Source organism: Carassius gibelio, chromosome B19 (genome assembly GCF_023724105.1).
Source record: "Carassius gibelio isolate Cgi1373 ecotype wild population from Czech Republic chromosome B19, carGib1.2-hapl.c, whole genome shotgun sequence".
NCBI classification, from domain to species: domain Eukaryota; kingdom Metazoa; phylum Chordata; class Actinopteri; order Cypriniformes; family Cyprinidae; genus Carassius; species Carassius gibelio.
In genome coordinates, this window is record NC_068414.1 from 35,470,222 (window position 1) to 35,542,310 (window position 72,089).

At 36.2% G+C, this 72,089-nt stretch overlaps 4 protein-coding genes and 1 long non-coding RNA gene across 6 annotated transcripts; 2 read left to right on the forward strand and 3 right to left on the reverse strand.

Moving 5' to 3' along the window:
• Window positions 1–2,512: 2,512 nt before the first annotated feature.
• Window positions 2,513–19,860, reverse strand: LOC127978682 (uncharacterized). Of its 2 annotated transcripts, none has more exons than XM_052583537.1 (7): window positions 19,742–19,860; window positions 11,772–12,074; window positions 11,231–11,491; window positions 10,960–11,058; window positions 10,327–10,367; window positions 3,228–3,365; window positions 2,513–2,965 (listed from the first exon to the last, which is right to left on the reverse strand). In XM_052583537.1, the coding sequence occupies exons 1-7, from the start codon at window positions 19,788–19,790 to the stop codon at window positions 2,804–2,806; spliced, it is 1,053 nt and encodes a 350-aa protein (XP_052439497.1). In that variant the 5' UTR covers window positions 19,791–19,860; the 3' UTR covers window positions 2,513–2,803. The 2 variants fall into 2 exon arrangements, with proteins under 2 accessions (XP_052439497.1, XP_052439496.1); XM_052583536.1 differs by having other exon boundaries at window positions 3,228–3,407.
• Window positions 19,861–31,942: 12,082 nt separating this feature from the next.
• LOC127978886 (uncharacterized) lies at window positions 31,943–38,730 on the forward strand. Its single transcript, XM_052583841.1, has 4 exons — window positions 31,943–32,960; window positions 33,162–33,374; window positions 37,054–38,057; window positions 38,588–38,730. Exons 1-3 carry the CDS (start codon window positions 32,671–32,673, stop codon window positions 38,033–38,035), a joined length of 1,485 nt encoding a protein of 494 aa, XP_052439801.1. The 5' UTR covers window positions 31,943–32,670; the 3' UTR covers window positions 38,036–38,057; window positions 38,588–38,730.
• A 58-nt stretch (window positions 38,731–38,788) lies between these two features.
• On the forward strand, window positions 38,789–42,595 carry LOC127978693 (G2/M phase-specific E3 ubiquitin-protein ligase-like). Its single transcript, XM_052583579.1, has 4 exons — window positions 38,789–38,907; window positions 39,399–39,571; window positions 39,759–39,973; window positions 42,248–42,595. Exons 2-4 carry the CDS (start codon window positions 39,450–39,452, stop codon window positions 42,490–42,492), a joined length of 582 nt encoding a protein of 193 aa, XP_052439539.1. The 5' UTR covers window positions 38,789–38,907; window positions 39,399–39,449; the 3' UTR covers window positions 42,493–42,595.
• LOC127978677 (uncharacterized) lies at window positions 42,444–46,415 on the reverse strand. Its single transcript, XM_052583527.1, has 2 exons — window positions 43,737–46,415; window positions 42,444–43,521 (listed from the first exon to the last, which is right to left on the reverse strand). Exons 1-2 carry the CDS (start codon window positions 44,471–44,473, stop codon window positions 42,735–42,737), a joined length of 1,524 nt encoding a protein of 507 aa, XP_052439487.1. The 5' UTR covers window positions 44,474–46,415; the 3' UTR covers window positions 42,444–42,734.
• A 13,129-nt stretch (window positions 46,416–59,544) lies between these two features.
• LOC127978713 (uncharacterized) lies at window positions 59,545–70,973 on the reverse strand. The gene is made up of 3 exons (XR_008158619.1): window positions 70,560–70,973; window positions 64,386–64,665; window positions 59,545–63,681 (listed from the first exon to the last, which is right to left on the reverse strand). It is a non-coding gene; the product is annotated as an uncharacterized LOC127978713 (long non-coding RNA).
• Between the last annotated feature and the right edge of the window lie 1,116 nt (window positions 70,974–72,089).

The following is a 72,089-nucleotide window of genomic DNA, read 5'->3' on the forward strand; positions in this document are numbered from 1 at the left end:
GATTTAACTAAATGCAGGACATGTAGCATGGTTTTTTTTTACAAACTACTAAAACTAACCTAACCTAACTCATATTTAAATAAATATTTCCTTGTGTTTTTGGACAGATAAAATGACAGAGAAAAGAAAAAAGGACACAAGATGATTTTTCAGTGCACCAAAACATCAAGTACAAAAAGTCCCCTTCATTCAGCGTCTGAAACATGTTTGTGTCCCCCTCACAAAGACTTGCTCTTGAGAAATGTTATGTTTATTGTAAAAGTATTTACCCCAAAATGAAAATTTACTGAAAATGTACTTACACTCAGGTCATCCAAGAAGTAGACAAGTTGATTTCTTCATTAGAAAAGATTTTGAGGGTTTTAACATTAACTCACACAGCCTGATTTTCATTGCAATTTACAGCAGTTTCAAATTTAAAATACATATTTTTTAAATATTATTTACCTCGTCCTTTACTGTCTCTTGAAATAACCATAAAGAGATGTCCAATTTGTTTTTATGGTCTGAGATTGTATTTCCTTGTACAATGTTTCACCAAAGATCAGTGATCAAAGATAAACAAAGATCAAGCTAAACAAGTTTGATTCCTTCTATTATTTCCTTGTTCTGTTTCAACAGAAACTATTTAAAGGGTTAGTCCACAGTAGTCAATATACTATATCAAATGTCATCTTTTTTGATTGATGACTTCCAGTCTGACCTCTGACCTCTAGCCCTGAGGGGGTTGCCCCCTTGACACCAGGACCCCCTACATGGCACTGACCCGGGACCATTTAATAATATCCATATGTGGATATGCAATCTGATTTTAGCGTAGTTGAAAGTCCCGTGATGACAATGACCTCTGGGGAAAGAAATATGAAGATGGATGGCTGTTGAACTCTGTCCCTACGACAAAGCCATAAATAAAGTCCTGAGGAGCGTTTTTGAACTTTTAATACACATTTTGAACTCTCACATCCGGGGCCACCATTTGAGTTCCACATGTCCACTTGCATTCGATGGCAGGACATTTTGGTCACTCTCTTTCTCAATGGGAGAAAATTTTACACATTGCTCTTTGTATTGTAAAATACATTCATGAAAAAAAGTATAATTATATAGTATAAGTATATAATTATATATAAATATATGAAATAAATTAATGTATTTTACATTTATAGCACAGTATGAGGCAGCAACATATAGTTAAGACAGATCAAGAAAGGCTGACAGGCTCATAGCTCTAAGATATGGGAAACACAATTGCAAACGGACTTTGCATCCAATTTAAATATTGCAGACACTGTGCGTTCGCTTAAACGAAAATGCAAACGGTAATGCGCGATTTACAATTTGTAATTCCTTTTGAATAATGTCCGGAATATCATTCCATAGATTTTATATTGTTTCCTAAAACTATTGTAAATGTTTTTTTTTTATATATACAGTATGTTATATCTCATATTTTATGTATTACTGTCTTCTTTAACAGAAGAGAATTAAGTGTTTTATAATTTCAATAAACAAATGTTGAATACATGTTTTAAAATGTATGATAAATGGATTGCTTTGCTTTAATAACAGTTTTTTTACTATGACATATATAATTATATAATTTATTTTCATATTCTTTACATTTTTATTATTTATATATTATTATTTATTGTTTATTTTTTTATAAATTATACTAAATGATGGTTATGAAAATATAAAAATGCAGAAAGTTTACTGTGATGGTAGATTCAGGGCGGTGGTGCAGAATAAAATTCATTAATATAATCAGTGTTGCTTATAATTGGTCCGCAGGTCTGCTTATTTTATTTCTTAAAATAAGAAATATGCTCTGTAAATTAGTTCAGCGAGTTTGTGTACCAACATGGTTTATAGCTGTTAATGCGCAATTACCATTTTTGATCAACAAACTATACTGTATAAGATTTCTATTCAAACTGAAAATATAAATCTAGGCCAACGTTTTCAAAGCACAAAACAAAACTGTGAAGAATTTTGTTCACTGATGCTCAACAGTCAGAAGCGCTAAACCAGGAAGTGCATATGCTTATTTGCTGGCAACCTACTAGAATAAAAGCTTGCAGATTTTATGTTTGAAAATGACAAATGTATATAATTCAAATTAAAAATAATAATTAAGCTTCAAATTAAAATAATAATAATAATAATAAATATAGAAATATTAGCATTTTATGTTAAGTTTACTGTAAAATAATGGATTTTGTATTTAATACTCCCTTTTTATTTTAAAATAAAATTATATTATAACACTTTATTATTACGTGTATTATTTTATTTAAAAATATATATTAAGGTGGGATATTGTTATCACTGTTATTAATATTTTTTTATTATATTTGATGGGTCACACCATGTGACGTATATAAATATAATATAATTAAATATAAATATAATTTAATTTAGATAAATATAATTTAGAGACTTTCATTTTCTGTGAAACTGCTTTGCAAAAATTTGTTTTGTGAAAAAGTTATGCAAATAAACGTGAACTGAATTGAATGGAATTATGATTGTTTATGCAAAGCCTTCATAAAACATGACAATGACATGTCGACAGCCCTTATTGTTTGGCCTGTTTTAAAATATATTTTTTTCCTTTACTTATTTCGACATTGTTGATTCCTCATTACAATCAACCGATAACTTTTTCTAACATGACACTTTTTTGTCCCACTCCTGGTAAAATGTATGATATGTTAGACAAAAACTAGTGGAAATATTGTTATTTAGTAAAACATTACACTCGTGAGGAGTCATTTTCTTGCAGGATTCTGTGTGATCTTTGTTATGATTGTGGATGTGCAGATTCATATCCGGCTGACACTTTATTGACTGAAGCATAAATGGTGTGATCATTTTCAGTCTTGGTGGATTTTGGTTGCTGCTGAATGAGACAGTAGATGGTGCCAGGTGTATTTAGCTTGCTCTTCTCTGTGAATGATGCACTCTGAAATAAAGCACAACAGAATCAGCTGCAGATCATTTAAAACTATTGTCCAACAAATAATTTAAACAACTACAGGCTGCTAACTGGCAGGTTGTTTCCCAAACATTAAGCCATAAATTTAATAACTTTATAATTTGAATGTTGTTCACTTAAACTTGTCTTTACCTTTATTATGAATTAAGATATTTAATCCAAATTAACCATCATTTAATTTCCAAAGAATAGGTACTAAGTGAGATTAGAGTCATTGTTTAATCTTCACCTGATTCATAGGGTGGTCGTTGGGTGTGGTGTGATTGGTATCTTCACTTTGTCCTAAATCTCTTGCAGTATCAAACTCTGTATGAGGAATCTCTGATTTCTCCAACATCTCCAGTGACTTTTGTGGCTTGATGTTCTCCTGTGGACACGATCCTATCTTAATGTCAAACTGCTGGTTTGACTGAAAAAAATGGTGAATGTTTAGATACTATTAGCGACATCCTATAGCATAGAGAATGGGATAATTCTTCTTGACTCATTTGTGATTTGTCATTACCATCAAATAGAAAACTGATCATTTCTAGCTTGTTTTTTGTGGTATATGGGGAAAGTTTTGTTGTTATATTAGAATTTTCCCCTAGGTGGCAACAGCAGTGCAGTAGTTAAAAGGGGATGTGTAGAGATAGCTCAAGAAGAGTTGGCCATCCTGTTATGCTCTGTGTTTGTTCATGCAAGCATGAAGTAAAGCTTTTTGCTAAACGCTACCCCGCTGTCCGTCTTCCTTATATAAGCATTCAGGATACAACATTTGGCGACGAGGATGGGATGATTTACAAGGGATCCTGGTGAGCTCGGAAGAGAAAGAGCAATAGGAAGCTTGAGAGTGCGAGTACGCTGGAATTAGGTGGATGTCGGATGAAGAGGAAGCTAACGTTAATCAAGACGTCGAGATGGCGGTGGCAATGGTAGGAACACTTACTGCTTTTGACAGTCAGACCCAAACATGGGAGGAATATGTCGAAGTGTTGGGACATTTTTTCGTTGCCAATGGGATCGGGGATGAGGAAAAAAAGAGGGCAATATTGTTAAGTTCTGTGGGTAGTCGGACATACAGTTTAATGAGGAACTTATTGAGCCCGAATAAGCCTGGTGAAAAGTCATATAAAGATTTGACTGACCTGCTGCAGTCACATTATAACCCGAAGCCCAGTGAAATAGTCCAAAGATTTAAGTTTAATTCGAGGACTAGAGCAGCGAATGAAACCGCATCACATAAGGGAATTTCCAGAGAATGTCACTAGTGATGAAGATGTATTTACGATGTATAGTCTAACAGAGCCAAAGTTAATGAAAGTAGACCCCATTACTGCAGAGCTTAACATAAATAAGAACATTGTGGAATTTGAAGTGGATACTGGTTGTAGTGTGACGATTTTGTCAAAGGCTGAGTATGCCAAGTTATGGACCGCAGGGGGTGCCCGAGAGTTGCAGGACTGCTCAATGACTTTGAAAACCTACACGGGTGAAAAAGTACCAACATTAGGAGCGGCTGATGTGGTCGTAAAGTACAAAGGCCAAGTCAAACAGCTACCAGTAGTGGTTGTAGCGGGATCAGGACCAAATTTGTTAGGCCGGGCATGGATAAAGGAGCTGGGAATGAACTGTGTTCATATCAATAAGATGGAGCAGCCAGAATTGACATTGCAGTATGTGTTAAGGCAGCATGAGGAGGTTTTCAAGGAGGAACTGGGTACTTGGAAAGGCCCACCAGCGAAAATTTATGTTAAAGAAGGTGTGGCTCCTAAATTTTATAAACCCAGGCCTGTGCCCTATGCGATGAGGAATCAGGTGGAAATGGAGTTAGAGAGACTTATGAACCAGGGATTTATTGAGCCAGTGAAATTCTCAGAGTGGGCAGCCCCGATTGTGCCGGTGTTAAAAGCTGATAATTTGGTGCGCATTTGTGGAGACTACAAACTCACTGTCAACCAGGTGTCGAAGCTCGAACAGTATCCAATACCGAGATTGGAGGACTTGTTTGAGAAGATGTCAGGCGGTGAAAAATTCAGTAAACTGGATCTGAGCCATGCGTATCAGCAAGTACTACTGGTTGAGACATCCAAGCCATATGTCACCATTAATACGCATCAGGGTTTGTTCCAGGTGAACCGGTTGCCATTTGGGGTTTCCTCCAGTCCAGCCATATTCCAACGACTGATGGAGAGTCTGGTGGGCGGTATCCCGAACGTGGCTGTCTATTTAGACGACATTTTGCTGACGGGCCAGAGTGACCAGTGTCACCTTACAACGCTGAACCAGGTGTTAATGCGGCTGCAGGAAGCTGGTCTTCGCCTAAAGCGTAACAAATGTGTGTTCCTGGAGCAGGAAGCAGAGTTCCTGGGTTATAAGGTGGATGCTTCTGGACTTCATCCTTTGCCATATAAGGTCCGGGCTATACAAGAAGCACCAGCACCGACCAATGTCACAGAACTGAGAGCGTACCTGGGTCTGCTGAACTATTACAACAGGTTCCTGCCCCACCTGTCAACCTTGTTGGCACCTTTACATGAACTGTTAAGGAAGGGAACCACTTGGAAATGGGAGGCAGAGCAAGAGAACGCTTTTGAGGAGTCTAAGCGACTCATGCAGTCATCGGATGTGTTAGTGCATTATGACAGTCAAAAAGATCTGATCCTGTCCTGCGATGCGTCTCCTTATGGAGTGGGCGTGGTGTTTTCGCATCGCATGCCCAATGGCCAGGAGAGACCGATCAGTTTTATGTCGAGGACACTAACGTCAGCTGAAGCAAAGTACTCCCAACTGGACAAAGAAGGTCTGGCGGTGATATTTGGCGGTCAACGTTTTCATAAATATTTATATGGACGAAGGTTTGTTATTTGCACTGATCATAAACCGTTACTGTCTCTCTTCAATGAGATGAAGGCTGTGCCTCAAATGGCTTCTCCTCGTATACAGAGGCGGGCAGTAACCTTGAGAGCATATGAGTATGAGATTGTTTACAAACCGGGGAAACATCATAGCAATGCTGATGCGTTGAGTCGACTCCCTTTACCTCAACAGGCTGTCAAGAGAGGACAGGAGGAACGAGTGCTGATGATGGAGAATGTGACCCTCGTCTCGGCAGCTGCAATGAGGAGATGGACCGGCCGAGATCCTGTGTTGTCCAGAGTGGTGCAGTTCATCCAACATGGTTGGCCGCCTCAAGACCGGGACCCAGTTGTTCAACCGTATGCTGTTAGGCAAACAGAGTTAAGTGTGCAAGATGGGTGTGTACTGTGGGGTTCACGCATAGTGGTGCCGCCACCAGGCCGGGATGCTTTGATACATCAACTTCATCACGGTCATATCGGCATCACTAGAATGAAAGCATTAGCGCGAAGCTATTTCTGGTGGCCCAAGTTAGATGCCGACATTGAAGCTGTAGTTAAAAGATGTGTTGTATGCCAAGAACACCGTAATTCGCCAGCTCCAGCACCACTTCATCCCTGGGAGTGGCCGAGCAAACCATGGCAAAGGTTACACATTGATTATGCGGGACCATTCATGGGACACCTGTTTTTGATCCTGATGGATGCTCATTCCAAATGGATGGATGTTTATCCTGTAACAACGTCAACTTCAGCCATTACGATTGAGTGTCTCCGGAAGAGTTTTAGCAATCAAGGAATTCCAGAAACAATTGTGTCCGATAACGGCTCATGTTTTGTGAGTGCCGAATTCAGAGAGTTTATGCAGAAAAATGGAATCGAACACATTACTTCTGCTCCTTATCACGCTTCCTCCAATGGTTGTGCTGAACGCGCAGTCCAGACATTTAAGTCAATGATGAAGAAGGCGGGTGCCGGAAGTCTGATCACTAAAGTGTCAAGAGTGCTGTTTAGTTACCGCATTACACCACAGTCCACCACTGGGCTGTCGCCTGCTGAAATGTTACAAGGCAGGAAGTTGAGATCAACCTTAGACCTAATTCGTCCAGACTGCAGAAGGAAGGTGGAACGGAAGCAGTGTATTCAAAAGAAACATCATGACAAGCAAGGTTTAGGGAGGAGTTTCCAGGAAGGAGACGCTGTGATCACGAAGAATTTTAGTCATGGACCTAAGTGGATTCCTGGATTCATTGCCAAGATCACAGGTCCTGTCTCCTACAAGGTAATGCTAGGAGATGGTAACATTGTGCGCAGGCACGTTGACCAGATATTAGCAAGTTCGGAAGACAAGGAGTTGGTAGAACCAGAGATCATGGAATCTATGGAACCAGGGAACCAGCCGTTGTCTGAATCGGCAGCTGCAGCTTTTGCAGCGCCAGAGAGTTCCATTCTGGAGGAAAGCTGTTTGGTTCCAGAAGCAGACACTGAGGGTGTGGCAAGGCCTGTTTTGGAACAGGCCAAAACATCAGGGCCGGATATTCAACCTCCAGTTAACCAAACGCAGTCACAATCTTTGACTGCCGTGGTACGAAGTTCGTCGAGACCTGTATCCAAGCCCCGTTATTTAAAGGACTATGAGTGTTTAAAAAAAAAAAAAAAAAAAAAAAAAATTCTTAAGAAGTGTATGTTGTAAGAGCTTAAGGGGAGAAGAATGTGGTATATGGGGAAAGTTTTGTTGTTATATTAGAATTTTCCCCTAGGTGGCAACAGCAGTGCAGTAGTTAAAAGGGGATGTGTATTGTGTAGAGATAGCTGAAGAAGAGTTGGCCATCCTGTTATGCTCTGTGTTTGTTCATGCAAGCATGAAGTAAAGCTTTTTGCTAAACGCTACCCCGCTGTCCGTCTTCCTTATATAAGCATTCAGGATACAACATGAGGTAGTGCTGGGCGATTTTATTGATTAACTGGAATGCGTAATTTACATTGACTTGTTTGAATGAAAATCATTTTTTCTTTTTAACATCCGCTGTCGCTCCACTCAGGGCTCCGGTTGTTCCGAATAGGCTCAACCCTCGCCCGCCTGATTGGATTTCCAACCCTGCTCCTGGAGAGCTACCATCCTGCAGACTTCTGTTCAAACCCTGCTCCAGCACACCTGTCTGTAATTATCAAGTATCCCTGAACACCTTGATTAGCTGCTTCAGGTGTGTTTGATTGGGGTTGGAGCTGAAATCTGCAGGAGCAGGGTTGGAGATAAACAACATGGCAACAAGCAGGGAAGAAATCATTCCTTGTAAGAAAGGTGTCATCCGTACTTTGGAATTGTTTCGGTTTTGTAGCGTCAGATGCAGAACAAACAACACCTCGCTGCAAAGTCTGTTTGAAGTCTGTCGCTAGCAAACCAATTTACTGAAGCACCTCAAACAGAGACATGCTGCTGAATGAGAGAGATGGTGTGCCCTACGAAATGAAGAAGACTGCAGCAGCACAAGCACATCTGCCAAAAAGCAACCTGCAGCAGTGTTTCTCGTTGCGTGGCTCGCCAAGCTTTACTTTGTGGCTCATATTGCATTAAATAATATGATGATATAATCATGCAGTCAATACAGATATTTCATAAAAACATTAAAAACAAGCAAGGCTAATAAACTCACATCATGTCTACACTGGACACGAGTGGCACATATACAAAAGACAACAGAACCCAGTGATGCTGTCTACACTGGACACGGTCCCCATCAGTGAACTGATGCTAGTTCTGTTCATGACGAAGTGTACTGACACTGCGTTCAGATGATTTGACACTATAGTGTGATGTCATCAAGTTTAGAAAGGTGTGACAACTCTCACGTCCGCTGTATACCCACATAAAAATAACATGCTATTTATGACTAGATGTAACTTTTGATGCTTTGCCGTAAAATTGGCTCTCCGATTGTCTCCCATGAAAAAAAAGTTGATTTTAAGTGGGGGGAAAAAATCGATTTAAATCGTAAATAAGATTTTTTTGTAAAATAAATTTGGATTTTTTTAGGCAATATCGCCCAGCCCTAGAATGAGGCATTGAACCCACACTTCATTTAAACCAAAGCAGCACCATCAACAGAAAGTTGCCATTTGCTACAAAACCCTTTTTTTCATACCAAATAATTCACCATAAGAAATAATACAAAAATAGAAGTGCTCACATGTGCCCATGTGACAGTAAATGACCAATAAGAAATAACAGTGAATTAATAAATTAATGCAGACTTTAGGGGCCCTATTGGTGCTCTCAGGGCGTGTCCAAATCCACTTTTGCTATTTCAACGGCGGAAAAACGGTTGGTGCGCCTGGGCGCATGGTCTAAACGGGTTTTCCTTATTCTGTTAATGAGTGATGGGTGTTTTGTTGGTCGTAACGTGCAATAAACCAATCAGAATAGCATATTCCATTACCTTTAAGAGCCAGTTGTGCTCATGCCATGACGGATTTGCTATTTACAAGGCAGAATTTGGCAAGCGCAAAGACAGAACGAGTCTCCGAGATGAAGTGGAGATTGCCTAATTCTGATACATGTGATGACTATCCATTATGACATGTTGATATATATATATTAGGGCTGCTCCGATCACGATCGTTATGCTCATCTCGTCAGTAAAGCCGGTTCTCTAATCAGCGGTTAATTCCATCAGGTGCGTGATTTCACATAGCTGTTACTACACAGAGCCGTTGTTAATAGAGAAGATGCGCAAATCCACGTTCATTTTCAGCGTTTATTTGCACATCTTCTCAGTTAATTTTCGGCTAATTAAATATATTTTGCATTGCAATCATTGAATTTTTAACATTTGGCATGTTTGTGTGCTGCTGTGCGTCCCTGTGTTTAATAAGCAGCGTGTATGCGCGTTGTGGACCTGCCTATACTAACACACTCTTTAAATAACAAAGAAAAAAACATTGCGCCAGACTTTAGACCAGGTTTGAGTTGGTCTATGGTGCAGTCTATTTTCAGCTCCTTAAAATAGCAATGCGCATGAACACACCTCTTTTTTAGACCAGCACACCCATGTCAAAAATGACGACAAATTAATTTGCTAATTAAAAGACATGGCGCTGGACGGGAAAATGCGTACAGCGCCGGACTGAAACTAGCAAACACTCTTGCGCTGCGCATTGCGTCGCACTGCACCGGGTCTCTACACTCTCAGACACTCTCAGAAAAAAGGTACAGAGCTGTCATTGAGGTGGTGCTCTTTCAAAACTTACACCTTTGTACCTTATTTACCCCTAACAGGTGCATATAAGTACCTTAAAGATACATATTAGTACATAAATAGTAAATATTAGTATCTTTTGAGAGGGAATGCCCAAAAGACAACTTTGTACCTTTTTTTTCTGGGAGTGTAGGATTTTACCACCAAAAACTGTAATATATAATGGTGTGTACAGATGGTGTGATAACATGTAATTTGTGTCTGTGGTTAATGAAGAAGACCAGTATAAACTTACGTTAACTTTTGCATAGACTGTTTGTTCATTCTTCCGGGTGCCTATGATGTTTGAAACAGAACATACATTTTCAAGACCATTTTCTTTTGTGTATAGACAATACAAATATGCCTTTTTGCTCTATTATAAAGCTTTTTAAAAATTATCAGCATCCTTCGATATATTGATATGGTTTAAACATCTAATGGAAGCAAACAAGTGCATCATAAGGGTTTACAAACAGAAGTGTCAAACTTGTGGTTAGTTAAAATGAAAATGACTTTGGCAGGTGTGGCATGTTAGACTTCCCCTCAAACTATTTTAAACAGCATTGTGCAAACTCTATAACTACTGCACATGAAGTTTTTATTATATCATGTTAATTAATTGGGAGATTATATGGCTTTTTTAAATACAATGTAAATACAAAACAAAAACAAAAAAACAGCCCTGTTTACAAAACACTGTTTACATTTAAAGCACTTTAATCTGAAATCTGAAGAAGGCTATGTCTAGATAGAGAAATAACCTACTCGTTGTTTTTTTTTTTTTTTTTTTGTCTGTTCAGAAGTAAACAATATGAAACTGCTTAAAGTGTTATTGAAATTCTTTATGATGTGTCATAAGATAACTGCAGGATAAGATGCTAGTTACCTTTTTTTTCTTTGTAAATCCAAAAGCTGGATCCTGCCGCCAATGTCAATGTGAACAGACAAATAGAAACAATGATCCAAGCTGGAAACCCTGACACTTCTTCATGTTTTCCAGGTTATAGACATGAAAAATAAAAACATATTCCTTCAATTTTCACAGACTGAGGTTCATATTAACAGGAATTTCAGTACAGTATTTAAGATCAAGTCATTGTTTTTCTATTTCTTCATCTGTGAGTGTGTTTACAGATCAGAGCGGGTACAGAATATACCTTTCTCAAATGTGCAGAGTTCATTAACCTTCTTTACTTGAGACTTCAAGCTCACTGGGTTGCTGTAGTGACACATGATGGATTCACCACTGCAGCTCAGTCTGAGAGTGTGATTATCAGCTGATGCCACTTCCTCTTTTGAACAGCTGCTACCATTAGAGATAGAGCTGATGAACATGTTACTTCCTTTACATGTAAAGCAACAGGGATCAGGACTGGACCAGCTTGAGTTTACAGCCAGGACTGGATCTTCCACTTCATCTGAAACACACACATTTAAGGCCACACACACAGATTCAGTGATGCCACAACTTGCCAAACCAAGACCAAACATAATTTATTCATACTATTTTGTTCAGACTTCCTCAAATTAACTTAAGTAATATTGTTCAAGGTTTTGATATTAAAGACAAAATAACGTGAAATATAAATAATTGAAAAAGCTTGATTTTATATTGTTTTCAAATAAACTATAACTGAATATAATTAACATAAAAATGTATAATTACATCATAGATTAAGCAGTACACATTACACTCACCTAAAACAGATACTCTGTATGTAACAATATTTTTTTCTGATTGTCCATTAGTTTTTGCTCTGTAGAGTCCACTGTCTGTCTTCTGCATGTTCTTCAGTGTCAGAGAAAAGGTTGTTGTATTGAAATCCACTCTGTCCTTGTAGAGAAGGTGAGGTATTACTTCTTTATTCATATATGTAACTATATTCTCTAATTTATAATTGCTCCAGAATAAAACATAAAACTCTGGTAGTTCTTGTGTCTGTATATCAAGTTGAACTGAAGCTCCTGTCTGCACAAACACACAGATCTCAGCACTGCACCCTGAGGAGAGAGAAAACAAGTCTTTGTTTGTAGGAAAAAAAAAAAAAGTATCTGTTAAGTTAGTGCTATATATAAATATATATACACAGTTATCATACAGTTGCCAGTAACAAATGGTTTTAGTTAGATTTGAATTTAGTTAATGGGCTTTGTTGCATAAAGTACTTACAGATACTGTATACAAAAAAAGTAAAGTTTGAGTAAAGAACACAAGTTTAAGGCCAAGATCAAGTCCGACTTCCAACCAATAATAACATGAGCCTCCAGGGTGAGTTTATTTGGCGAGCAGTTTTTCAGAATGTAATGCATTATTGTTTCTATGGAAAAACATCATGCTCGTCATGGGACACCACTGCAGCCAAAGAGAGTGGGGGAACTATGATGTCACTGTGTAGGTGGATCAGCTGTTAGCATGACACTGGTTCCCTCCTCAAAAAGCCTACAGAATTATTCCAAAGGCTTTTGGGTTCTCGCAAAAAAATAAGTTCTGTGTTCAATCATAGTTCGTGAAACTTGCATGTTTTGTCCATAAAGATAATCTTCAGAAAATAATATAACTTTTATGAATTTTGAAACCTTAATAAAAGCACCAGAACTTAAAAGCTAAATTTAAGCTAATAAAGATCTACATCATTACAGTTGCTCGCCTTCAGCGTCACCACCACCATAGTACTGACAACTTTTTCAAACTTATTTTTAACACGTTCAGAGGAAAGGATTGACTCTGTATATGAATTTCAATCAGCACTACATGAACCGTTTCATATTAAAATACAAACACATACAAAACTAGAGCCAAACTCTGAAATCAGAAATAATAAATAGTATAGTGAATAAATGAAATAATCTAATTAACTCTAATCTAAACTGAATGACATATAAAAACACACATTTCTGTACATTTCCAAACAAGATGCATTAAAGTCTTAAGCCTTGATTAATATGATATTTGAATTAAAAATGTATTATTCAATAAAATTGTAGTGCATTTCATCTCTTCATCTACAGGTTTTTGAATATGTTAAGATTAAACTTATTATAGTGAATAAGGTACCACATTTCAGCTATCATTCTATTAGGTAGGGTATACAAATTGTTGTTTTTTACTTTCTTCTAGAAAGTCCTCAAATCTATATACTCCATAACAGCTTCTTGTGGCTATAAACTATGGAAGCATATGGGTAGCATTATTCGATTTGGGATGTAATATGCAAAATGACAATGCAATATGTAAAATGGCAATGCATTTCTGTATATACATTTCCATTTTCCAATACATTTGTGCAACGTTTGGTGCAAAATGAAAATTAAGATTAAATTACATAATTTTAATTTGCCATTTACTACACCAGTTTTAATATGTAAAATGAATATTAATTTTAACGCTTTATAAGTTGCAAAATTAAAATGAAAATGTATTACAGAAATGATTAGGTCTAACATGTTAAAGCAAAAACTGTGGCAAAATGATCATTTAAATGCTATTTTTCTTAATTGCATTAACACTCACAGTCAAGACACTTACGATTGCATTTTCATTCGGTGTCCCGCAATGAATGTAGCAAAACTCAATGTGCACATTGAAAATGCATTCCGAGCCGATCACGTGTCCCCGCCCTCGCGCCACGTCAATCATTGTGTGAACAAGGCGGGGCTTGCAGAAGGTCAGAGACTCAAATCTCAAGAAGAGGATTCAATCAAGTGAGACAACATGGACAAGACAGTCTTGGTCCGTGTATGTTTTGATCATTTCGGTTTATGGCTTCAATATTTCATTCGCACTTGTGGGCGGAGCTGAAACGCTGCTTTCATCTGATTGGTCGAATCGGATCGGTTATCATCTGACAGCCTTCAGCTCGGTCTTTTTATTCTTTCAGGCAAAATAAGAGTCAGTGCGAGTGAAGCACTGAAATGTCTGAAACTACACTCACTGTTAATTAGCATAATATTTGAATCAGATGTAGCTGGGCACATAATTCGTGCTGCTGAGACCTGCAAATTATTTCTAGGTTGTAGTATTGTATGAATATTGTCCCACTGATAAATACAGTGCAAATACTTCTGTCCCTTTGGATAACAGTGAAGTGGAAATTAAAATCAATAATAGACTGAACAGTTCCATGTCTGTAACATTTAACACTCTAATCTTTTAAGTCATAAGGCACTGGGTATGTGTGTGTGTGTGTGTGACATTAATAAATAATTGTAAAAATGAATATAGTTACATTTCTAAATAAAAATAGTAAAATTAGCTCTATGCTGCTCAGTGCTCCTGTAGCCTACCCCAGAGCGCCCTCTCGCGGCTGTAGACGGTAATGTTTTCTCTTGGTCTTGAATAAATGTGACATATAGTCCAGTGCGACTTATATATGTTTTTTTCCTCGTCATGATGTATTTTTGGACTGATGCAACTTATACCGAAAAATACAGTTAACATTATTATTATTATTTATTATGAGAGTAATTGACACAGACTAGAACTTTAATGTTTCACCCAATTCAGCTCATATCTTTAGACTCGTCCGACTCGTGTTGCTTGTATAACTGGCCAGACTTACCTTCCCAAAAAATCCTATTTAATTTTATTTCATAAATTTAACCATATTTATTTCCACTTCACTGTTATCCAAAGGGACAGCACTATTTGCACTGTTTTTATCAGTGGGACAATATTCATACAATACTACAACCTAGAAATAATTTGCAGGTCTCAGCAGCACGAATTATGTGCCCAGCTACATCTGATTCAAATATTATGCTAATTAACAGTGAGCGTAGTTTCAGACATTTCAGTGCTTCACTCGCACTGACTCTTATTCTGCCTGAAAGAATAAAAAGACCGAGCTGAAGGCTGTCAGATGATAACCGATCCGATTCGACCAATCAGATGAAAGCAGCGTTTCAGCTCCGCCCACAAGTGCGAATGAAATATTGAAGCCATAAACCGAAATGATCAAAACATACACGGACCAAGACTGTCTTGTCCATGTTGTCTCACTTGATTGAATCCTCTTCTTGAGATTTGAGTCTCTGACCTTCTGCAAGCCCCGCCTTGTTCACACAATGATTGACGTGGCGCGAGGGCGGGGACACGTGATCGGCTCGGAATGCATTTTCAATGTGCACATTGAGTTTTGCTACATTCATTGCGGGACACCGAATGAAAATGCAATCGTAAGTGTCTTGACTGTGAGTGTTAATGCAATTAAGAAAAATAGCATTTAAATGATCATTTTGCAACAGTTTTTGCTTTAACATGTTAGACCTAATCATTTCTGTAATACATTTTCATTTTAATTTTGCAACTTATAAAGCGTTAAAATTAATATTAATTTTACATATTAAAACTGGTGTAGTAAATGGCAAATGAAAATTATGTAATTTCATTTTCATTTTCATTTTGCACCAAACGTTGCACAAATGTATTGGAAAATGGAAATGTATATACAGAAATGCATTGCCATTTTACATATTGCATTGTCATTTTGCATATTACATGCCAAATTGAATAATGCTACCCATATGCTTCCATAATAAACAATTAATTTGAACGTGGCTTTAAGCATTATGCATCATTAAAGTTTCACTTCCACCATGACTAAACCCAGGGGCGTAGATTACGCGGGAGACGTTTTCAAGTCATCTCCAGCAGATGATAAATACAGTATATGAACAAAACAGTGCTAAAAGACATAATTTATTACAGTATTGAAACTATTCTACCTTATTATGTGATAAATACGTTTTTGTAGTATATAAAAAAAATCATTATTATTATTTGTTATTGTCTAGCAGTTATGGATTTTTATGCAAATTAAATGCTAGAAATTAGAGAATAATTAAAGTTGCCTATAATATCCACTACCAGTCAAGTCTCTTCTATTCACCAAGCCTGCATTTATTTCATCGAAAGTACAGCAAAACAATACACAGAAATACACAGAAATATTTTAAAGCTTGCTAAATAAAATTATTAATTTCTATAATTTCTTTTCCCCATTTTTTTTTTCTTAATGATATGTTGTATAATGTTGCAAAGAATTTTTATTTCACATAAATGCTGATCTTTGGATCCTTCTATTTATCAGAAATGCTGAAAAAAATTTACTCATGTTTTAAATATTGATAATCAGGAAATCAGCATATTAAAATGATTTGATTTCTTAAGGATGTGACACGAAAGACTGTAGTAATGATGCTGAAAATTCACCTTTGATCACAGGAATAAATTACATTTTAAAATATATTAAAATAGAAAATAGTTATTTTAAATAGTAAAAATATTTCACAATATTACTGCTTTTGCTGTACTTTTTGATCAAACAAATGCAGGTTTGGTGAGCAGAAGAGACTTCTTTAAAAACATTAAAAATCTTACTTATATAAAACTGTTGACTGGTAGATTACAGAAATGTTCTATTGTAATGTTTTATATTATATTGTAATGTTTATATATATATATATATATATATATATATATATATATATATATATATATATATATATATATATACACACACACACATTTACATTCAGTCATTTAGCAGACGCTTTTATCCAAATCAACTTCCAAATGAGGACAATGGAAGCAATCAAAAACAACAAAAAAGAGCAATGATATATACGTGCTATAACAAGTCTCAGTTAGCTTAACACAGTACACGTAGCATGGGCTTTTAAATAATATAATAAATAAAAAGAAAACAGGTAGAATAGAAAAATAATAGAGCAAGCTAGTATTAGAGGTCTGTACACACACACACACACACACAGAGACATATATATATATATATATATATATATATATATGTATAATTTCTGTCCCCTCACTTCTGAAAAGATGGCTACGCCCCTGACTAAACCGGTAAATGTGGTTTTAACACGGAATAATCATACCTTATGGTAAAAGACCAAAAGTCTGCGTATGAGAAGAAAAAGCGATGAATTGAGCATATTCCATCTGAAAAAAAATATGGTAAACTATTTTTTGGTTATTCTACAATTAATTTTACTATTAATTATACTACAATTGGAAAATAAAATGATAAACCATTCTGTGTGATGACGTTTGATGTCTCCGACAGCGTCTGAAACTTGTTTGCAATTATCTTTTTTAAGAAATGTAACAGTGGGTTGTAACTGGTGTGTTTTATGTCGCTGAATATAAATGTGTTCGGTTTTGTTTTTGCCCAGTTGGCTTTTTTGTTCTCGTTTTATAATAAAGTGTCTCTTCCCTGCATCTGGACCCAGACCTTGTTCTTTCCATGGCGCCGTCTCTATGCCGTGACACATACAAGTACAGGGAACTATACACTGCGACCAAAATAATTTTTATGGGGTCGCAAATGTATCACTGATTATTTTTGTGCCTACTTATGTGTAATGCTATGATTTAATATAAGCATTATTAAAACAGAAATGTGTATTTTAATAATACGTTGCTCCGAGCATTCAACACATCAAGTTGGTTTGCCAATTTAAACATTCAAAAGAGTTTAAAGCATTCAAACACAAGATGCGGGAAAGCTCAAATGAGTATGTTACTCGCGCACTGTGTTTGGTGCGCACAAGAGAGAGAGACGCGTCTCACGGACAGCAACACTGAACCGAGCTCTCCTTCAGGACGTTCCCATCCTCCTGCACCTGAACGGACAAATACAAATCGCAGTTTAAACAAACAGAAAAAAAAGAGCGAAAAACGAAAGAGCTTGATTCACCACTGCAAGGTGTTCTGCTGTTCAGGGCGCAAGCAGAGATGCGTCTCAAAAAGGGCTGGGTAAAAAAAAAAAAACGATTTTTCGATTAATAGTCTTTTAAAATGTTGGTAGATTCAAAATTGATTCTCAAAGGCCATGAATAGATTTTTTTCGTAAGATTAGCGTTAATCTAATTACAAATCTTCTCCACTAGATGTCAGCCTCTTATGTGTCTTGTGCGATGTTACCAACAAATCTGTCATTCACAGCAATCGCAGCAATCATCCTTAATTGAAGAAATGTGGCAAAACATCTCTAGAGAGAATGTGACGCATGACGTAAAAATCGCCATCGGAGAGTGTGTGCCGAGGCTCTGAGCAGACGACAGCATGGACAGGTGCGCGTGGTCAGTAGTCTTCAAAAGCACAACTGCACATGTGCAGGCATTGTGAAGTAGCCAATTGCTACTCGAACCTGTGCAATCCGTCAATAAAGAATATAAAGACAGCGATGTGCAATGATTCTGTGCAATTGTTTGTTCACATGTTTGTTGCAGAGAGGACATCAGCATGCGCATTCGAAAGTATAAATGGAAGAAGTCTGCGTCCGCGCTGACCATGTAGGCTACGCATCTGGATTGTTCATGCGGAAAGTATAACACAGGCTTTACAATCGCAACGTCATTGTGCTATTACTACATCGAGCCGAATTTCACAAAATTGTTCAGCTCCCGACAGAATCAGAACATAATTATATGCATTTGAAAATTAGAGATGGGTTCTGTTTTAATGTACCCAAGTGTACCTAAAATAAAAGAGTTTAATATACAGGTTTGTGGCTCTTAATTTATTTTTATTAATTACCCAATTGTTAACGTATGTTCACTGTTCTTTTTTTAGCTAGCACAGAATCAGTTCAGAATCAATCACCAAAAGAATCAGCTTGATTCAGACGCGCTCTATGTCAGTCTGCTTCACGCTGAATCACACATGTGTAGTATCATCAGCTCCTCGGTTCTCAAATCGGACGCGTCTGACAGAAACGGATCTTAGTTCAGTGTACTGGTAATCCGAAAAACGATGCAACCGGTTCTTGACTCGAGAACGAGAAACGCTCCGGCGGTGGGTGTTTAGTGTGTACGTTCGTTATCTGACTCTGCTGCACAAATTTCCCCCGGCCTTTATTTGCCCGTGTTGACCACACCCCTGGCCACTATAAGAGGCCCGGCGTTTATTTGACTACCGGTTTTTATTTGGGGAATTACGGTAATTGACATACAGTACAAATTAAACAATTTCAGACAGGGTCCACTGTATAAATAAAGCAAGAAGGAACTGTGGTTTAAAAGATGGCAAGTAAAATAAAAAGCACATCAGTTTCACAAGACACAATACAGTTTCATTATTGTTCATTATTATCCAGAGTGGCTTACTATAAATAATTTGTGCGACCAAATCATGTTTTGCGCCAGTAACTGAAAAGGTTTCCACCAGTGGAAAAGGTTAGTGTAGTTCCCTGAAGTAATATGAACAATACAAATTATTTTAGGAAAATTAAATATTTGTCATATGCAATACATGTGCTATTCTTCTATTACATCATATTGATATTCATACTGATATTAAAACTGCGGTTTAATGGGTAAATTCATTTATCAGAGGAAAAAAAAAAATCTACAATTTTAAATGAGATTGAGGTACCATCAGATGTAATTGATCATTTGAACATAAAAGACCTATTAGATTGATGCAAACTGATTAAATCTGAAATATACTCTGGTCCTAAACCATGCAAAGCTTTAAAAACATATAATAGCACTTTGTGATGAATCCTGTTGAAAATTGTATATACAGTATTTTATTATAACGAATCAGTAAAATCTCATAAAAGTTAAATAATTTAAAGATTCAATATGTCAGTGTTTACCACAAGAATATTTATGTATCATAATAAAATAGTTGGATTATCTACCTGTGATGTCCATAAGAAGAGCAAAGAACAGGAACAGCTTAAATGCCATCGTCGCAAACAACGTTTTCTCTCAAACTGTTTCTGCGCGGTTTCCAGTAAGGGGAGGCAAATGTGAGAAGTTTGACTGAGCAACTAACCACAACTATAAAAAACGTCTCTCTCATTTCCGCCCGCTAGTGCTCTAGTGCTATTTCAAGTCAAACAGAGGACTGTAACGTAAACAAAATGTATTTTTGTTTTATATAATTTTTAGATATAATTTCTCTTCTTTTTAAAGAGCCCGTGAAAATAATTTTCAACCTAAAGAGTCACAAGATGGTCCAGAGCAACATAGCAAAATCAAACAAAACTAAATTATTGAAATAATTTACTTGAACAATTATTATTATTATTATTATTTTTATTCCAGATTGTTCATGGCTATTGCTAAAGCCTCTACATTTAGTTTGATTGAAGAGCTGTTATAGTTTAGTTTGATTCTTTTCTCTCTTTTTAAGCCAAGGGTCTTCAGCTCTCTCTTTCTTAACACCTTCACAGTTCCTGTTAGTACACAATCAATCAATTTTCAATCAATCAAGTTACATCCTAAGAATGTATTGTGTATAAACGTGTTTGAGTATTTACTTTACTCTGTGAGTGTTATTTTTTATTTTGTGCTCTCTCTCTCTCTTCCTCACTCTGCTTGCCTTGCAGTTAAAGAGTGTGCTGTTACTAAAGATCAGAGTGAACTCTGCGTGGGGAGGTTCACTTCTCCTCTGCACCAGAATCACGTGTTTGTGTGTCGATCATAGTGATGAAGAAGTGAAGCGTTCTGAACCAGCGAAGCTTTCAACACAATTGTATCAGAAAAGGTTCATTATTTGAAGCTTTTTAAAACAGTTTATTTAGTGGTCATAAAAATAAATAACACCTTCCAAAGTGTTTTGTTCCAGTACAGCCAGTGGCTTCACATCTGTTCTACATCTGATTATTATTATTATTATTTTTTTATTTAAATAATGATCATTGTCAAAGTCATTCATTTGTGTAAATGCTTTAAGCTCCACCTGCTGCTAGAGAGTGAATCTGCGTCTCAGATTTTATTATTATTTTTTTATGTATAGTTTCACAAAACTGAAGTCAACCATTCTGTTTTAGCTTCAAGTTTTAACATCATACAATCTACTTCAGATTAAAACTGCTCATGTTGCATGTATGCAGCATCTGTGTTTGGATCATGATTAAATGCAGTGGTTCCTCTCATTTTGAATGAAAAGAGCACAGGCAAAGCCTTATTTTCTTTATATGAAGATATTTATTTTATTTGTGTTGCTTATTTATTTGATATGGTGCTTGTTTTTAAATTTAAATTTAGTTTTGTTATTTACATTTACATTATATTAAAATTGTGTTATTTAGCAGACACTTTTATCTAAAGAAACTTACAAATGAGGACAATAGAAGCAATTAAAACCAACAAAAGAGCAAAAATATGCAAGTGCTATATTAGTATATTATTACAGTGTTATATTTAAATTTTACTAAGGAATGTGCAGCATTTTTTCCAAGCAATAATAAAAGGACATATTTAATTTATAATTTGTCTTAAAGGGGTGGTTGATAGTGATTTCACTTTTTTAGCATTAGTTAATGTTACTGTTTGAGCATAAACAATATCTGAAAAGTTACAAAGCTGAAAGTTCAATCCAAATGGAGATATCGTTATAATTCTGGAAGTTTAATTTCTACAAAAACGTCTGGTAAGGGACTGCAACAAGTAACTTCCCGGGTTTGTGATGTAACAAACACAGATAAAACTCGGGGAAAGGCAGCAAAGGGGCGGGGCATGTTGTGCTGCTTTTGAGAAGAAGAGGAGAAAACTAGAGGTGCACATAAAAATCTGTTTACATATGAATCGCGATCCAGTCTTCTAATGATTCTAATGGATTCACCATTTTTTATATAAGCAGTTATTAACATTATGCCTCCCCTGCACACACTATTTTCACATAGCTAAAATATGGACAAAAATACTATACATGTCAATGACTACCAGAAATAGTTTGGTGACCAAGAAAGAAACTTGTGTAGATATGGAATAAACTGAATCTAAGTAATTGCTGACAGAATTGCAATTTTTGGGTGAAATATCCCTTTAAACAGATCAAAACACTGATTCAAAGTGGAGTCTGAATGCTAAATAAAGGACATGAAACAATGATTTAAATGGTAATTTTCTTAAGTAAGCTCAAAGTATATGAAATAAAACTAGTACAGTGTAATCCAGGTAATCCAGGCTGTCAGCGAAGAAGATAAAAGATAAGAAAAAAATATGGAAAGAAGAAAAAAATCAAAAGAAATATAATAAGTTATTTGATCATTAACTGTGTCATGAGTGTTGGGCTCTTTAAGAGCTAGTAATAGCAGTGAACTGAGTAAGCCCCGCCTACCTGCCGCTGCATGCATAAATGCATGAGAGAAAGTTCTCCATTTTCCGAGAAAGTGGAGAGAGGAGAGAGAGTGAGAAGAACCAGGGTCCGTGTACGTTTTGATAGTTTGTTTTTTCGATTGAAACACAAAACAAAATAACGAGAAACCACCTGTTTTTCGTTTGTCGTTTCAAACCAAAATCAAAGAAACGGTAAAAAAAGAGCCGTTCTCCCGTTTTTGGTTCTGAATCTAAAAACGAAAAATGACAAAACCAAAATCAAATAACGGTCCAATTTTGGTTTTTTGAAATTCCTTTTTCCATTTTTTCGTTTGAAGATCTACATTGAAATACAGACAGGTTGGCCACGTGACCCGGAAGTAATAGTAAATATGGCCTATCAAAATAAAAGCCAAGCTTTTAGAACGGTCATATTATGCAGCGCTAACGTTATACCAGAGTAACGTTAGAAGAAAAATCTATTAATAAATAGCCTTATATAAACCTGGACCGGAATAAATATGTTAGCAACAGTAGTTTATTACAGCTATTTAATATCGTGCCTATCCAGACATCACCAGTCACGTTTAATGAGCGCATTGTTTGGCTCAATACAGTTGGTAATATAGGTTAACCTAAGAACTTATTGTGTGTGCAGAGTTGTTACTGTTAGCGCTATATTATATAATTAAATTTATATTTAATGTGGTTTCCACCGTAATGAATAACTGTTCCCCCTTTCTACCAGCAGGTGGCAGTATTTAAATGACTGACTGTATGGTGTCTTTGGTAACTGTTTTAAATCAAGATTACTGATACAGATATATTTATTGTTGTTCATTGTATTTTGTTTTTATTTGCCTAGTTATCATCATCATCATCATCATTCACCCAGCCCAGAGTTAAACCTGCTTCTGTTTTAACCTGATTATAACACTGCACTGCTATCAGCTTCTTATAGCAGCTCAGACAACAAACTCACATCAGACATGTCCTAATCCTAATGTAGGCCATCTAGCCAAAATAATGATTTACCAGTGTGCTATATACTTTGTGAATCTTTCTTCTCTATACACATTCCAGTTTGTATAACATACAAAACTCTGATTGTGTCATGCCAGTGAAGAGAATCCATAAAAGTCTTAAAATTTTATATAGCACATACATGCTTTCAAGGGCATTGCATGTACAATCAATGGCTGCAGAACATTTGTTAAGCCCTAAGGTAAGAACATTTTACAAGGTCCTCAAAAGAAAACCCCAAAACATAATTACATTACTAAAAACAGGCTGTCAACGCTGATTACATCAGGAATAACTGCAACAAAACGTTTCCAGTAACTTTTGATATGTCCTGCTTATTGACTTGGACGAATCTTTGCCCGTTCCTCTGTACAGAACAGCTTCAACTCTTGGATGTTGGTGGGTTTCCTCACATGAGCTGCTTGCTTCCTCATCCTTCCACAACATTTCAATCATTTTAAGGTCATAACTTTTGACTCTGCCTTTCCAAAACATTCACTTTATTCTTCTTTAAGGTAGGTGGGTATATTTTGTCACAATATAATATATATAATAGTATAAAGTATAAATTGAGTTTGTATCTCCCTTCTGGTACATAGCAGACATTATCAGGCTAATATAGAAGCAATTATAAAAATGGTAAACATAAATAAACTATGATCAGTGGAGCAGTGCTGAGGATGAACTATAGTTTAAGAGTCTGATAGCTTGGGGGGAAATGTTGCTCTGCAGTTGGTGAGGCAGCAGAAACTTCTATATCTCTTCCCAGAAGGCAGCAGGATGAACAGGCTGTGGCTGGGTGGGTACTGTCCTGTTGCAATGGCATATTGGATTTTAATATTTGTATCAGTATAAGTGTGATGTAGCTTCAGTGAAGATGTAACCAGCAAAAAAAAATATATATATATATGGATGTTACTGTCATACAATATAGAAAAAGAGGCTTAGAACTACAGAGATATATAGGGGATACATGGGAATGTTTAGAAATATCATTACTATGACTACAATTTTTATTAAAATTTAATTATTGTAGTCAATGGGAATATATAACTATTAACACACTGTAACACTAACAAGTGAAATGAGACAGTGGAAAATTGCTTGAGACAACTGTTGAAATATTTGTTGAAAAATATTCTGAATCTTGCAGATGTGATGGAAAACCCAATTGTGGCACCGTGCTGCCGCAGCCTCGTTGGATGCCGGGTCTGCGTTGAGCAGTGGGCAACTACCTCGCCCCACTGCCCAAAATGCAGGGACAAGATGTTCCAAGAAAAAAAAAAAATTAAATTACAGGGATGAGGGAGATTGTGAATGTTTTGAAAGACACTATTAGTTAGGAGATTGTTTTAGTTAGTTTTTATTTTAGGTTTAGGTTTTAAGTTAAGTCAAATGGTTAAGTTTGGTTATGTTCATCTGTTATGTTATTTTATGCAATTAATAAATTGTTCAATTTTATTTTCTATTACTTTCACTTGCAGAACTCCTTTTGTTGTATTCATTTTATGTTATTTTATGCAAATAATAAATTAATATAAATATTTTAATAAAATAAATTATGTTCACTTTCATGACATACTGCTTGTTGTCTATTATAACACAGTAGAACCACACACCCAACTGGACTGAAGGCCTATATGTGAGACATGTTTTTAAATTTGTGAGTGTTACAGTCAACTAAAACTTCACGCAGTATAATAGCACATGTAAATCAGACAATCAAACATGAGGAGAAAGAGCTCATTTTATTGAGTAGGCTAATGCCTTAAGCAGCTGTGCTAGGAAACGTGATTTGTGAAAGCACAGTTGTAATGAAAATAATGGAAAGTGTTTTAATTACAGAACATAAAGCAATATCTCCATGACAGTAGCTCGCACAAAGCAGACACAGTGCGACACCTACTGGTGTCTGTAATCGTTTTGAACTGCCCTTGATTTTAAACTTCGTTGGATTATTAACGTTACATGGAGGACTGAGAACCTTCACATATGTCGTTTTTTATTATATTATAAACAAACTACTATCACTATTAGTTAACTAGCCAGTTCAATACATTTATATTAACACTTTATAACGTGAGCGAGGTAACAGCGTGTCCTTGGGCTTTTTGAAAATAGATATGATGCGTTAGGATAAAATTATATTTGAGGACCAACACAAGTTTTACGAGGGTGTCAATCGAATGGCAAAGACGAGATAGGGACTGATATTTTGATGGCGGAATCCCAATCTCCCTCATTATTAGTTAGGCCTGCGCATGACGTCACGTGGGAATTCACGTTGAATCGCTGTCCATTACGGTGGAAACCACATTAAATATAAATTTAATTATATAATATAGTGCTAACAGTAACAACTCTGCACACACAATAAGTTATTAGGTTAACCTATATTACCAACTTATAAAACGTTTGTAAAAAGCTTGGCTTTTATTTTGATAGGCCATATTTACTATTACTTCCGGGTCACGTGGCCGACCTGTCTGTATTTCAATGTAGATCTTCAAACGAAAAAATGGAAAAAGGAATTTCAAAAAACCAAAATCGGACCGTTATTTGATTTTGGTTTTGTCATTTTTCGTTTTTAGATTCAGAACCAAAAACGGGAGAACGGCTCTTTTTTTACCGTTTCTTTGATTTTGGTTTGAAACGACAAACGAAAAACAGGTGGTTTCTCGTTATTTTGTTTTGTGTTTCAATCGAAAAAACAAACTATCAAAACGTACACGGACCAACCAGCTGCACGGAGTGATCTTCAAACCCCTCCACATTAAATAATCAATTTAGAGATGAAAGTGATCTGATGCAACAGAAAACCAGAGTTTCTGAGCTGATGCTATATAACATGAAGAAGCTGTCGCCGGATTAAGAAGTGGCTTGTGAAATAGAGACCGATGCAGACCTAGCATTAAAGTGGCACAAATGAGCTCCCTTATATAAATTCCTTTCTTTGGCTTTTTTTTTTTTTTTTCTTTTTTTTTGCTTTTGGAAAAACGGGACTTGGACAATTCAGGGTATCTTCCGTCCATTCCAAATCCGTTTCCAATTAAAAATCAGAAAACGAAAGACTCAAGAGGATTCAAGTGAGAGAACATGAATTCAATAATGAGAAATGGAAAAATGGCTCGTTTATTCGTTATTCCATCTAGATTAACAAACGGAAAATGAGTTTTTGACTTGATTTCTCATTTTGTCCTTTGGGGTTTAAAAAACGGTTTATGGCTTCAATATTTCATACGCACTTGTGGGCGGAGCTGAAACGCTCCTTTCATCTGATTGGTCGAATCGCTCCGCCTTCAACTCGATATTACATTCTTTCAGAATAAGAGTCTTATAAGAATAGCGTCTGAAACCACCGCTCACTGTTAATTAACATAGTATTTGAGTCAGATGTTGCTGCGCACATAATTCGTGACTTGCAAGTCACCCCTTTAAATTATTTCTAGGTTATAGTATTGTATGAATATTGTCCCACTGTAAATACAGTGCAAATAGTTTTGTCTCCTTGGATAAAAGTGAAGTGGAAATAAAAATCAATAATAGACTGAACAGTTCCATGATAATATGTCTGTAACATTTACCACTCTCATCTTTTAAGTCAAAAGGCACTAGGTAGGTGTGTGTGTGACATTAATAATTAATTGGGAAAATTACTATAGTTAAATTTATGAAATAAATTAGTAATATTCGTTTTATTACATACTAAATTGAATGGTTTTTCTTTTAGTCTTCTTTGTTGGCCTTGAGAAAGCTGACATATATTTGAACATGATTATCATTTATTATGAGAGTAATTGACAACGACTAAAATTTTTATGTTTCACCAAATTTCCTTCTCCAAAAATCCTAGTGACTTTCATTATCTGAGCAATGAAGGTCTTACACTAAATGTCCACTAGAGGGGGAGACAGGATTTCTATTTACGTAAAATGGCAAATAAATACATTAATTTCATGTGTACTACCATGAATATGCCATATCTGTGTACACGAATAAACTTCACACTTCAAGCTGTACTTAAAACTTCCCATTCTGGCTTTTTCAACCTACCTCCAAATTTATTTTAAGGTTTATTTTTTATTCACACTGGTTTATGCATTTAATGTTTGTCCATCTAGATCTTTTATTTTTCATGAGCTGTACATTTTAAGATGTACTCAGTGTTGATAAATCACATGCACTGAATATAAAGTGCTAATGTCAGGACTCTCAGTCCTCCTCTTGGATGGCCAGTGTCCTGCAAAGTTTAGCTACCCCAAATAAACACACCTAAGCTAAGCAAGGTCTTCAGGATCAGTAAGTGTGTTGGAACTGAACTCTGCAGAACATGGTTCTCCCGGTTCAGGACTGAGTTTTAAATCTATAAATGAATTTGTACAGTTGGGTGTCTGCATGCAGAGGTGTACTTCAGTAAGTACAATGTAAAATTTAATCTATAAAGACAAAATCTTCAGATAAGCATTTAGGCCACTGCCTTGAGGTTTCCATCCATTGGTCAAAATAGACCTCGCACCCCACCACACTCCTGTTAGCTTTCAACATTAACTGCGGCTGGTGCCAAATAAAAATTATTATGTATCCCTTGTGCATTGTTCAAATTCACTACCCTTTCGTTATGTTTGGGATTAAAACATCCACTCAATTAAACTGCTGTAAGCATTAGATAAAAAAATAATTTCCCCTAATTTATTGTTGGTGGATGTTTTTTTCACAGACTTCCATTATAATTACATTTTTGATTGCAAAGCCATGACACATAATCATGCATTCTTGATTGTTTGTGGTTTTCCCTGTTGGTTTTTTCAGATACATCAAGGTAAGTGCACAAAGGTCTCTCTCACCCTCTCTCTCTCTCTCTCTCTTTCTCTCTCTCTCTCAAACACACACACACACACACACACACACACTATAATTTGCTGTTATACTCCATATAACTCTATATACAGGCCAGAAACTAAGCCTTTTTTTGCACAGGCCTATCTAAAGGGTTAATGGTCCCACCTAGTGATCAACTGTAAAAATAACAAATGTTACCTCTTCCCAACAGGGGAAACCACCAACAATCAAGAGTGCATGATTATATGGTGTCATGGCTTTGCATCAAAAAATGTCGTTATGATGAAAGTCAATGGGGCAAAAACAGCCACCAACAATAAATGAGGGAGAAAAAATTAAAATCTAATGCTGCACAAAAACTAACAATACATCAAAGCCAATCTTCAGTTACTAATCTTTGACATGCCCAAGACTGTCATAAAAGGTAAAAAAAATATCCAGTCCACAATTACTTTTTATATTGAAAATATGTCATTTTGTGTGTGTTTTTTTCTTCCCAAATCAGTGACATCATTTATGAACTTGGTAATTAAAGAGATAAAATCTTGGATTTTCTTTTTAAACATTTGGTAGTTTTGATCAGGACTGAGGGTGATTAATAGATTTATGCAAAACAAAATTAAAAAATCTTTATCTGAGACATTTTTACAGCATTTTAATTTAGTGGGTGTTTTCATCCCGAACATAACAAAAGGGTAGTGAATTTACCCACAGTATACTGTTGAGTTTTTGAAAAATTTCAAGCATTTTCCCAAAATAAGTGTCAAAATAAGATTGGTCACCAATCATTCCATTAGCTGAAACACAGAGAAAGTTGTGGCCAAATTAAGACTCAACTTTACCCCCTAGTGGACGAAAACGTCCCCAACAACGCATATAGGGTATTATGTAACAGCAAGTCATTTGTGCAAGTACATTTGACTTGCAGTTTTTCCAAAACTTAATAATTTTTATTTGGTACCAGCTGCAGTAGTTAATGTTGTTTTATATTATACAGCTATCATTGAGCTAAGGTATACCCCCCTACCACCCCATCTATCATTGAAGAACCTGTGTTACACATGAAATTCATGTATTTATCTGTTTAAACTTACATAAAAAGAAATCCTGTCTCCCCCTCTAGTGGACCTTAAGTGTAAGACCTTCATTGCTCAGATAATGAAAGTCACTAGGATTTTTTGAGAAGGAAAAAGTCTGACCAGTTACAGCGACGAGTCAAACGAGTCTGAAGATCTGAGCTGAATTTGGTGAAACAATAAAATTTTAGTCGTTGTCAATTACTCTCATAATAAATGATAATAATGTTCAAATATATGTCGGCTTTCTCAAGGCCAACAAAGAAGACTAAAAGAAAAACCATTCAATTTAGTATGGAATAAAACTAATATTACTAATTTATTTCATAAATTTAACTATATTAATTTTCCCAATTAACTATTAATGTCACACACACACCTACCTAGTGCCTTTTGACTTAAAAGATGAGAGTTGAGATTGAGTAATCATTTATTAGTCCAAAAACAAATGGTTAAATTGCTGTTGGCCTCATGTTGTGGACCCCTTTCTCAACGAGCATTTTATAACAGGGGTTCGTAACATAGCACATCTGATCTCTTCTGGAAGCTGATTCCAACTGCGAGCGGCATAGAAACTAAAAGCAGACTCCCTTGTTTTCTGTGAACCCTTGGTATTTCTAACTGCATTACTTGAGGATGTGCTAATCGCCTTCCTGATATTGATGATCTTCTCAGAAAAGGATGCAAACTCATTGCATTTGCTGTCTGAGAGCATTTCACGTGGAATCTGACTCTGAAACTGACAGTCTATGTCTCGTAACTTTGAACGCTCCTCTGGTTTCAGTTGTGTTTTTGTTTATTTTGGTGACGTATAAATAAAGTCTTCCCATCTGCCTGCACTTGAGTCTTCGTCTCTTGCGATCCGTACATACTGAATCGACAGGTAAAAAAAGGCCTCAAGTCCAAATATTCATTTATCACCTGTTTGACAAACACTTCCTGCTTCGATGTCTAGATTTGAATTAAAAAAAATCTCAAATATGCTCCAAAGTCAAATTCTGAATCAACCGAGTCGCGAACATGCTCCGAAGTACAGATCTGAATCAACCGAGTCGCGAACATGCTCCGAAGTGCCGATCTGAATCAACCGAGTCGCGAACAGGCTCCGAAGTGCCGATCTGAATCAACCGAGTCGCGAACAGGCTCCGAAGTGCCGATCTGAATCAACCGAGTCGCGAACAGGCTCCGAAGTGCCGATCTGAATCAACCGAGTCGCGAACATGCTCCGAAGTACAGATCTGAATCAACCGAGTCGCGAACAGACTCCAAAGTGCCGATCTGAATCAACCGAGTCACGAAAAGGCTCCGAAGTCCCGATCTGAATCAAAAGAGTCGCGAACAGGCTGCGAAGTCCCGATCTGAAAACTTCGACTAAAGAATGTAAAAAATAACTCTATTTCTCTAATAACTCTACAACTCTATGAAAGACTCAGATCACGTATCTAAAAATAAATCGCTATAGTAAAAGAGAAATAATAAGAGGAGTGAAGTACCGTTCTGCTGTGTTTGGTCCTCACGCGCATCTGACGCTCCGCTGCGCGTCTCAGCCCCTCACACACGCCTTTACAGCGCTAAATTAATCATCTTTGCTAATTATTATACATTTACTTCATTGTCAGCTTCAGGTACTTAATTTATTATTGTTCAATGAACTGTTTGAAACAAAAAAAGGTTGTATTTCAGTAATAATTCAAAATTATCAAAATAAAATATATAAAATAATGGTTTATATTTTAAAATCCTTTAAAATATCATTTATTTCTGTGATGTGCGGCTGTATTTTCAGCATCATTCTTCCAGTCTTCAGTGTCACATGATCTTTAGAAATCATGAAAATATGATGATTTATTACAAGAACTATTAATAGTTTTGCTACCAAATATTATTTTGGAATCTGCGATACTTTTTTAAGGATTCTTCGATGTATAATTTTTTTTAAAGAACTGCGTTTATTCAAAATATAAATCTCTTCTAACAAAATTTATATTTGATATCACTTCTTATCAGTTTAACACATCCTGAATAAAAGATTCTAAAATCTAACAAAGAATACAATTTCTTATCAAAAAAAGAACGTATAAATAAAGTCTTCCCATCTGCCTGCACTTGAGTCTTCGCCTCTTGCGATCCTTGACACTACGTCGTTAATAACAATGGATGAAAAGTTTAGAGCCCTACTGATGATTAAGTCTAGAGTGTGTCCACGTTTGTGTGTGTGTCCATGTACATGCTGAATCGACAGGTAAAAAGAAAGCCTCAAGTCCAAATATTCATTTATCACCTGTTTGACAAACACTTCCTGCTTCGATGTCCAGATTTGAATTAAAAAAAAATCTCAAACATGCTCCAAAGTCCCGATCTGAATCAACCGAGTCGCGAACATGCTCCGAATTCCCGATCTGAAATCAACGGAGTCGCGAACATGCTCCGAAGTGCCGATCTGAATCAACCGAGTCGCGAACATGCTACGAAGTGCCGATCTGAATCAACCGAGTCGCGAACATGCTCCGAAGTCCCGATCTGAATCAAAAGAGTCGCGAACAGGCTGCGAAGTCCCGATCTGAAAACTTCCACTAAAGAATGTAAAAAAATAACTCCATTTCTCTAATAACTCTACAACTCTATGAAAGACTCAGATAAAGTATCTAAAACTAAATCGCTATAGTAAAAGAGAAATAATAAGAGGAGTGAAGTACCGTTCTGCTGTGTTTCCTCACGCGCATCTGACGCTCCGCTGCGCGTCTCAGCCCCTCACACGCGCCTTTACAGCGCTAAATTAATCATCTTTGCTAATTATTATACATTTACTTCATTGTCAGCTTCATATGAGGCGCCGTGTAGGATTTAAATCAAACTTCGCTTATCAATACATACATAAAACACTTGCATATACACCTATAAATTACTCACATATACATGCATACTACTAGATGTTCAAAGATACATATATAAAATACACGTGTACAATAATATGAAATCGATACCAATACATATAATGTTAGCAACGTATGCATACACACTTGTGAATAAGTTGCATATACATATAAACTTGACGCGTGCATACACCTACAAACACTCGCATATACATATAAAATTGATCCGTGCATATATACCTATTAAACACTCGCACATACATATAAACTCGCTGCATACAAACACACCTGCACATTCTCGCATATACATATAAACTTTGGTCCATGCATATACACCTACAAACGCTCGCACATACATATAAACTCGATGCATACTCACCAATACATTCTGGCATATACATAAACTTTGGTCCATGCATATACACCTACAAACGCTCGCACATACATATAAACTCGATGCACGCACACACATCCATAAAACACTCGCGCATACATACAAAATAAAATTCACTAATGAATATAGTTCATACAAGAAAGAGGTATGATTTAATTGTGAACATACATATATTTGCAAGTGATTTCATATGTGGATGTGCGTGAACTTTTCAGTGTAAACGGAAGGCATTTCAGTATAAACGGAAGGCATTTCAGTGTAAAAGGAAGTAGTTTGAGCGTAAACGGAAGGAACCTGTAATTGCCGCATTTACCATCATGGACAGAGATCGTACAACTGAAGCAATTAACATTTTGCGAAATGTTCTTGCTTCGCCTACTATTATTAGATCAATTGCTAATTCAGTTGAATCCAGTGTGTCGCCATCTGCTCAAATGCAGTCAGAAACAGAATCTGAATTGCGCACTTTGTTTCGGCCTTCGACGTCTGGTATACAAAGCATAAATAACAGGCAAACGATGCCAACATCATCCGGAGGCGAAGTTCAAGGACCACGATATCAGACTCGCCAGCAGTATGGCAATTGGCAGTCTCGATGTAGAAAAAGGTAAGAAAAAAGTCTGCAATGGTATTGGGGAGGGGGAGAGTACAATTTTCTGCCTCTATAGTTAAAAAAGTATAAAATGTCTTCCCTACAAAAGTCCCAGTCCCACTAGTGAGCTTGGCCATTTTCAACTAAGGATGTCAAATAATTTATGATAAATGCTGTTAATTGAAGCTTTTTGTTAAGCTGTGTTTGTTTTTACAGGCCAAAGACACAGTACCATCGTACTTTTAATAAAGATGTTATACTGTTGACCTCCCCTGACGATAATGCAGTAGTAAAGCAAAAGAATAAACAGCACTTGCATGAGATTGGACACATATTAAATGCATTTGAATTTGACAAATCATGGGACAGCATGACGGTTTTGAGAAAAATCAAAGAAGCCTTCAAAGAAAAAGTGCCACCAGATGTAAGGTAAACAGGTTAAAGTTGTTTTTTTTATTATTGTAAATGTTGTACTGTGTGATGTATTATTTGACAGTGTATTAATACCACTGGTTTTCATTGTGTGCAGTTTGGAAATACTTATGGGATGTGGCAACAAGCTCATTACACCCATGTTAAGTAAAGGTCAAGAACTGAATGGCAGCTTGATTTTAAAGGTGTTCAGGTTGAAGGCCTTATATGTAAAACCCTCAAGACCACTACTCTTGGTAAGACTGGTGTGTTTTTTTCTTTTCCATATGGGCTTCCTTATAGGGTATAGTGTTGTTTCATGCCAGGTACAGTTGTGTTTATAAGTTTAGTTTGCAGAATGTGCAAAATGTTAATAATTGAAACAAAACGAGAGATCATGAAAATTGCTTGTTTTTTTATTTACTGATGTCCCGAATTAGCTATTTCACATAACAGGTGTTTACATATACTCCACAAGATAAAATAATAACTAAATTTATAAATATTACCCCATTTAAAAAAGTTTACATACCCTTCAGTCTTAATACTGTGTATAATTTCCTGGATGATCAATGACTGTTTGTATTTTGTGATACAAAATTAAATTGACAATTCAACTCAACTGAGCAGTTCAACTGCCGGCTGTTCTTCATAAAATCCCCCAGCTTCTGCACATTCTTTGGTTTTCCAGCCTCTTCTGCATATTTGAACCCTTTCCAAAAGTGACTATATGGTTTTGAGATCCATATTTTCACACTGGGGACTACTGACTTAGTACTGGACTTCAGAAGCTACATAAACACTTGCATGTTTCCCAGAAGACACCTGAAGACCCCCCCCCCCCGTCTCTGAATGCAAAGTGTTTCCTTCTGGAGCATCAGTACATGTTTTCAACTTTTGTAGTAGTTCTGTATGAGTCCCTCAGTTGTCCTCATTGTTAAAATATGGATCTCAAAATTACACAGTGACTGCTGGAAAGGGTTCAAATATGCAGAAGATGCTGGGAAACCAAATATTGTGCTGGAGCTGGAGGATTTTTCTGAAGAACAGCCGGAAGTTAAAATGCTTAAAGGGTTAGTTCACCCAATAATCAAAATTATGTCATTAATAACTCACCCTCATGTCTTTCCAAACCCGTGAAACCTCCGTTTATCTTCGGAACACAGTTTAAGATATTATAGATTTAGTCTGAGAGCTCTCAGTCCCTCCATTGAAACTGTGGGCACGGTCTATTGTTTATGTCCAGAAAGGTAAGAAAAACATCATCAAAAGCTGCGTTTCCACCGCAGGAACTTTGCCCTGGAACTAGGGACTTTGGCCTGGTACTCTGTGTGTTTCCACCGCAGGAACAAGGAACTAAATAAAGTTCAGGGTAAAAATATGCCCCTCAGAAAGTCCCTGCTGGTGAGGTAGTACTTTTTCAAAGTTCTGGAACTTTCAGGGGAAGGACTTGGGGGCTAAACATCCTGATTGGTTGAGTTCACACCTCATTGGTTGAGTTCAACCACCATTTATTCGGATCAACATTTTCAAAATATGACTGTTATTGTGTCATGAAATGTAATTTTAAAAGTATTTCAGGCGAGAATGTAGTTGTTTAAAACTAAAATCTGTTGTTTATTTATAAAGACAGGTCCTATTTAAAAAAGCGTTTCACCGATCTCGTAGACTGTGAGCTCCACGCGATCAGCCTTGTCTTGTCCTTCTGATGTGTGCTTCTGGCTCTGTCTCTTTAGTGGTTAAACATAAAATATAATTAAGTTTTGGGTAAATCTAACAGGTAATCTTTGGTCTGTATTAATTTTATCTATATGTTAAAATGAAAATAAAAATAAAAAAGTTATATTTATATAATATTTTGTTTCATTGTAATGGCTGTATATACACACATCACTGAACTAAGAACATTTCTGCAACTGTTATTATGTTTGAATAAAAACGAAAGGAGGCAGTGGTATTTGATGTAATATTTCGTTTTATTTTTAAATATACAGAGGAAAATTGCAGTAGCCATGGTCAGCTGACTGATGTTATCAAGTACACTGCTGTTTGCAGAATTACCAGAACTGCGTCGTCGCGGACATCAAACTCTCGAGTCGAATGCGCGAAGTCTGAACTAACGAGGATCCAAAATCAGCACACTTTGTATAGAGAAATGCGTGCAGATCTACGACACCAGTCTATTTGCCTAATCTTCCCGGTACTTTAGACCGTGGTGCAAACGCAGAGAGCAGCAGGTCTGAGGGGCCAAATAGTTCCTGGGGAAGAAAGTTCCTGGTTCCAAATGTTCGGGGTAATTTCGGTGGAAACGTGGCAAAAGTAGTCCATGTGACATCAGAGGGTCATTTAGAATTTTTTGAAGCATCAAAAATACATTCTGGTACAAAACTAGCAAAAACTATGACTTTATTCAGCATTGTCTTCTCTTCAGTGTCTGAGAGAGTTCAAAACAAAGCAGTTTGTCATCTCCGGTTCGCGAACAAATCACTCGATGTAACCGGATCTTCTTGAACCAGTTCACCAAATCGAACTGAATCGTTTTAAATGGTTCGCATCTCCAATACGCATTAATCCACAAATGACTTAAGCTGTTAACTTTTTTAATGTGGCCATGCCAGATAACGAACAAAAGACTGACTGACTTTGTTTTGAACTCTCTCACAACAGACACGGAAGAGAAGACAATGCTGAATAAAGTAATAGTTTTTGCTATTTTTGGACCAAAATGTATTTTTGATGCTTCAAAAAAATCTAACTGACCCTCTGATTTCACATGGACTACTTTGATGATGTTTTGATGATGTTCTTAGCTTTCTGGACATGGACAGTATACCATACACCCAGCTTCAATGAAGGGACTGAGAGCTCTCAGACTAAATCTATAATATATTAAACTGTGTTCCGAAGATAAACGGAGGTCTCACGGGTTTGGAATGACATGAGGGTGAGTTATTTATGACATAATTTTGATTATTGGGTGAACTAACCCTTTTAAGACCAACAAAGAGATAAAAGAACAGCTATCACAAAATTTAAAAACAGTCGTGGATCATCCAGGAAATGACACACAGTATTAAGATTGAAGTGCATGTAAACATTTATGAATGGGGTCATTTTTAAATAAATTCAGTTATTATTTTATCTTGTAGAGTATATGTAAACATCTGTTATGTGAATTAGCTTATTTTGGACAGTACTAAATAAAAAATAACATGCAATTTTCATGATCCCTCTTGCTTTGTTTGAATTATTAACATTTTGCACATTCTCCAAGGGGTATGCAAACTTATGAGCACAACTGTAGTCTAAATGTATCTTATGCAGTGTTAACTTGTTTTTATACTCAATGATTTATTTTTAGCTTTCCTTTTTCCTTTTTTAGTCACTGTTAAAAACTCTTGTGAAGTGGCAACAATACTACAAACTATGCAAAATACATTGCTTGACAAGAAATCTCATGTGCTGTATTGTTTTCCAAGGCTGAAACAGACAGCTCTGATGACAGCTGCTTTGAGGTTGACATGCCTGGTGAAAGGGTCTACCAGTCTGAGGGTGCTGTTCCTGAAGAGAATGTGACCACTGACTTGAATGATCAGTCTTCCACACAAAACATGGCGAGTGCTGCTTTTGACTTGGTTCAGTTCTTTTCGAGCACTTTTGGTCTTTGTCTAATGTACATTACTTAATTTCTTCTCAGATTTCAGTTCACAGCATTACTTTTCAGTCCTCCACCAGAGATCAATCCCCCACAAGGGCTCAATTCTCCCCCAGTTTCATCCGTGATCAGTCCTCCACCAGTTCCATTGGTGTGCAGTCCTCCACCAGAGTTCAATCCCCCACAAGAGCTCAATTCTCCACCAGTTCCATCGGTGCTCAATCCTCAGCCAGTTCCATTGGTGTGCAGTCCTCCACCAGAGTTCAATCCCCCACAAGAGCTCAATTCTCCACCAGTTCCATCGGTGCTCAATCCTCAGCCAGTTCCATTGGTGTGCAGTCCTCCACCAGAGTTCAATCCCCCACAAGAGCTCAATTCTCCACCAGTTCCATCGGTGCTCAATCCTCAGCCAGTTCCATTGGTGTGCAGTCCTCCACCAGAGTTCAATCCCCCACAAGAGCTCAATTCTCCACCAGTTCCATCGGTGCTCAATCCTCAGCCAGTTCCATTGGTGTGCAGTCCTCCACCAGAGTTCAATCCCCCACAAGAGCTCAATTCTCCACCAGTTCCATCGGTGCTCAATCCTCAGCCAGTTCCATTGGTGTGCAGTCCTCCACCAGAGTTCAATCCCCCACAAGAGCTCAATTCTCCACCAGTTCCATCGGTGCTCAATCCTCAGCCAGTTCCATTGGTGTGCAGTCCTCCACCAGAGTTCAATCCCCCACAAGAGCTCAATTCTCCACCAGTTCCATCGGTGCTCAATCCTCAGCCAGTTCCATTGGTGTGCAGTCCTCCACCAGAGTTCAATCCCCCACAAGAGCTCAATTCTCCACCAGTTCCATCGGTGCTCAATCCTCTGCCAGTGGCCAGCCTTACACAAGACAGAACTCACCAGCTCATTGTTGGCACAATGACCAGTCCTTCAGATCTGCTTCCTGGGATGGTGATTATAATACCTACCTTTCTCTCATTCGGGCAGCATCTGAAGATGAGGAAGAGGATGAAGATCTTTCCTGTGCCATAATGGCAAGCATTGAGGACCAGATGTGAGTATTATTCAGTTATTAAGTCTGATTCTAAATTAAAATCCAAATTTTTATTTTCAATTTTTTTGACATGTATCAAACCATTACACTACAAAGTACACACTTTCCTTTAGGTGTATTTTCCTATTATTATTGATATTTCAGTTCAGTTGTGATAGGATTCTCAATCATTTAAATTGTTTGATACTTCTTAAATGTTGTTTACTGAATCATTCCAGTAGTTGCATTGTTACTAAACAGACAATTCAGTCATTGTCTTCCAAATCTAGAAAATGTTTATAATTGTAGAATTTGATTAGAAAAACATAACCTTTTTAAAAACTACAAATAGTTTTACCAGTCTATGGAAAAACATGCCAACTCCCTAAGTTCATGCATAGTTTGCACCTTTTTTTAATCAGTCTGGTTCAATAGTGATTGGAATAAACATTCCCTACCATGCAGTCCTTTTGTGTAACATGATATAATGATGTTATTGTATGTTTTTGAATTATAATGACATTTAAATAATAAAACCTGTACTTCTTCAGAATCCCCCCTGATGTGGAAATCCCCATCAAGCAAATATTGGAAGAACTTGCAACAAAAATAAACTGGAATCAAACCTGCAAGTTTAATATAAACCGTGCATCTGTGCTGGATGGTGCTGTACGGGGATTTACAAGACTCTCATACAATCCAAATAACAGAATGGTGATCAAATTTTCTGATGATAAAGGAAAGTATGAAGAGGCTATTGATCTGGGTGGTCCAAGGCGAGAATTTTTACGGCTGCTACTAGTGGCACTAATGCAGTCATCAATGTTTGAGGGAAAAGAGGACAGTCTCAACTTGGCTCTTGATTCCCAAGGTATACATTATATTTATGCTGTTTGTTGTACATATCTGAGAACTTTTATTCTACATTGCATAATTTTAAGAATCTTTGAAGTCTGTTGTATTGACTTGTGTTCTCTAATTTTATGTCAGCCATCAGGGAGGACAGGTATTTCATAGCAGGGAGAGCAGTTGCAGTCAGCCTTGTACATGGAGGACCTGCACCGGGTTGTTTGTCTAAGACCCTATTTGACAGTTTAGTTCAGGGGCCAGACATGTGCATACCTGTCTTGGACGATGTAGCTGACTTTGAGCTTTATAATAAAATCAAAAAGGTTTGCTTAAAACTGCAGTATACATGTTTCATTTACTTGTACAGTAGCATCATGCTTTCTCAGATTTACTTAAAAATGTGTTCCTTTATAAAATCCATAGCTTCGTATAACAATATTTTTTATAGAAAACTTTCTCTTAAATATTTATAGATTAAATTTGAAATGCAAATGCCCCTTTTTCACAATACAGGTTTCTGAAGCCACAACTCTTGAAGAGCTACAACACTCAACTGTGCCCATTATGGACTACATTGCCAACGCAGGTTGTCTTAGGCCATTAAGAAGCATTGCTGACAGGGACAGGCTGGTTGAAGACTTACTGATGTTTCAGGTGGTGAATCGTGTTCGTGGACCATTTGAAAGGTTTGTTAGGACTTCAGAAATATACAGTCCATTGGATGAATATTTTGAATCAAACAAATGTATTTAAAATAAAATACAATTAGAAAATGCAATTATTTCATTATTATCTTAATAAAATTAATTAATGCAATTTTGTTATTTCAAATCTCTCTTTAATTATGAATCATGCTAAATCATCTTATTATAGGTTCAGGGATGGATTAAAAACTCTTGGAGTCCTTGCAAAAGTCCAAAAACACCCAGAAGCTTTTAGATCCGTGTTATGTCACCAACCAAATCAACTGACAGCAGATATAATGGATGACCTGTTTGAAATACAGTGGTCAGAGAATGGGAGCAACAAACGAGCGAATGAGAACAGAGTTATTGCTTTCTGGAGGGACTACCTGCAGGATATGGAAGGTAACCTTTTTAATAAACACATTTCACTTTTAATAAGTTACAGACAATGATTAGTAGAACTGGAGCATTTCTTTGCTTTCTCATTCAAATATATTTGAAGTGCATCATAATTTAAATCAGCTCATTGATTTGAAGCAGTAAATTATAAATTTTTCTGCAATATAAAGAGAAATCTCAATATATGTTCATTTACTGTACATGTACTCAATACTTGGTAGGGGTTCCTTTTGCTTTAATTACTTCCTCAGTTCAGCGTGGCGTGGAGGTGATCAGTTTGTGGCACTGCTGAGGTGGTCTGGAAGCTCAGTTTTCTTTGACAGTTGCCTTCAGCTCATCTGCATTGTTTGGTCTCTTGTTTCTCATCGTCCTTTTGACAATAGCCCATAGATTCTCTCTGGGGTTCAGGTCTGGTGACCAACACCATGGTCATTTAACCAACTTTTGCTTTTGGCAGTGTGGGCAGGTGCCAAATCCTGCTGGAAAATGAAATCCGCATCTTCAAAAAGCTGGTCAGCAGAAGGAAGCATGAAGTGCTCCAAGATTCCTTGGTTAACAGGTGCAGTGACTTTGGTTTTCAAAAAACACATTTAACCAACACCAGCAGATGACATTACACCCCAAATCATCACAGACTGTGGAAACTTAACACTGGACTTCAAGCTGCTTTGGCTATGAGCTTCTCCACCCTTCCTCCAAACTCTAGGACCTTGGTTTCCTAATGCAATACAGAACTTGCTCTCATCTGAAAAGAGGACTTTGTACCAATGACAACAGTCCAGTTCTTCTTCTCCTTAGCACAGGTTAGACACCTCTGATGTTGTTTGAGGTTCATGAGTGGCTTAACAAGAGGAATACGACAACTGTAGCCAAATTCCTTGATACGTCTGTGTGTGGTGAGTCTTGATGCCTTGACCCCAGCCTCAGTCCATTCCTTGTGAAGTTCACTCAAATTATTTAATCGATTTTCGATTGGTTCTTTCGGTTGGTTGTGCATCCTTTTTTTCCCACACTTTTTCCTTCTACTCAACTTTCTGTTAACATGCTTGGATACAGTACTCTGTTAACAGCCAGCTTCTTTAGCAATGAATGTTTGTGGCTTACCCTCCTTGTGAAGGATGTCAATGATTGTCTTCTGGACAGTCAGATCAGCACTCTTCACCATGATTTTGAAGCCTAGTGAACCAAACTGAGAGACCATTTTGAAGGGTCAGGAAACCTTTGCAGGTGTTTTGAGTTGATTAGCTGATTGGAACGTCACCATATTCTAATTTGTTGAGATGTGAATTGGTGGGTTTTCATAAATGTGAGCCAAAAATCATCACAATTAAAAGAACAAAAGACTTAAACTACTTCAGTCTGTGTGCATTGAATTTAATACACAAGTTTCACAATTTGAGTTGAAAAACTGAAATAAATGAACTTTTCCATGACGTTCAAATTTGAGATGGACCTGTATGAAGTAGAGATTTATCTTTTCACACTATAATAATAAAAATAATTCCTTACATTTATATAGCGCTTTTCTAGACACTCAAAGCGCCTACATAGTCAGGGGGTATCTCCTCATCCACCACCAGTGTGTAGCATCAACCTGGATGATGCGACGGCAGCCATAGTGCGCCAGAACGCCCACCACACACCAGCTGACTGGTGGAGAGGAGACAGAGTGATGAAGCCAATCAGTAGATATGGGGATTGTTAGGAGGCCATGATGGTCAGAGGCCAATGGGCGAATTGGGCCAGGATGCCGAGGTCACACCTCTACTCTTTTTCGAAAGACATCCTGGGATTTTTAATGACCACAGAGAGTCAGGACCTCGGTTTAACGTCTCATCCGAAGGACACTAAGGATAGTTGAGAGATTTTATACACGTCAGTTACTAAATTTTCAAATATTAAGTGATGCAAATATCAACAAGAAAGCAACACAATACATTAAGAGCCAGGTCAAGGACAAACATGAGATTCATGACTAACTGTCACAAAAGTGTTGATTGTCAAGGTAACATCAAAGAGTAAGGAACGAGTGTATCTTAACTTTTTGGGGTGTCTTTGTAAATATGGCTATTATTGTGTTCTATAAATTATATGTAAACATCTGTTATGTGCAATAGTTGGTCAGGGCATTACTACTTAATAGAAAAAAAAATAATGTTCCTCCTTTTAAAAAATAAGGGGTATCTGTCATAACACTGCATCAGTTTTGTGTTTTAATTTTTTAGATCTGAATGCACTGTATAATTGTTGATATTTTGCTTTTTTCTATTTACTCAGAGGAGGGGTCACAAAGGCTTGGAGCAGTCTTAGCATTTGCTACAGGATCTGATCAGGTCCCACCAATTGGATTTCATCCTCCGCCTTCTATTGCCTTTCACCATGACACAGAAACTCCACAAAGATTTCCAGTAGCAAATACATGCATCAACTGCCTTCGACTGCCATTATATAGCACATATGGTGCTTTTAAAAGCAACATGGAATTTGCCATTAATAATACCCAGGGATTTGGCAAGGAGTAAGTGACAAAATTGATTGATGTTAAAGTTATGAAGTGTTCTTATTGAGGCATTTATTTTATTCTAATGACAACACTTTATTAAATAATGTTCAAGCAATATTAGAATCAAGCAGTACTTGTTTAAACCTTTACTAGAATTTAAAAATGTTCAACTGTTGGATATTTTACAAGCATTTCCATAATGCAATGTTTGTTAACACTTGTTTATGAGTTCGAAGTCAGAACAATAGCAATAAAGCACTTTTACTGTGTTCTATCCTGTTGTCTTTCCAATAATTGTACAAGTGCCAAAAACAGATCGATTCCATGATTACCATCATTTTGTAATGGGTTAAATGTTTCCAGAATGTTTGCCAAGGTAGAGTCATTTGGGCAGTAAATGTTTTCAGGAACTATTACATTATTCCTGGTCTGTAGTTCAGGTTCTGGTCTGTTTTCATTGATGTCAACATGTTCTTCATTGTTCAAAACGCCAGATATAGCTGTGTTGTTTATTCCAATATGACTCACAATACCTCTGTGCCATAACTGCAGAGGAGTTTGTCCTCTTTCAGTTGACAGTCCGTGGTTATTCCACATGTCCCTAAATTCCCTAACTGCCCTCTGGATCCGAGGTAAGTAAATAAAATGCAAACAAAATACATGAAGCTCACACAGAGAGTCTAGTATACATTGTTCCTCCATGAAAGTGAACAAGTCTGAATAATAATATGAAACCACTCTGTTCAGCTCTGCCCATAAACGTTCGATCCGTTGATTATGCACACTGCGACCCGTAATGACACTTCCTCTATTTAATCCTCTTCTATTTAACATGTAACGTGCAACCTCAATGTTTTCCATGCCATGGTCGCATCTAACCCTTGATGGCAATCCAAAGTTTTGAACCCCTTCTTGAAACAAAGACAGAACACTTGATGCTCTATTATTGTTCAGACAGTCGAGGTAAATAATGGTGCGGCTAAATCCATCAACACACCCGTGGAAAACCAGCCTCCATCTGACCAGTTTATGGTTTCCGTCTATATGCCTGTTAAGAGAGAGAATTAATTAGTGGCTTATATTTGCTAAGTGTTTAATGGTTTTATAATGTCACGTGGAATAGGAAAATTAAACCATCGTTTAATAGTGTTGCACATTATTTTGCGGGATGATTTATATTACAACAAATAACACTTAATTCTTTAACATTAGTTAATTTTAAGGGATATTTTAATACATTTGACAAATAACTGTTGGACATACCAGAGCTGGTTAGGAGTTTGCACAGAATAAATTCTTCTTCTGACGGCCCGTCGGCGCCTGAGTGACCTTCCAATAGGATCTAGCTCATGTAAACATTGTCTCACCCTCCAACGCTGGATGCGGATGGAGCGAGACCGGAGACTGCCCAGAATGTAGGTCTCGCCAGCATTTGGGGTTCTTTGCAAAATCTGTCTGACAAGAGTGTTCAACTCATAGTTAGACAGTTCTGCAAACTCCAGAGGTCTGATTTCAAGACGCTGCCTGTGCTGGAACAAAGTGCGGCGGTCTATTCCTAATAAGGATGCGATTCCCTGCCAGTTAAACCCAAGCCGCAGACAATGACACAGTTGCTCATACGAAATGTCGTATCTCGGACGACCTCTGTGGCCTGTGATATATGTAGGTGGTGGGACTGGTCCTAGTCCAGCTCCAGCAGGTCTTCCAATATCAAGCGGATGTGTGATTTGGTGCAGTGTGCGGTACAGCGTCTCGAGAATAACGATGCATTCTCTGGTTTCGGCATTTTGATCATAACGAACCACGGACAAAAGACTGTTAATTGTTCTAGCATGGTTATCTAAGTCTCGATAAAGTGTCTCTCTCGGCTCTTGCTGTATACGCGTTAGGCACTGTAATACGCTATTAAAGAAATCGACTATATCGTCTTCATTGCAACTTGCACCCGCAAATAAAGCACTAACAAACGTCACGGCTATTAAGGTCACTCTGAAAAACATGTCGAGCGGGATAAAGAAGACATAATATTAGACTTCCGTTTGCACTGAAATGCCTTCCGTGTACACTGAAAAGTTCACGCACATCCACATACGAAATCACTTGCAAATATATGTATGTTCACAATTAAATCATACCTCTTTCTTGTATGAACTATATTCATTAGTGAATTTTATTTTGTATGTATGCGCGAGTGTTTTATGGATGTGTGTGCGTGCATCGAGTTTATATGTATGTGCGAGCGTTTGTAGGTGTATATGCATGGACCAAAGTTTATGTATATGCCAGAATGTATTGGTGAGTATGCATCGAGTTTATATGTATGTGCGAGCGTTTGTAGGTGTATATGCATGGACCAAAGTTTATATGTATATGCGAGAATGTGCAGGTGTGTTTGTATGCAGCGAGTTTATATGTATGTGCGAGTGTTTAATAGGTATATATGCACGGATCAATTTTATATGTATATGCGAGTGTTTGTAGGTGTATGCACGCGTCAAGTTTATATGTATATGCAACTTATTCACAAGTGTGTATGCATACGTTGCTAACATTATATGTATTGGTATCGATTTCATATTATTGTACACGTGTATTTTATATATGTATCTTTGAACATCTAGTAGTATGCATGTATATGTGAGTAATTTATAGGTGTATATGCAAGTGTTTTATGTATGTATTGATAAGCGAAGTTTGATTTAAATCCTACACGGCGCCTCATAGCTTCAGGTACTTAATTTATTATTGTTCAATGAACTGTTTGAAACAAAAAAAGAGTGTATTTCAGTAATAATTCAAAATTATCAAAATAAAATATATAAAATAATGGTTTATATTTTAAAATCCTTTAAAATATCATTTATTTCTGTGATGTGCGGCTGTATTTTCAGCATCATTCCTCCAGTCTTCAGTGTCACATGATCTTTAGAAATCATGAAAATATGATGATTTATTATAAGAACTATTAATAGTTTTGCTACCAAATATTATTTTGGAATCTGCGATACTTTTTTAAGGATTCCTCTATGTATAATTTTTTTTTAAAGAACTGCGTTTATTCAAAATATAAATATCTTCTAACAAAATTGATATTTGATATCACTTCTTATCAATTTAACACATCCTGAATAAAAGATTCTAAAATCTAACAAAGAATACAATTTCTTATCAAAAAAAGAACGTATAAATAAAGTCTTCCCATCTGCCTGCACTTGAGTCTTCGCCTCATGCGATCCTTGACACTACGTCGTTAATAACAATGGATGAAAAGTTTAGAGCCCTACTGATGATTAAGTCTAGAGTGTGTCCACGTTTGTGTGTGTGTCCATGTACATAATGAATCGACAGGTAAAAACAGGCCTCAAGTCCAAATATTCATTTATCACCTGTTTGACAACCACTTCCTGCTTCGATGTCCAGATTTGAATTTTAAAAAATCTCAAACATGCTCCAAAGTCCCGATCTGAATCAACCGAGTCGCGAACAGGCTCCGAATTCCCGATCTGAAAACTTCGACTAAAGAATGTAAAAAATAACTCTATTTCTCTAATAACTCTACAACTCTATGAAAGACTCAGATCACGTATCTAAAAATAAATCGCTATAGTAAAATAGAAATAATAAGAGGAGTGAAGTTTCCTACCGTTCTGCTGTGTTTGGTCCTCACGCGCATCTGACGCTCCCCTGCGCGTCTCAGCCCCTCACACGCGCCTTTACAGCGCTAAATTAATCATCTTTGCTAATTATTATACATTTACTTCATTGTCAGCTTCAGGTACTTAATTTATTATTGTTCAATGAACTGTTTGAAACAAAAAAAGGTTGTATTTCAGTAATAATTCAAAATTATCAAAATAAAATATATAAAATAATGGTTTATATTTTAAAATCCTTTAAAATATAATTTATTTCTGTGATGTGCGGCTGTATTTTCAGCATCATTCTTCCAGTCTTCAGTGTCACATGATCTTTAGAAATCATGAAAATATGATGATTTATTATTAGAACTATGAATAATTTTGCTACCAAATATTATTTTGGAATCTGCGATACTTTTTTAAGGATTCTTCGATGTATATTTTTTTTAAAGAACAGCGTTTATTCAAAATATAAATCTCTTCTAACAAAATTAATCTTTGATATCACTTCTTATCAATTTAACACATCCTGAATGAAAGATTCTAAAATCTAACAAAGAATACAATTTCTTATAAAAAAAGAAAGGATAAAAACTTACTGACCCCAAACTATTGAACTATAGTGAATATTGTTAGAAAAGTCTTCTATTTTAAATAAATGCTCTTCTTTTTAACTTTTCATTCATCAAAGAATCCTGAAAGAAGTATCACAGTTTCAGCAGCACAACTCTGATAATAAATCATCATATTATTCTGATTTCTGAAGATCATGTGACACTGAAGACTGGATGAATGATGCTGAAAATACAGCTGCACATCACATGAATAAATTACAACTTCATGTATATTAAAATAGAAAAATATTAATAATATTTCACAATATTACATGTTTTCCAGTATTTTTGATCAAATAAATGCTGTCTTGATGAGTAAAATAAATTCCTGTAAAAAAAAAACATTAAAAGTCATTCTGATCCCAAACTCTGACCGGTAGTTTGTGTGTTTATATATATATATATAGAAATATAGAAATATATATAGAAATATATATATATATATATATATATATATATATATATATATAAGCCCACTAACACACTAGGCAAGGCAAGTTTATTTATATAGCACATTTCATACACAATGGTAATTCAAAGTGCTTCACATAAAAGAAAGTAAAATAATCATAAAGAAAAATTATAAAAAAAAAATAAAACAAGCAATTTTAAAACTTTTATAATGATTAAAAAATGTACTTAATTAAAATGTATTTAAAAACAGTTTCAAAATTATTTTACATAAAAAAAAAAAAACGTTGAAAATATAGTGCAATCAGTTCGGACATTGCACAGTGCTAATTCAATAAATGCACAGCTAAACAGATGAGTTTTAAGTGTAGATTTAAATGTACTAGTGTTTTAGCACATCTGATCTCTTCTGGAAGCTGATTCCAACTGCGAGCGGCATAGAAACTAAAAGCAGATTCCCCTTGTTTTGTGTGAACCCTTGGTATTTCTAACTGCATTACTTGAGGATGTGCTAATCGCCTTCCTGATATTGATGATCTTCTCAGAAAAGAAGGATGCAAACTCATTTCATTTGCTGTCTGAGAGCATTTCACGTGGAATCTGACTTCCGTCTATGTCTCGTAACTTTGAACGCTCCTCTGGTTTCAGTTGTGTTTTTGCTTATTTTGGTGACGTATAAATAAAGTCTTCCCATCTGCCTGCACTTGAGTCTTCGCCTCTTGCGATCCGTGACACTACGTCATTAATAACAATGGATGAAAAGTTTAGAGCCCTACTGATGATTAAGTCTAGAGTGTGTCCACGTTTGTGTGTGTGTCCATACTGAATCGACAGGTAAAAAAAAGGCCTCAAGTCCAAATATTCATTTATCACCTGTTTGACAAACACTTCCTTCTTCGATGTCCAGATTTGAATAAAAAAAAATCTCAAACATGCTCCAAAGTCCCATTCTGAATCAATGCTCCGAAGTGCAGATCTGAATCAACCGAGTCGCGAACATGCTCCGAAGTGCCGATCTGAATCAACCGAGTCGCGAACAGTCTCCGAATTCCCGATCTGAAATCAACCGAGTCGCGAACATGCTCCGAAGTGCCGATCTGAATCAACCGAGTCGCGAACAGGCTCCGAATTCCCGATCTGAAATCAACCGAGTCGCGAACATGCTCCGAAGTGCCGATCTGAAATCAACCGAGTCGCGAACATGCTCCGAAGTGCCGATCTGAATCAACCGAGTCATGAACATGCTCCGAAGTGCCGATCTGAATCAACCGAGTCGCGAACAGGCTCCAAAGTGCCGATCTGAATCAACCGAGTCACGAAAAGGCTCCGAAGTGCGGATCTGAATCAAAAGAGTCGCGAACAGGCTCCGAAGTCCCGATCTGAAAACTTCGACTAAAGAATGTAAAAAATAACTCTATTTCTCTAATAACTCTACAACTCTATGAAAGACTCAGATCACGTATCTAAAAATAAATCGCTATAGTAAAAGAGAAATAATAAGAGGAGTGAAGTACCGTTCTGCTGTGTTTCCTCACGCGCATCTGACGCTCCACTGCGCGTCTCAGCCCCTCACACACGCCTTTACAGCGCTAAATTAATCATCTTTGCTAATTATTATACATTTACTTCATTGTCAGCTTCAGGTACTTAATTTATTATTGTTCAATGAACTGTTTGAAACAAAAAAAAGGTTGTATTTCAGTAATAATTCAAAATTATCAAAATAAAATATATAAAATAATGTTTTATATTTTAAAATCCTTTAAAATATAATTTATTTCTGTGATGTGCGGCTGTATTTTCAGCATCATTCTTCCAGTCTTCAGTGTCACATGATCTTTAGAAATCATGAAAATATGATGATTTATTATTAGAACTATTAATAGTTTTGCTACCAAATATTATTTTGGAATCTGCGATACTTTTTTAAGGATTCTTCGATGTATAATTTTTTTTTAAGAACTGCGTTTATTCAAAATATAAATCTCTTCTAACAAAATTGATATTTGATATCACTTCTTATCAATTTAACACATCCTGAATAAAAGATTCTAAAATCTAACAAAGAATACAATTTCTTATAAAAAAAGAACGTATAAATAAGGTAAATGTTACAGACATATTATCATGGAACTGCTCAGTCTATTATTGATTTTTATTTCCACTTCACTTTTATCCAACGAGACAAAACTATTTGCACTGTATTTACAGTGGGACAATATTCATACAATACTATAACCTAGAAATAATTTAAAGGGGTGACTTGCAAGTCACGAATTATGTGCGCAGCAACATCTGACTCAAATACTATGTTAATTAACAGTGAGCGGTGGTTTCAGACGCTATTCTTATAAGACTCTTATTCTGAAAGAATGTAAGATCGAGTTGAAGGCGGAGCAATTCGACCAATCAGATGAAAGGAGCGTTTCAGCTCCGCCCACAAGTGCGTATGAAATATTGAAGCCATAACCCGTTTTTTAAACCCCAAACGACAAAATGAGAAATCAAGTCAAAAACTCATTTTCCGTTTGTTAATCTAGATGGAATAACGAATAAACGAGCCATTTTTCCATTTCTCATTATTGAATTCATGTTCTCTCACTTGAATGATCGGATGATACACGGACCCTCTTGAGTCTTTCCTTTTCTGATTTTTAATTGGAAACGGATTTGGAATGGGCGGAAGATACCCTGATTATTTTGGACTCATTGAGAATTGTTATTTTCATTATTACTCTTTTGGATTCACGATCAAAGGCAGAGATGCTCACAAGTCTCTGAGCTAGAGTCCAAGTCAAGTCTCAAGTCTCTTTATTATATTAAGTCTCTGGTTATAATAAATGTTGCATCACATACATCCAGGGGCGATTCTAGGATTTTTTCAACTGGGGGGCACAAGAGGGGCCACGATTAATACAGAGGGGCCAATCTTGTGTCGTTTGAACTGTATATCCAAATCATTTCAAGAGTTCAGTAACCTTTAAAATCAGTAATAAACAGTGATACCCTATTATATTTTAATAGCAGTTATTGACTGCTCTAAATCAAATAAAAAAAATCAAATACAATTTCTATTAACTTTTCACTTTACAAAAGTGAAAGAAAAACTGTAATAAATAAAATAATCCAATGTATGAATAGAGTACAACTCACAAATAATAATAATATAATTTATTTATAATAGCCTTTATTTATTTTTTATCTATAATTTAAATCTATAATTTATATATATATATATAATAGTCTTATTTATATAAATGCAGAATAACATTAATAATTCATAGAAATAAATACTTAATTAATATAACTAATATAAATTTAATATAATTTCATTATATGTTTTTGTTTATTATCCACATCCCATTCAATTTGCATAGCAGCAGTTGCAGTAAATTTGCATTGATGAATAAACAAAATCTACTTATGTCAAGGCTAATTAATCTTGAGCATATTGATTTAAAAATATCATATATCCATACTTTGTTAGAAAGCTACTTGTTCAAAAAGGTAGCTTTAATTTAACATGTAAAATATGTGGATCCTATAAAACAGTTTAGAGTAGCTTAATTAGTCCAGTGTTATTTTAGTATTAGTTATTTATTTTGCTATTTAATCATGCATTAAATAATTATGTATGATTTTTTGAGAATGTTTCTGGGTGTCATCAAATGACGTTTTGTCAATAACTTCTGTGAAGGGAGGGAGAGAGAGCTTTGCAGGGGCAGACAGCAATCGCGGAGCACCATGGTGATTTTGAACGCCAACTGAATTTATTAGGAATCTACAGACGCAAATAGACTAAAGGTGTAGAAAAATAAAGATCTATATGTGTATTTTGGACTTTTTTTTCACCACAAGTCTGAAAGAAGACATGTTACTGAAGACAAACAGCCCCAAATCTCAAAATTGACCAGTAAAAAAAACGATGTTTTTGCATGTGTCTCACCCATAGACTTAAAAAAAAAAAAGTCTCAAGTGTGGAGCGTTAGATAAACATTACACGATTTGTTTCATCACCTCACTTGAGTGAAAAAAAGTCGCTAATCGACTGCATGATTCAATAATGACTTTATTAGAATTGATATTATAGTTTTTTTTTTTTAAACCATTGCTTTAAATTGCGTTGTTGCCTATATCGGCTCGTTCGGCCGAAAAAAAAAAAGTAAATCGTAACGCAGTAAACCCCTTTTACATTCAGCATCAGAGGAGCATAGTAAATATAATGATCAGCATCTTGGTCTGCTCTAGGAGATAACATCGTCATCGAACCTGGTCTGTCTAACACCGAAAGACGTTAACGTTAGTACCAAACACTTCTTGCACTGCAACAACTTGCTAATCGAAAAACATAATCTATTTAAAATAGGTGCTTTTTTCGTTGGAAAACAGCAGCTCGCTATTCTTGGTCCTTGTTGAGAAGCATCGCGACGCAATCATGAGTTATTTACTAAACTGAAAGATTATAATTTGAATTTGTGAGTGACAGACAAGTAGAAGGGTGGGGGCACACTGGGGGGCCAATCAGTTTTCAGGAGGGGCCAGTGCCCCCATGGCCCCTCCCCTGGCTACGCCACTGCATACATCGATCCATCCAAGCTGCTTAGAACACTGCATTGCTATATATAAGGAATTCAAAGCATGTAATATGTTATTATGACAACTCTATCTATTAGCATACAATATCAACTTTGATTTGGTATATAATCAGTGTAAACAGGCTATTGCAACATGACAAAAACACCAAGAATGCTTTACTTTTAAGTTAATATCTGTATTTTGCATTTATGGATTCAGTAATGGCCTTCTGTCTGTCCTGGCTGTATAGCTGCACACCTCTTGTCTGGCTTAAGAATGAACAAAGCTATACGTTGACTTATGTTATTCATACAATACCTACTCACAAATAAACATCAAAAACAAAGCCGGCTGCAATGAATTTCTGTGCAAAACAGCTTTTACTACAAACACTTCCACACAAGAACATTGTTATCACACAAGAACATTTTGATAGAGAACCAAAAATATTTAAAGTAGATAAAATTCGAATAAATAAAATGGAAATGTCTACATACTATTACTACTGTAAACTTTGCAAATAGGACATCAGCCCCTTCAAGTCAATGAACAATAACAAAGTGAGCTGCAATGAATATCTGTGCAAAACGTCATGGCTCCGCTCCTACCCAATGACAAAGGCACGCAGGTTTTTTTCCACTGGAGTACTCACGTGAAGGATGCGTGCACAACTAATAACTAATATCATCACGCTATAAAGGGTTGGCCTGCGCTGGGTGCCCCCCTCCCCCTATAACTGTTCTGTCTCGCGGAGGAGCTCATTTGTGTGCATCTGTGTGAAACACGCGCTCTGAAACACGCATAGGAAAAAAGAGCGACAGAAAGAACGGCTCCCCTCCAGCCGTGACTCGGCTCCCATCGTTCATGTTTATGAGCCGTTCAAAAGAATCGGTTCGTTCGCGAACGTCACAACTCTAACAGCGAGCTCATCTGACGTTTACTAAAAATTAACATTGTTCACGAGTCCCGGAGCTCGAGTCCGAGTCGAGTCTGAAGTCTTTCGGGGACGAGTCTCAAGTCGAGTCTGAAGTCACTGTTTGTGCGACTCGAGTCCGAGTCTCAAACTCGAGTCCCCATCTCTGATCAAAGGACATTAACTTTAAACTCAAACTGTTTCAAAAGAACCAACGGTTCTTTGAACTGAATCATTTAGTTCCCTAAAGCAGCGGTCGTCAACCTTTTTGGTCATGATGTGCCATTTTTCAAAACCCGAACAGAGTGTGACAATTGATTCTTCATGGCTGATTCCAATGCCGATTTCCAATTTTTTTTTCTTTAAGCAACAAACAAGAAAATGGAAAGAATACATAAACAAAATGTTAATTTGGTATTTAATAGGCCAAACTGGCTTTTGGCTATTGAAAACAATAACCGTAACCATCTGAAATTAACCGCAGTAAGTGCACAGTAAGTAGCCTACATTCAATACAAACATAGATGCTACAGACATCAGCATTTAGCTTTTGTTTTTGAATTGGGTTGGAATTGCATTGAACTGGCCTTAAATTAAAAGATTAACTGTAACCAGTTAAATGGTTCGAAACAAAGCATGTTGTTGTGCTCTGAAGCAGCACACAGTGGTGTTTACTGAATAAATTTGCTTGAGTAACTTTTAGCGTACTTTTTTTCTGAATGAATCATCCGTTTCAAACGAATCCATTGATTAAATGACTGACCGACTCACTCATTAAGGCAGTGGCATGCCGCCACCTAGTGGCAAAGCACCATTCAAATTTTTTTCATAATTTCATATTTCTGTATTCCAAATTTTATATTTGATACATTAACCTCATAAGATTATTTATGCAATTTGTAAGTGCTGTGTAAGTGCTCCTTCAAAAATATAGGCTAAGTGTACAGAGCCCTGCGTTTTTATTTATTTATAGGCTAGTGTTCCTGTAGCTCAATTGGTAGAGCATCATGTAAGTCGCGTCTGCTAAATGCATAAATTCAATTTAATTATAGGCTTTAAGTGTACATAAACACAGAGATAAAGTCCTTTGACTGGTATATCTTTGTAAAGTAAGAGTATGTCAGTGCACTGCTTAATTTTTGCTTCTTATCCCTGTTCTACCAGGACGAGTTTAGCCAGTCAGGCTTGATTGGAAAAGAAAAGAAAACCGAGATAGAGACCAAAAAAAAAAAAAAAAAGTGAGATAGAGACACAACATCAGCATATGTGTCAGGATACAAGGGATAAACTTTAAATAAAATCTTTTAAATTTGTTTTTGTTCTTATTGTTTTTGTATATTTTAAACACGGTAAATCTTTCCCAGACAGCAAGCAGTTTCGGCCCAGGTCTGGCCGCATTTCCTTGAAACTTGGAGCTTGAAGCACCGCTGCACGTAACTAAAACAAGCCCTTTACACGCCTCTCAGAACAACGCCATGCAACCTCAAAATTTTACCATCAAAGAGAAGTTATCAGAAAACTAAGAAATAAGTCACTGGAACATGCGCGATCACAAAACAAACATGATAAAAGCGGCAGTTTGTTTGCATGCTTTATTATATATTCAAATTCAAAATCATCAATGTTTTAACTATAGAATAAGTGATACATTGATATTGTTTTAATTTATTAGGACTCAAAATTATTCACACATAAATACACTTATTTCTATTTTATTTATTTATTTTTAACGCTCATGAAAATAGCCTGCTTATTCAGTCGAGTCTGTTTCTGTTTATTAGCCACAGTAACCGTCACATTTAGAATTAATGATAATATCTCTATTTTTGTAAGCTCCCGAACAAAAAAACATTATTAGGCTATATTCTTTTATGATAGGCAACGTGAGATAAACTCTCGGAGCTGACGTCTGATTTCTTCAAGCGTCATATTTTACCATGTTTACTATGGTAACAAGTTTAGCATGCATATCTTTTTCATTGCTTATAAATATTTCTGCCTTGTTTAATGATTATAATCCACATCGGATCAAGTTATTTCAAACACTTGCTGCTGACTAAGAGTGAGTTTTGAGCTCAACTTATTTTAAAACGTTTTTAATGCTGGTGTTAAAGTTGTTATCTTTCTGAAATGATCCGCGCTGACGCTCTCCAGACGCTGAGAAACTCCGCCTTTGTTCATAACCCCTCCTCTAGCCCCAACTGGCCCGCTTTGGCCCAAGGATTTTGTCGGGCCGAAAAAACCTGGCCGTTGGCCCCGAGGAAGCCCCGACGAGGCACGATCAAGCCCCGGAAGTGACAGTGGAAACGCGACTGGCCCTGGCACGCCCGGTCCTAGCTCGATAGTGGAAACACGGATTTCATGCGGGCCAGATGTGGGCCAGATCTGGGCCAACACTATGTTGCTGTCTGGGTTCTGATTTATTAAAATAAAAAGTCACATATAAGGATTTTCCTGGGCTAAGCCCCGGATCTCCACTCACCCTAGAACCACCCATGACTGTAACCATGTGAAATTAAAGGCGATAAGTGCATAGTTCTACAATCCAAACAACACAATCAACATATACAATAAGATGTTTCTTAATCAGCATTCAGTATTTGTTTTAGTTTTTAAATTTGGTTTAAAAAAAAAAAAAAGTATTTTACCAGTGAGAAATAAAAGTATGCTATATAAATACATAAAAATCAAATAATATTGGTGCGAATAAAACAAAGATGCAAAGTGTTTCATTCATTTACTAATAAAAAAATAAATAAAAATAGGTTAATGATTCACATTTATATTTTTTTACTTGAGCCAATGAAAAATATATAACTACTGGCTCAAGTAAAAAATAAAATAAAGATGTGAATCATTACCCTAAATTAAATTAAGTTGATGAATGATTTTTTTTTTTTTTTTCAGTGTGCTAGAGCAGGTGATTTTTAAATCAAATTAACTCGATGTAATTTTAAGGTAAAATAAAAATAATCATCTGATACAGAACTGGCTTTTCAAACTTCAAACGTATGCAAGTCCTACTTTACAAAAAAAAAGGGCGCAAACAGGTACAGTATGCTCGCGTAGCTTCAGTGAGTGCAGGAAAGGGACTTTTATTTATGCGCCAGTACACCAACAGCTGTTCGCTTCCTGTTATCTGTGCCTCAGACATGTAGCTCTGTACTTCCAGTGCTGAACGGCTGCCCGTCTCCTGAGCACAGATTTAGAAAAACTTCCTCACAAATTACATGATAGAGAATGATTACAATGTAGTCTGTGCACACGGGTGCACTTCCGGAAAAATCGACAGAGAAAAGACTAAAACCTGGACGATTGCCGATCACGTATATTAAACATAAACCGACCGGTTACGATTTATGGCCGGTGTTACGGGTTACCGTGTTATCTGGTGACCAACTTCCTGTTTAGGTCTCCGCTGCAGATGTGCTGGAACGACGGCAGCAGATTCGCCGATTCTGAAAGCACAAACTGACGTGATATTAAGTGCCTAATAAACGCAGACTTGCTCATTGCATGATTTTGATATTCTTGCAGAGATAACAAGTTATATGTATGATCGCCCGTAGCGGCTGAAGTAAGTAGGATAAACAATAAAAATAAAATAAAGTAAACCTGTGAGGGCACGGGTTTCGAACACGCGCTAAAAGATGAGGCGCCGCGAGACGACACTCACGAACCACTAAGCCACCGATCTTTACCTAAGCAGCTCCAGATCTCTGGTATTCAGTATAAAAACAGATCTTTGTACAACAAAAACTGGATTAATAATGGTATTGTTTTGGTTTCACAACTTATGAATTCGGATGGTCAATTGTTATTGTTTGAAGAATTTATTTCTAAATTTGATATTGCAGTTACACCAAAAGAATATGACATTGTCTTTGCTGCTATTCCAAGGAATGTTTTGCAGCTTTTGATTGGATCCAGAACAGAGCTTTTTGTGACAGCTCCTGTTAACAATATTTTTCTGGGAAGTGTAGACGTTACAAGAAACAAATGTTCAAGTAATTACATTAGAAACCTTTTGGTTAATGTTACGGTTCCTCCTGCTAAAAAATTTTGGACATCTCTTTATAAGGATATTAATTGGAAAGAAATGTGGTTGATGAGTAATAAATTCTGTCTAAACAATAAAATAAAAGAAGTATCTTTCAGAATTATACATAGAATATATCCGGCAAAAAAGACGTTAGAAAGATTTAAGATTGATATTGAGTATTCGTGTACTTTCTGTGGCTCAAATGAAGAAACTATTGAACATCTGTTTTATCATTGTGTGTTTACTAAAATGTTCTGGATGAATGTACAAAATTTTATTGAAAGGAAAACAGGACAGTCATTATATTTGCAGGAGAAGGACGTTCTTCTTTACTTTGAGGACATTAAGTTGGAAAAGGACTTGATTTTTTTTGTACAACTTGTTTTATTTTTAGGAAAATTTCACATTCATAAAAGAAAATGGACTGACAGCAAGCCATTATTTAACCTATTTCTACAAGAGCTATCTCATTACAGCACCACCATCAATGATCTTAAACAATCAAAGGCTTTAAAAACAAATTCTATTCTAGAAAAATTTCTATGCAACTAATGTGTATTCTGTATACTCTTTGTAACCCTATTTATTTTAATGTTTGTACCCCTGGCAAACAGTTTTGTTCTGTACATATTTGTTAATAATAATAAAAAAAAAAAAAAAAAAAAAAAGTTCTTTTAGAGGAACTGAAAAAAAAAAAAAAAAAAAAAAAAAAAAAAAAAAAAGCTCCAGATCTCTGCATTCAACACCAGGAATCTTGGCGTCACATCGTGAAATGGGCTGAATCAAGGAACTGTGACCGTGTTAACTTGTGACCTCTGTTTGCAAGCCAAAATCCAATTTTACTGTTGCTGTAAGTTAACAATTCCAGCCAAAGCGCTTCTAATGCTGCTAAATGATTTGATACGATCTGAAAAATTACGAACCCCATTAATGTAAACATGCATAACAACAGCCCAACGTTTAAGTAGCTTAGTTCCATTGGTTCATTGGCAAAACACATTCTTACAGTGGCAGGCTGCCCACATACACTTCTTGGCTATGAACTGCAAAACTAGATGTACAGAATGCATCATTTCACTTTGAGGAAGAATATTTAATTATAATAGGTTGCACTACTTTGCTGTAAAGTGTAATTTACTTTGTTTAAATAACTTTGCAACATATTTTTCTGCTTGAATGGTTGTGATTGTATGCATCTGAATTGAAATCAACTAGACACAAAGCACAATTGACTGTACATAAAATTGTCATTACAGACTTACATGCAAAGACCATCAAAGTTTTGATTGAACCCAAATGGCCATTTCCGTTACAACCATTAAAGCTCGTGAAAATGTTCTGTGTTGTTTTTATTCAGGTTTTTCACCAGCATTTAGACAATATAATAGATAATATTTCACATAATCTTTATTAAACAAAATAGATGATAAACAAGTTAACACAGGCACATTGTCTAGTGCAACATGCATTCTGCACAGATTAATATCACATGTGACCTATGGTTTCACTTGAACTGTGTTGGTCAGCCTCCTATTGAGGAAGATTTGATTTGTCCTGCTTGTGTTTAAGTGTGTGTGTGGTAAATCAGTGAAAAGTCCTCTAGAAGTGTTATATGAATTTGTTTTTTCACCTTTGTTTATATAGTGCTTTATACAATACTGATTGTGTCAAAGCAGCTTTACAGAGTCCACAGGAAAATGGAGAACAACAGTCATTTTTCAGCTAAAGTCAGTTCATTGATTTAGTGATGGCATCGTCAAACCAATGAGCTTAGTGATTATGAACCAGTGAAATGAACCACTTCTGTGTACACCGTCTTTTGTAGCATGATTGATTTGAGCATCAACATTTCTTTGATTAATTTTGTTTTCTTTGTATTTTTGACAAATGTCTAGTACACCAAGATAAATTCCTTGTACCTGTAAATCCATTGTATCTTACAATAAAAGGGATTGTGAAAATAACTTGTGGAGCATTGATTGAAAGATTTTGGAAATGTGTCATTTACATATTTTGACATTGTGGCTGAGAGGTTGCATGGGAACAATGTCCCAACAGATATGGATCCATTTCGAAATCCTGATTTTTACTAGTGTTTTTGACACTCTTTAAAAGTTGTGACTATTTAGTAACACTTTAAATGTTGTTTTGGATAGATGACAGGTGATATATATATATTTTTTATGTTGTAAAATAAGAAGTGTATGTGGGCAGCCTGCCACTGTAAGAATGTGTTTTGCCAATGAACCAATGGAACTAAGCTACTTAAACGTTGGGCTGTTGTTATGCATGTTTACATTAATGGGATTCGTAATTTTTGACGATGAGTAATTTTTCAGATCGTATCAAATCATTTAGCAGCATTAGAAGCGCTTTGGCTGGAATTGTTAACTTACAGCAACAGTAAAATTGGATTTTGGCTTGCAAACAGAGGTCACAAGTTAACACGGTCACAGTTCCTTGATTCAGCCAGTGTCACGATGTGACGCCAAGATTCCTGTGTTGAATACAGAGATCTGGAGCTGCTTATGTAAAGATCGATGGCTCGGTGGTTCGTGAGTGTCGTCTCGCAGCGCGTCGTCTTTTAGCGCGTGTTCGAAACCCGTGCCCTCACAGGTTTACTTTATTTTATTTTTATTGTTTATCCTACTTACTTCAGCCGCTACGGGCGATCATACCTATAACTTGTTATCTCTGCAAGAATATCAAAATCATGCAATGAGCAAGTCTGCGTTTATTAGGCACTTAATATCACGTCAGTTTGTGCTTTCAGAATCGGCGAATCTGCTGCCGTCGTTCCAGCACATCTGCAGCGGAGACCTAAACAGGAAGTTGGTCACCAGATAACACGGTAACCAGTTAAACCGTAACACCGGTCAACTGTGGCACCCCTAAGTAGTTAGTTTGTTGTAACGGCTGATTACAAGTTTGGTAAGTTCAATTTAATTTCTTTAAATGTTCGAGGCATTCGTGATACTGTTAAAAGAAAAGCTATATTTGTTTTTGGTAGACATACAGAAGCTCAAATACTTTTTTTTTCAAGAGACTCATTCTTGTGACTCTGATTCGAATTTTTGGAAAACCCAATGGGGAGATTATGCAATTTTTTGTCATGGATCCAATCACTCAGAAGGTGTCGCAATTTTCTTTAACAAATTCAAAGGCAATGTTTTGGAGTCTATTCGTTCAGACAATGGAAGATGGATTATACTCACTGTTAAACTGGACAATTCCACTTTAATAATTTGCAGTGTCTATGGATTTAATGTTCGAGTACACAATTTAGAAATGTTTAAGAAGATTTGTGAATCAATAACAGGTTTAAAGAAGTAGTATAAGGATGGAAATGTAATTATTGGTGGTGATTTCAACGATGATCCAGACGATTCTGTTGACCGCTTTCCACCCAGACATAGTTCACGAATTTCAGATTTATTTGATTTTATAACTGACACATTACAAGTTTCTGATGTGTGGAGATATTTGAATCCCAATTGTTGTGACTATACTTGGAATGATAGCACGTTTTCTTTAAAATCAATAATAGATTACTGGTTGATTTCTTATGACTTAATCAACTATGTTTAAGAAACAAAAATTACTTGTGCCCCTCTGTAAGATCACAAATTGATATCAATATTTTTTGATGGGTGTAAGAGTAGTATATTTCTTAGATACTGGAAATTTAACAACAGTCTACTTTCTGACAATTATTTTGTGGGACAAGTTAAATTGATAGCAAATATTTTTGAAAATAATAATTTAACTTTTATTCAAAGGTGGGAGTTATTTAAATTTAAATTCAGGGTAATTGCTATGAGAAGAGGTAAAGAATTAAAGAAAAATAAACTTAGGAAGATTACGGAGATAACCGAGCAACTTGATACTTTAATCAAACAAAATACTCTGTCTGAAGATGACAAGTCTAAATTATATCTTCTTAATTTAGAAATAGATAATCTATATATAGAACTAGCTAAAGGTGCTTATGTGAGATCAAGAGCCAAATGGTTTGAGGAGGGGGAAAGGAATACTAGTTATGAAGCTGAAATCTCTAAAGCTCTTTTTTCAATGAAGAAAGGAAAATCCCCTGGATCAGATGGGTTAACTGTTGAATTTTATTGTGCCTTTCGGGATCTGATAGAAAACCCTTTATTTAGCATCTATAAAGAATGTTTAGAACATAAAGAAATGAGCACAACAATGAAACAAGGTATTATCAGTTTAATTCCAAAACCAGACAAAGACCCCTTGATCACTGACAACGGGAGACCAATAACATTTTTAAACATTGATTATACAATTTTAGCCTTAGTTTAAGCTATTAGATTAAAGAGTGGTTTAAATAAGATAATTGGAGAATCTCAAACTGGTTTTATGGTGAAACGCCATATTAGTTCAAATATTAGGCTTATATTGGACCTATTAGATTATAACCAATTTGTTAATTCAGATGCACTCATTTTATTTAAGGCGTTTGACACAATTGATCACCAATTTTTATTACAGAGTTTACATGCATTTGGTTTTGGAAAAAAAAATCATTCAGAATGGTAAAATGTTTTACAAAGGTATTAATAGTTCCGTTATATTACAGAACAATACTTCTAGAAGATTCTCCATCAACAGAGGAGTGAGGCAAGGTTGCCCAATTTCCCCATTTTTGTTTTTAATTGTTGTGGAACTATTAGTATAGTTAAAAATCCAAATTTACATGGTATAACATTATTTAATAGAGAAATAAAAATATTTTTATTGGCTGATGATACAACTTTATTTCTAAAAGATAAGAATCAAATTAAGAATGCAATCAAATTAGTTCTAACTTTTTCTGATGCCTCAGGTCTCCAGTTAAATATTACAAAGTGTGAAATTCTTCCAGTACATGATTCTTCTCAACATTCAATGTTTAACATTCCAGTGAAAGAATACGTTAAATATTTAGGAATTTATATATCTAAAAAATTGACAGTTAGACAGCATCTTAATTTTAATTACAAGATTAAGAAAACAAAAATGTTTTTTGACAATTGGTTAAGAAGGGATTTATTTATTTTAGGCAGAATCTTATTAACAAAAGTAGAAGGTTTATCCACATTGATTTTTCCTGGGCTGTCTTTATTTGTTCAAGATTCTACTGGTAAAGAAATTAATAGGTTATTAGTTAATCTTTGCTGGAAAAATAAGCACCACCATCTTTAAACAAACGTATTAGTTGGAAAGAAATTGGAAGGAAATGGTTTTGAATTGCTGGATTATGTAGATAATTTTAAGATTAACTGGATCAAAAGGTGTGTTACTGATACTGATTCAATTTGGTCGTTTATTCCACATAATATTTTTTAAAAGGTCGACAGTCTTAAATTTCTGTTAACTTGCAATTTTGTACCATCTAAATTACCTATAAAACTGTCTAAATTCCATGAGCAAGCACTCTTGGCCTGGAAATTGTGCTTTGTGCATATTTTTTCTCCTTACAGAATGAAAATATGGAACAACGAATTGATTACAGTTAAAGGCAAGAGTTTATTTTTTGAGAAATGGTTGGATCACGGGTTAATGTATTTAAGTGAATTATTTGATTCATCTTTAAAAATTCACTCTTATGATTCTTTTTTTGTCCAAATTCAACTTTCCTATAAAATTTAAAGAATTTTCTGTAGTAACCAAAGTTATTCCCTCTGGGCTTATTAATTTAATGTGCAGCCAGTTGACTTATTATAAAGTTGAAAATAAAGATTATGATCTCCTTACAAATGGTAAATATATTTTTGATAAAAAAAATCTACTAACAAAGATATAAGACAAGTATTTAATGAACAAAAGAGAATTACTCCAAGAGGGAAATTTTACTGGAATTCCATTTTAAGAGATGTTAATTGGAGGAAAGCATGGATGCTCCCTTACAAATTTTGTATTTCTAACAAAGTAAGAAAAATTCACCTGAAGATCTTACACAAAATATATCCAACTAATATGTGAAATATTACATTACATTCAACTCATACATTACACTGGGTTTTGTTTAGACCATAAAAGCAGCCTCTGTAAAGATGCTGTATAATTAAATATTAAATGCATCCATTATTAAAAGCAAGTAATTAATATCAAGCTATAGTCATATGAATTCTTTTGATAGTGTCTGATGAGACAATATCATACAAGTGTTAAACTGAATTATTAAGACTGTGATGTGCGACTGTGTTTAGGGTTCATTTTTAAGACTTGTCCCTGTCCAGATACCCACATTTGCAGTCTTGGCCACTTGAGAGTGTGTGTACGTGACAGTGTGTGCACAAAACTGTCCCCGGTCTTAATAATGCCAAAGCATAGTGTCCTTAACACACACTAAACCTCTCCAATACTGCTCCAGAGCACTATACAACGCTTAGTGTATCCCATCATGCATCATGTTTTGGTATAAATCGTCAGACTTTTTGCTGAGATCTCACAAGAGGTCACGGAAAGCTGTCCAATGTACAGTATGTGAAATATTGATAATTAGATATTAAAAATTTCTGTAAACACATAAGTGTGTCCCATAAGGCAGTGGCTCCCAATCCTGGTCCTGGGAACCCCAACACTGCACATTTGAGATGTCTCCCTGATCAAACACACCTGATTCAACTCATCAGTGAAGACTCCAAGACCTCAAAAGTGTGTGTGTTAGATAAGAGAGACACCAAAACCGTGCAGTGCTGGGGTTCTCCAGGACCAGGATTGGGAACCACAGTCATCAGGTCATGAAAAGTTAGACACACACTTATGGTCATCATGCTCACTCAAGTGGTCAAGTGCAAAGATGGCAAGTGCGGGTATTTGGACAGTGCAACAGTTTAAGAAACAACAAATTCTGTTCAAATTATAACAGCAGGAATGTTTGATAAAATAGACAAACTATCACAGACTTACTGCTGCAAATATCTGCCTCCACAGCTTTCTGTCTTCTCCATTTCTGAAGGAATCCCTCTCCAGAAACACCACTGGGCTGACTGCTTCCTTTACGTCTTTTCAGCTAAAAATAAAAATAATAAAAAAGGGGAGAGAAAATAAAATTGAATTATATACAGAATGTTAATAATGATCTGTGAGCATAATATTTAGATATAAACTGATATGAATGAACTGCAAGACGAAAAAATATTTTTTATTATTATTTATTTATTTTTAATTTGTTTATATATTTTTTTTTTTTTGATTTACATTAAAAGGTATTAAAAGCATGGTACAGAATATATGATTACTGTGATATCTGTCATATAAAAGCACATAAAAACAATAACATTACAGTGATACAAACATAGCTGGTTTGGTGATTATTGTATTGTTGTATTGATTACTAATATACCATAGTAAAACTACAGTTACTGTGGTAAAAACATGGTAAATATCCGTTTACTGTGTTTTAACTTCACATTTAATTTATTACAATTGTAAGTGTCGTGATTTCGATGATTTAACTACAAATACAACTTACATCATTGAACCTGAAATCAATATAAAACGGATGAAGGCACGTCTATGGCACGTCACGTGACACATAGTTTAATCACACTTATTAGCAGCTGTGTTCATTTATTTAAACGCAATGAAACTCAAAGACAGCCGCGGATGACCGATATAATACAGCGATTAAACATATGGCGCTAATCTGATTAATAAAGAAGACAGAATACATTTTATAAAAGGCATTAAAAGAGCGTATTTATGACTACTCACCCAAACTGTGGAACTGATAGCAAGTATCGCGATGTGTGCTGAATGAGACTTCTTGAACGTGATTTCACAGCGATAAACATCTCATGTCCTCGTGTCGAAATTCTGACGCCAAAAGTTTCCCACTGAAAGCAATGAATGTCGTAGTGCGTCGATATTCGACGTCTAGAGGCACATTTGGCGTCATAAAAGTGACGCTAGGGGCGCTTGACCATGCTTCGGTTTTTTGACGCCGTTGGAGTGAGAATGGGTTGCTCTCTCTCACTCGGCACACTGAGTTTCTCTGCAATATGAAATAAGCACTTTCAATAATCTATATTAATTATGCAGCCATCAATTGTACGTCCCAATGATCACAGTCCTGCTACTGATGACCTTATAAATCATAAAAGCACATATTTTTAAGAGTATAGCCAGCATGTTTAGTTTTGCTAATAGTTTAAACTTTACCTGAAGGTATATTATTATTATTATTATTAAGAATATTATAACTACAAGCAACAGCACAAATAAATACAATAAAGATACAAATAAAATAAACTGACTTTCAGGTTTTTTTTTTGTTTTGTTTTTTTATGTAGGCCTTGCATTTTTAGGTACAGAAATTGAATAAAGTAATCAAATGTAAAACAGCATTTTGGACTATAAATGAAAGATTATTCTTTATTAAAGTTGCAAAAGCTTTTCAATCAAGAGCAGTGAGTGATTAATTTGTTGTTGCTGTTCGATTAATATAAAGACTGTCCCTTTAAAAGAATGCACTGATCCAGTGTTCGTATTTCGTTTTTTTTTTTTAAATCGCTGTTGTTGTAATGTCTGGGAATCCAGAATGCGCATGCATCAACAGAAACGTATATTATCTGAACCCTGTTTGTTTTACGTGTTATTTATAGTAAACCATATTACAGATGCTTTGTCAGATTTAGTTGAACAGCGGTCCCAGCGCGTGCTGAACCGTGTGTGGAGAACTGAACGGTTTGGTTTTTTCAGTGAACCGCACCATCCCTAGAAAATATAAATGTAACTTTGACCGACCTTCTCCCTTACTGGCGAATATGGCTGGGATTTTGCAACAACTTGCTGCGTCTGTGGCCAGGGCTTTTCTCTTTTTCTCCATTACCTCTCTGCTCCTCATTTGCTTTTAGGCTACTCTCCATTTTTTGTGCGATTTTCTAATAAAGTTTGCCTCTGGATTAGCCAATTAGGCAGTGCTTCGCTGATGTTTGGTCATGTGGTACTGTCATTTTCACTCCGATATCATCTGATTCGCAGATTCATAAATCCGTCAATTAATTCGTAGTTGCATACCAGCCTATTGCACGTCAGCCTGGGGCATGTTCAAGTTCAAAATGGTACGCAACGTTTTGCTACGGTTTCCGTGTTTTACGTCATGTTTCCTAGAAACGGTGTGCACCGGTGTGCAAAGGGGTTTGAGATGCGTTTTCTCTTGTTTGGTGGGTGTGTCAGAACTGCAGTCCAATCAGCAGCAACAAGTATATAAAGCATGCGGTATTAAAGTGAACTCGCACATTGGCTTCAAGGAAAATAATGTACAAATGTGTTCGTTGCAGCTCGGTATTGACAATGAGGAGTTGTCGTCATAGCACAAAGCCCCTCCCTCGATATCACAGTCTCCGCCATGTTGGCAGGATACCGGCGGCGAAACAGGATTGTTTACATGTGTTATTAACTTGGTAGTAGAGAAGTTCTCGCAATTCTGCACTGTTTTACCATGCCTGGAAGTTACTGCTGCGTTAAAAACTGCTCCAGTACCTCTCACGACACATATGGAAAACATAGGAACAGTGGAATACAGACTGCTGCTGACTGACATCTCGTCCTTTGCGGTGCGTAAAACGGTGCCGCAAAAACGAGGTATGCAGTATGTGCAGTCCATTTTGCCAAAATCATTCTGTGAAAATCTTTAATTAAACGTTAGAAATAATAAAAGCTTAGTTATAATTATTAAATCCTTCCTGTCCTGTCAACTGTTTCACACGCTCTTCAACATGACTACTGCACGCGCTCACTTCATAAATAAACCGCATTAGAAACGGTGATCATACCCACTTTTTTTTTATCTCTTTTTTTTATTATTTAAAATAATGGTACTATATTCCACTGTATCAGTAAAAAGGTTAACAGATTAATCAAATATAATATTAGTTGCTCTATATGGAAACAGTAATATAATACCATGAGTTTGGACGTCAGCACGGACAGATTACACTAATTTGCAATGGAAAAATTAAACTGTAAAAACTCGGACATAAGACAAAAACAAAAGGAACAATTGCAAGATGAAGAAAAAAATAATAGAACATTCACTGGAGTATGAGAATCATTTTACTATGTTGCAGTGTAGCAAGACATTTGACCCTTTTTGCGTTCCTTACATCCAATTGTGTTTGGTGCATCTGCATGCTAGCCTGACTACGTCAGACTTCCTACTTCCGCTCAATTTCATTTCGCTTCTGTACTCAGTCTGATACAGCGTCAGAGCTTTCTGTTTGCCACCGGTCTGGAAACAGCCGGGCCAATCAACGAACAGAGGGCGGGCTGAGAGCCGTGACGTAGATGCTAAGCGCCGAGTTTTACATTGTAAGTTAGAGAAATCGAAAGAAAACAGGAACGACCGCGGAAATGGGAAACGAGACACGGGATGCAATTCGCTCTGTTATGGAGAACATTCAACTCTTTTTCAAACTGAAGCCAGAACAAGAAGAGTGTTTGATAAACATTTTAAATGGAGGTGATGTTGTGGCCCTACTCCCGACTGGTTTCAGGAAAAGTTTAATTTATCAATTGTTACCGTTAGTTAGCGAGAAACTGGGGTGGCCAAAGGCCGGCAAGGCTATAGTTGTAATTGTGCCCCCCTTGGTTGCACTCATGGAGGATCAGGTCAAGGAGGCAGAAAAACTTGGTCTGTGTGCTGCACAGCTTGGCGTGCACAATGATCAAGATATAATGGCGGGGTATTACAGCCTTATTTTTGGTAGCCCCGAATCCTGGATTCTGAATCCCAAATGGCGAGCTATGCTAGCATCAACACTTTATCAAGACAACCTTGTCGCCATGGTTGTCGACGAGGCACAAGTCGCATACAAATGTTCACTCCGGTATTTCGCTCGCATCATCATGGTGTTTACAACAGGTTTACAGTGGAAGTTCAATCATAGATTTGAGTTCGATGCATGATGTCTGTGCTTCGATGCGGCTGTACAGGCGCATAACATACGTCATAACTAAACGTATCTGATTGGCTTACAGGTAACCAATGATTTTAAACTTCAGACAAGCGCCCCCTAGCGAGAGAGAAAACACTTCTCTGTTATGCCATTCCAGACTCTGTCTACGAAGCAAAGTGAAGTAGCAGAGTCTGGTATTACCAGGCTATCTGCATGCTGCAGTGTTGGCAAATCCGCGGAATTAAGTCTACTTTGGGGAAATGCTTGATTAACTATAACTGGTAGGGTTTATTATACAGACCTGGCAATTCCAGAGGGGAACAGAATAGACTGTTACACTGGTGCTAGCGGCAGTAGCTCTTGCATAAGTTTGATGTTTCGTTTGCAGTCCATTTATATTTCCTCCGACCACATGTATTGTTCTAAGTCATCCAGTCTTCTCTCCAGTGCACATAACCTTATCCTTCTCTTTCAGGATTTCCTTCAGCTCCTTGACCTCAATCAGCAGACTTACTATTTGAGCTTGCTGTTCACCCTGATTTATCAAAACAAGGGCTTGCTGCCATATACTGATGGTTTTATTATCATCATTATTTATCCAGGACAGGCAACACATTTAGCAAAATATTGTTTAGTTGTCAATATTGACAAACATTCTTCAATTTAAGGTACAATAAGTGAAAAAAGCTTGTAGACATAAAATATGTAGACAAAAAAGGACACGTTGACATATTTTTGTGGTTCAGACCGTTATGTAAATCAAAGTTGACATAAGATCAAGAAATGTATATTTAATAACTTTGTTTTAATTACTAAAAGCCTTTTAAAATTTATGAGGAAGTCATTTAAATAAACTTTACCTGATAAATGCTCAGTGAACTTGATCAAAATGTTACTGTAGGTTGCCACGAGTTCTCATCATGTATGTGATTTCCCGAGAGGCATCCAGCTGCAGCCCCGCAGACTCACTTCTTGCTAGACACCAGTGGCTGGACACCAGTGGCTGGACAGCAGACGTCATTTCCGTATCGTCATTCACTTTTCAAATTGACGTTATTTCCGTATCGTCTATCACTTTTCAATTTTAACGCGCCATATAGATGTCAGCGGTAAGAAAAAATAATAAACTGTTGATGATTTATAGGTCATGTCAGAATTCAAATGCACAAACTAGCTAGTTAAAAAAAAACGTCTTGTTTTCAAGGTACTGTGTCGTGTTTTTTAAAGGTATTAGTGAACTCTGGTGTGCCTCAATTATAGAGCTAACGTTAGGTTGCTACAATAGATTTTCCAATTAAATCGTTCTTTGAGTGGTATGATTTAATATTGTAAACATGTTTTTTATTCACTTGGATGTGTTAAGATTGTACCCAGTTAACGAGATCTTTTAGAACAGTCTTGGTAGAGAATTGTCTAAAATGCTAGGTTGTCTATGCACACGAGAGTTTGCTAGCTAACTATGTTTTTTTTTTTTAGTTGAAGTAGTACTTTTCCCTATGCAGGTGTAAATGCCTGATGTTTAATATGTTTATGATGATGTTTAAAGCGCTTTGGTGGCCATGGGTCTGTTGAAAGCGCTATAGAGCCTAAATGCAGCACATATACCATTTTACATATTTTGTATAGGAGAATGTTAACATTTATATAAGTTTTTTTGTTTTGTTTTGTTACCACACTATTTTTTACAGTCTATCTACCACACACAATTTTTCACCTACATTATCAGTTCCTTTTTTTTTTTTGTAAAGTTATTAATTGGATTTTTGTAAACTCTTATGAATTATAAGGTACTACCGGTATTTCATATATGTCACTATACTTATTACGTAAACAATCTATTAATACTACCCTCTTCTTTAAGGCAAATCACATTAGTGTGCGTAAAGGGAAGGAAGTACCATCAATACAGAAATACACAGAGTGCTGCAGCCGGTATCACTGCCCGCTGTGCAATTCAAACACTGTGAGGGACTGTGGAAACAGAAGACGTGGAGACCTGCGAGGGTTTTATAGAGACCCTGAATTTCCTGAGCATTGCCCAGACTGCCAGGTTTAGGGGGCAGGAATGAGGTGTGGTGTGCACAGTGTGCAATAATTTATTTGGAACTGTTCATGTTTTATTTCCTCTTGAAATAGGGACTTCCCCCTAAAAACTCACGGGCCTGACTGTGGGATCTTCATTCTGATGGTCAGATTTGACAAATTTTACTAATTAGATTGTGTAATTTCCAATAAATATTGCAAAACCATGAAGTGTTTATTTGATCTGGATTGTTTGGTAAATTGTCTGATCATGTGAATCTACGTATATTTTAAAAACAGAAGTGGTTACATTTACAAAAAATAAATAAAAAATAAGGATTGAATATCCAAATGGGCAAGCTAAAAAACTGTGGTTAATTAACATGTACAAGTCTGTTGTATTGACAAAACGTTATAGTCCATTGATCTAGGCTGAATTTAAGTCACAAAAAATAGTGATATGATCTGAACAATATATATTTTCAAGGTGGTTCTTGTAAATGCAGTTTGCATGAATTACTGATGTTTTAATATTAAGTATATTATTGAGAATTGTTTTATGTAAAGAGATATGATAAAGATAATATTTCAATTTGCACACAGCTTTTATATTATATATTTTAAGTCATAAAAGTAAAATGACAATACGGAAAAGACGTGTGCAATTAAGCCTGCAAAGAATGCTGTCTATCCACTGGTGAAAACAGAAAATAAATATGCTGTCTATCTATAGGTAAAAATATAAAATAAATATGTGTCTATCCAGAGGTGAAAATATAAAATAAATATACTGTCTATCCAGAGGTGAAAACTAAATATGCTGTCTATCCAGAGGTGAAAATATAAAATAAATATATGTCAATCCAGAGGTGAAAATATAAAATAAATATACTGTCTATCCAGAGGTGAAAATATAAAATAAAAAAATGTCAATCCAGAGGTGAAAATATAAAATAAATATACTTACTGTCTATCCAGAGGTGAAAATATAAAATAAAAAAAAATTAAATCCAGAGGTGAGAACTAAATATGCTGTCTATCCAGAGGTGAAAATATAAAATAAATATGCTGTCTATCCAGAGGTGAAAATATAAAATAAATATACTGTCCATCCAGAGGTGAAAATATAATATATAATATATATTTTCTTCCTTTAAATAATCGTATTACGTCTTGGACTAAAATGGCGCACAGCAAAACTCTGAAAATGCTTTCAGTTTTGGTAGCAAAACTGCCCGCAAAAAAAGGAAAAATTCCAGCACATCCATAACCGGACGTCTCGCCCAATGGAAAAATGCTAAACATTTCCGCTGTTTTCAAGTTCACTCTGCTGCAGATCGCACGAGATCAAGAGGGTCTGGCTGCAGACATATGGGCGAGTGGAGCTCCACTCAAGAGCGGAAATACGTCACCTCCACTAGCGACGCCGCCGCCATGTTGGACCGGGCCATACTTTCCGTGGAATTACGTCACCTCCACTAATGATGCGGCCGCCATGTTGGACCGGGCAACACTTTCCGTAGAATTACGTCACCTCCATGGCGGCGAGTGGAGCTCCATTCAAGAGCGAAAATACGTCAACTCCACCAAACTTTCGTTTTATATTATTACTTGTTATATACATGTATAAGGGGTGCTTTGCAAGTTATGTCACCTCTTTGTACGTAATGTTCATATGTCCTGTACTTTTATCGTTGTTACTTTTACCTAGTAGAAATAATAAAAATAATAATATACTAATCTTTCACGGTTTATGACACGACAGCAATTTTTTTTTTATTTCCCCTCAGCAATTTGCACTACCGACATCCACAATCCATATTTTTAGGGCTTCTGCCTTTTGTTCATGTTTGTTTTACCAATGTACAACTGACAATGTAACATTCCATACATTTTAGAAAGTTAACCCTATGTTTGTAATATTTAGCAGTGAAAAAATAATGAAATATTAAATAAATTATTAAAATAATACCTCAACCAGAATTTGTGTGTTGAATTTTGTATTTTAATCGAAATAATAACATATACAAAATAACCACAGTAACATAATGAAGAATAACTTCCACAATTTAGAAGTTTTAATGGTTTTTGAGTAATAATAATAATTAACACATCTTACACTACACTAAAAACAAATTAACTGCAAGTGACCATAATTGTTACAGTAAAAACACAATGTGTGCGCACGCACGCACACTTTACTCTTCAAGACCTCCATCGTCTGTGAAGCAATCCCAGCTACAGTAGCCAGGGTGATCATCTGAGGAGTAAAACCCCAAAAGCACTCCCTGTTGTCCATTTTCCTGGTGACCAGCCCCACAGTCTTTGTGAAGCTGGCTGCGCTGTAGGTGACTGCACCTAGAGATGATGTAAGGCTTTCTGTACTTTAGATAGTGATAGTGTTTCTTTAAATATCTTCACTGCACCGGTTAAGTATCATTTTCATGTTTCAGTCAAGTTTCATGTTAGGGAAATGGAAGAGAGTGAGTTTACTTAG

Bases quoted from the DNA above. Each gene is read 5' to 3' on its own strand.
- LOC127978682 (XM_052583536.1), bottom strand. From the start codon at position 19,790: ATGGCATTTAAGCTGTTCCTGTTCTTTGCTCTTCTTATGGACATCACA. The intron at 11,492-11,771 runs GTGAGTGTAATG...TGTGTGTTTCAG, and splicing joins ATACAGAGTATCTGTTTTAG to ATGAAGTGGAAGATCCAGTC. The intron at 2,966-3,227 runs GTGAAGATTAAA...GCTTTATTTCAG, and splicing joins ACGACCACCCTATGAATCAG to AGTGCATCATTCACAGAGAA.
- LOC127978886 (XM_052583841.1), top strand. From the start codon at position 32,671: ATGGACAGAGATCGTACAACTGAAGCAATTAACATTTTGCGAAATGTT. The intron at 32,961-33,161 runs GTAAGAAAAAAG...TTGTTTTTACAG, and splicing joins CAGTCTCGATGTAGAAAAAG to GCCAAAGACACAGTACCATC. The intron at 33,375-37,053 runs GTAAACAGGTTA...ATTTCTTCTCAG, and splicing joins AAAGTGCCACCAGATGTAAG to ATTTCAGTTCACAGCATTAC.
- LOC127978693 (XM_052583579.1), top strand. From the start codon at position 39,450: ATGGACTACATTGCCAACGCAGGTTGTCTTAGGCCATTAAGAAGCATT. The intron at 39,572-39,758 runs GTTTGTTAGGAC...ATCTTATTATAG, and splicing joins GTTCGTGGACCATTTGAAAG to GTTCAGGGATGGATTAAAAA. The intron at 39,974-42,247 runs GTAACCTTTTTA...CTATTTACTCAG, and splicing joins CTACCTGCAGGATATGGAAG to AGGAGGGGTCACAAAGGCTT.
- LOC127978677 (XM_052583527.1), bottom strand. From the start codon at position 44,473: ATGTTTTTCAGAGTGACCTTAATAGCCGTGACGTTTGTTAGTGCTTTA. The intron at 43,522-43,736 runs GTATGTCCAACA...CTCTCTTAACAG, and splicing joins CAAACTCCTAACCAGCTCTG to GCATATAGACGGAAACCATA.